The sequence below is a fragment of the Podarcis gaigeae genome, assembly GCF_964106915.1.
Source record: "Podarcis gaigeae genome assembly, chromosome: 5".
In the NCBI taxonomy this organism is placed as follows: Eukaryota; Metazoa; Chordata; class Lepidosauria; order Squamata; family Lacertidae; genus Podarcis; species Podarcis gaigeae.
The window spans coordinates 927,601-999,689 of record NC_139681.1 but is presented as its reverse complement, the minus strand read 5'-3'; the positions used below and the strand labels follow the sequence as shown (position 1 = coordinate 999,689).

The 72,089-nt window shown below is 43.3% G+C and overlaps 1 protein-coding gene across 11 annotated transcripts; it reads right to left on the bottom strand.

The window, feature by feature from the left end:
• Positions 1–41,264: 41,264 nt before the first annotated feature.
• PTHLH (parathyroid hormone like hormone) lies at positions 41,265–56,853 on the bottom strand. 11 transcript variants are annotated; one of them, XM_083738959.1, is made up of 5 exons: positions 56,754–56,853; positions 55,160–55,343; positions 52,681–52,808; positions 45,728–46,150; positions 41,265–41,640 (listed from the first exon to the last, which is right to left on the bottom strand). In XM_083738959.1, the coding sequence occupies exons 3-5, from the start codon at positions 52,779–52,781 to the stop codon at positions 41,631–41,633; spliced, it is 534 nt and encodes a 177-aa protein (XP_083595085.1). In that variant the 5' UTR covers positions 52,782–52,808; positions 55,160–55,343; positions 56,754–56,853; the 3' UTR covers positions 41,265–41,630. The 11 variants fall into 11 exon arrangements, with proteins under 11 accessions (XP_083595085.1, XP_083595086.1, XP_083595088.1 ...); XM_083738960.1 differs by having other exon boundaries at positions 56,745–56,763; XM_083738962.1 differs by lacking the exon at positions 55,160–55,343 and having other exon boundaries at positions 56,754–56,851.
• Positions 56,854–72,089: the final 15,236 nt, after the last annotated feature.

Genomic DNA, 72,089 nt, shown 5'->3' with positions numbered 1-72,089 from the left:
ATGTGGGAAACGTCTAGCCTGGCAATTAAAAAAGAGACAAAAGCAAAGTACTATCACTCTTAAGGACCATCTACTTTCGGAATTCCCTGATAACATCGAGGAACACTGGACCAAGCTTAAAAACATCCATTACTGCAGCCTGTGAACAAACTATTGGATACCAAACCAAGAAACACCAGGTTTGGCTTGATGAGAATGACAGTGAGACTGAACGCATTATTGACAAGAAAAGGAAGGTCTTTTAGATCTGGCAAAGAGATAGAAACTACGGCTCTAAGAAAAAAACCGTATGCCAATGCTATGGCTGAGGTTCAACGAAGAACCAGAGAAAAAAAGCTGAAGAGATCCAGAACTTAGTCAACACTCATGATTCACAGAGTTTCTTTAAAGCCACAAAGACCTTCTATGGGCCAATAAATCATGGCATATGCCCCCTACACTCAACAGATGGTACCACACTTCTAAAAGATAAATAAGCGATTGCACTGCGCTGGAAAGAACAGTACCAGCATCTCCCAAACCCCAACTCCCCCGTAGCTGCTGAGGTCCTCTCATAAATTCTGCAAAAACAAATCAGAGATGAGCTTGCAGTGTCTCCAAATCTGGGAGAGCTGTGTACCAAATGAAAAACAACAAAGCCAGAAGACCTAATGGGATACCTGCCGAAGTCTTCAAAGTGGGCGGAATTGAACTTACACAACAACTTCATAAGCTCATTGAATAGATGGCCATCTGTCATGGATGCTTTAGCCGAGTTTCCTACATTGGAGGAGGTTGCACTAGAAAGATGACATTGAAGTCCCTTCCAGCTCCATGATTCTATGTTTTTCTGCTTCAACAATATTTCATTCTGTTCCTATCATTTTAAGTAATGGAATTTTGTATAAATTATAAACATAATATGTTCTATTTACAAACAAAACATTTAAATAGCTCCCTTTCTACTCGTAGGGGGGGCATGGGCATAGCCAGAGATTTTGTTAGGGGGCAGAACCTCAGAAGGGGGCCACAGTTGGGAAAAGGTTTGGAAACACTGGTCTACATTGAACCTACACATTAAAACAATACAGTCTAACATAAAATATACCACTAGGCAGTCAAATTTAGCTATCAAATATAGGGTAATATTCCACAAATATTTGCATATAACAGAACACCTGGAATTTATTTATTTACTTTAAAAATGTCTTTGACATCACCATTGAGATAATTTTTGGTGTCGATTCATTGTGACCCTAACTAGAGCTGTAATGACCATGTGCCATCTTAATGCACCCCCTGCAGGACAACCAAAATGGTCAAAGGCCTGGAAACGATATCTTATGAGGAACGGCTAAGGGAGCTGGGCATGTTTAGCCTGGAGAAGAGGAGGTTAAGGGGTGATATGATAGCCATGTTCAAATATATAAAAGGATGTCACATAGAGGAGGGAGAAAGGTTGTTTTCTGCTGCTCCAGAGAAGTGGACACGGAGCAATGAATCCAAACTACAAGAAAGAAGATTCCACCTAAACATTAGGAAGAACTTCCTGACAGTAAGAGCTGTTTGACAGTGGAATTTGCTGCCAAGGAGTGTGGTGGAGTCTCTTTCTTTGGAGGTCTTTAAGCAGAGGCTTGACAACCATATGTCAGGAGTGCTCTGATGGTGTTTCCTGCTTGGCAGGGGGTTGGCCCTTGTGGTCTCTTCCAACTCTGTGATTCTATGATTCTATGACAGTTGTATCCCTTTGTAGATGGGATCGCTTTAGGAAGAAAGTGGTAGTCACTTATCACTGTTAGTCTATACCCATGGTTGTAGCCAGGATTTTTCTTGGGGGCAGGCTTTTATTAGGGGGGAAGAACCTCAGATTTGCATTTGCAGAACACCCCCTTGGCTACGCCCATGTCTGTACTGAACATGGAAATCTTTCAGTTTTCATGTGGTTGTGTTAATGGAAAGAACAGGCCCTGTGGGTAACTAGAGGTAGAAAACCTGTTTTTCCTGTGACTCAATTCAGAGGATACCTCAAAATGTTCAGAAGATTATGGCTAAGCCATGGACTCCCATACACCCTCCTCCCCATAGGTACAACACAGTTTGTCATGACACCTGAATCAATATACAATGGTTTTCTCTTGACCTCTGCCACAGAATCAGCTTGATGCGAATTTTGAGTTTATAATTCAGACGTCACAGCAAACAGTGGGAAGGTGTTCTACAAGACACAGAGATGAACAAGGTGGGAGTGAACTATCCTAATTCACAATCCTCTGAATATGATTTGGAAGCAAGTCTTCATTTGTAAAGTATAGGACTTAGCTGATCATTGCTAATGGCCACACCAGGCCACAGCTGCATGCTAATTGACTGGTGGGGAGCAAGGAAACTTCTCTGACACTTGCAGTACTTACTGCCCAAGCTGTTTCTTTCCTTGGCAGCTGCAACCAAGCCTTCTGTTAGTGGGCCACCCTCCATACATGGCATCCTTCACAGAGGTCTAAGCCTAATCAGATAGACTTCTACCTAAAACTTCATCTGAACTTGGATATTTACCTTGGCACAAATGCATAACTCTGAACACCTGTCCTTTTATATGACACACCTCTTCTAACCTAAAGCTGATCCTCAACCACTGCTAAAAATTTGAGTGGGGCAGAATGTGAACAAAAAGGTCTTCTTCCTCATGTCTTGTCTCATTTAGTCCATATTGTGTGTGAATATATATAAAATGAGAATTTGCTGTCATTCTGAAAGCAGTAAAGGCTCCCTGTTGAATTCTCTTCCTGCTATGCAATTGGTTGTAGGTGGACTTTATCATTGTTCTTGCCAATATAGCTCCTTTTTTGAGCCCACCGGTTACATACTTGTAGTTTTTTCTTATAAGGGCTTACTGGATCATTAACAACTGGATGATAGCTTTGGACCCAGGTCAGTCGTGACACAGGAATTCTGAGAACAGGTACCAATACAATATCTGTTTTTGTGCCCTGTGGGGCAAATAGCAGCAGGGAGCTGGGATTTTAATCAAGAATATGATGTGGAGTAAAGTGCTGTGCCCCCAATTTCCCCTCATCTGGCTGCTATCAACACTTTAAATGAATTGCAGGTGTTCTTTTGTGTTAAGACAGGCCTTCTTCCAGGCTTCCCCTTGGCAGCTGGTTGGCTGCTGCGGTAAGAGGATGCTGGACTAGATGTGAGTTCAGCCTGATCCGGCAGATCTGTTACGTTTTGCATCAGATTTGACTTTTAATATTTTCCCCTGTCATGTTTCTTCCACTGTTCTACCTCTTCCTTCGTCTCCATCTTTTCCAGTTTTTTCTCCTTTTTCCTCCACTTTCTTTTCTTTTTTGGATGGGTGGAATTAGATCACTTTCACGAGTTGTGGTGTGCTGCTGTTGGAGCATTAATAGACTCTCAAGTATCTTCTCTTTTTCCTATCTGTTTTCCACACAGATCATTGCTCCCACTGGAAAAACAAATTAATGTAGCTGGCATTGGAGTTACTGGTGAGACATGCAGTAAACAAGCTAGGCATTTAAATTTTAAAAAATCATTTTTATTGGTTTTACAAATACAAAGTTATAAACAAAGAATTGGAAAGTATATCCATATAAAGAGATTCATCCGAATCTCAGGACTTCCCCCCATCCCCTCCATGGGGTCCCACTTTAAACATTTACAACAAACTGGAGAAATTTAAAAGGGAAATAAAAACTCCAGCTGCACTGATACATTTAACACTAATGCCTAGAAAGGGTCCTCCTGGTGAGACCTCCCATGCAGAAAGAGACCACGCATCAGGTTTGCTATAGAGTCCAGGCAGTCTGTTGATCTTCTGACTGTTTGGGAAGCATTTGTGTTTGTTAGGATTCCTTGGCCTTAAGTGTGTTTCAAGCAATGTTGTTGTTTGTTGCTGAAACATTAACTCTTTTCATTCCACATTAAAAAAAAAGTTTTCAGTTTTTTTCTGGTTTTTCTTGAACATCCCGCCCACCATGTCATATGACATCCACATTTTGAACCTGAGGGAACATCCCAAAATAGTTTCTAAAATACTCTGGCATCTGTTGTTCAAAGAAGGGGCGAGGGATGCACTTACACTGGGCATGCATGTCCAAGAAGAATCTAAAGTAGCATTGTGGAGTCTCCCCCTTTTATACTCACAAGAGGTTGGTTAGACTTGAAAGATAGTGGCGACGACCTGCTAAGCTTCATGGCTGAGCAATGGTTTGAGTCCAGTTGTCCCTTGCCCTGTCAAACACTGTGCTCCCTCTCCCACACTGGATCTTCAGCAAGCAGCCTAACACTGTGGTTGTTAACATGTTTACCCAGAAGTAAATCTTACCAGGTTCAATGGAACCTACTTACTAGGAATTGTGCTTAGCATTGCATTTTGGTTAGACTGCAAAGCTTGCTTGGAGTTTGAAGTGTGGTTTCTAAGCTCCTTGCCTATCTTTGTTGAGACTACAACACACTGACACTCATTTGCACAGAAGCCAGCACTTCTTGGTGTCCATGTACACACACACACACACACACACACACACACAGTGTGTATGTGTGTGTGTGTGTGTGTGTGTGTGTGTAAAACTCAGGACATTCACTCAATACTGCTAGTTGCCAAAATGGTTTCCTCCTAAGCAACTGTCTATACACAAAATGACTGGGTGGAGTGAGGGACTGTCTTCATAATGCTTGCCAGACTTTCAAACATCATCATAGTTGCAAGAACTATTTGGTGAAGGTGAAGACTGTATGCGTGTGGCGGAGGAAAGAGATGGAAATGTTTAGAGACAGTCTTGCAGCTCAGGAGTACTGAACTTAGCTGACCTTGCTGGAAGGGGCATGTCATTGATACTGCAAGGCCGGATTTGCAGAATAGTCTCAATAATCAGTTTCTAAGAGAGTAGTATGTGATACAGAAGCAAGTCTTTACAACTGTAAATTTCTTTTCTTAAGGGGAAAGAAGCTTATTGCTTTCCACTTGCATGTAAAATTTGTAACACAATTCTTGAAAATCAGCAGCTGTCTACTCTAATTTCTAAGTATTGTCACATCCCTAAGAGAGAATGAATTTAGTGCCCCATGCTGATAATTGAATCTACAGGCAATTCCCCACTTACTTGGGGCTTACATTCCCCAGTACCACATGTGTAAGTGAAATTGTGTGCATTGAGAACAGGCAGGGGGGCACAAAATCAGCTGTTGAGACCCTCAGCTGGGCGCCCTGTCCAGCCCCTGCACCCTGCCCACAGCCCAGGCAGGGCAGGGAAGAGGGTGTGCTGGGTGGCAGCTGTTCCCGGCTGCACCCCTGCCCCTTGGCCCTCCTGGCAGCTGGGCGCCACAGCTGGGCTGGCTGGGCAGCCTGGCGGGGGAGCCTGTGCGTGCCCCAGTGCCCCAACCCGTTTGGCCACAAGGAGTCGGCTCTTGCTCTCCCAGACCTCACTTGGGGCTGGGGCCTGGGGCCTGGAAGGTCCATGTTATGTACTGAGTTGAATAGGATCCAAACTGCAGCAGTCTGATTGGTCCTAGAACAATAGGATCCAAAATGCAGCAGTCTGATTGGTCCTAGAACAATAGGATCCAAAATGCAGCAGTCTGATTAGTCCTAGAACAATGCAGCAGTATGATGGGTCAGCAGGAGCCATCCAATCCAGCTCCAGATAGAAGTGAATCCACAACCTGATTGGCCTACAGGAGAATTCCGGAATTAGCCAATCACGGGCAGCCCATTGTGTAAATAATGTATATAAAGCAGATACTTTGAGGGGACATTCATTCCCTCCTCACCACTATGAGCTGAATAAAGAGCATGAAATCCACTCTCGACTCTGAGTATATTTCAGTCCACCAGCCTCAGCCCCTGACACTGCCCAGCCCACCTCAATGCCCACGCCCCTGCCTATTTCTATAGATTTATTGCAGCCATTGACCCATATCGAAAACAATACATCAAAATTTATCCATAAACAATACAATTTAAACAGTTCCAAGTTAGAACACCCATATAAAACCAATTTTACTTCAGTTAAGTAAACACTATACACAATAAGCTCCCTCTATGTAAACTGCAATTCAAATCCATCAGATTTTGGGGGGTATGCGTCTTAGTTCTGGCACTTATTAATGGTTCTTAAGTTTAGCTAAGCTGTCAGAGTCATACAGTGATCCATTTCTCCTCTTTTGAAATAAAACAATCAGGTATCTAGCGACTGCAAGGGATCTACTTGTATCTTCGTCGTTTAATAAGTATATTATTTGGGCTTCCTGAGGTCCGTCAGCAATTCTTGATAAATATGGGGCCAGAAACTTGGACCGTGAAGCCAAATGTAATGGACAACAGAAGATTATATGATATAATGATTCCACAGGGTGAGTGCCACTACCGAGAAGGCCCTCTGCCTGGTTCCCTGTAGCTTTGCTTCTCGCAGCGAGGGAACCACCAGAAGGCCCTCAGTGCTAGACCTCAGTGTCTGGGCAGAACAATGGGGGTGGAGACGCTCCTTCAGGCATACTGGACTGAGGCCATTTAGGGCTTTAAAGGTCAGCACCAACACTTTGAATTGTGCTCGGAAACATACTGGGAGCCAATGTAGGTCTTTCAAGACCGGTGTTATATGGTCTCGGCAGCCGCTTCCAGTCACCAGTCTAGCTGCCGCATTCTGGATTAGTTGTAATTTCCGAGTCACCTTCAAAGGTAGCCCACGTAGAGTGCATTGCAGTAGTCCAAGCGGGAGATAACCAGAGCATGCACCACTCTGGCGAGACAGTCCGCAGGCAGATAGGGTCTCAGCCTACGTACCAGATGGACCTGGTAAACAGCTGCCCTGGACACAGATTTGACCTGTGCCTCCATGGACAGCTGTGAGTCCAAAATGACTCCCAGGCTGCACACCTGGTCCTTCAGGGGCACAGTTACCCCATTCAGGACCAGGGAATCCTCCACACCTGCCCGTCTCCTGTCCCCCAGAAACAGTACTTCTGTCTTGTCAGGATTCAACCTCAATCTGTTAGCCGCCATCCATCCTCCAACTGCCTCCAGACATTCACACAGGACCTTCACTGCCCTCACTGGTTCTGATTTAAAAGAGAGGTAGAGCTGGGTATCATCCGCATACTGATGAACACCCAGCCCAAACCTCCTGATGATCTCTCCCAGCGGCTGCATGTAAATGTTGAAAAGCATGGGGGAGAGGACAGAACCCTGAGGCACCCCACAAGTGAGAGCCCAGGGGTCTGAACACTCATCCCCCACCACCACTTTCTGAACACGGCCCAGGAGGAAGGAGCGGAACCACTGTATGACAGTGCCCCCAGCTCCCAGCCCCTCTAGACGGTCCAGAAGGATGTTATGGTCGATGGTATCAAACGCCGCTGAGAGATCCAGCAGAACTAGGAAACAGCTCTCACCTTTGTCCCTAGCCCACCGGAGATCATCAACCAGTGCGACCAAGGCAGTTTCAGTCCCATGATGAGGCCTGAATCCCGACTGGAAGGGATCCAAATGGTCCGCTTCTTCCAGGCATGCCTGGAGTTGTTCGGCAACCGCTCGCTGAATCACCTTGCCCAAGAATGGAAGATTTGAGACTGGGCGATAGTTGGCCATTGTGGCCGCATCTAAAGATGGTTTTTTAAGAAGCGGTTTAATAACCGCCTCTTTCAGTGGGTCTGGGAAGGCTCCCTCATGGAGGGAAGCATTCACCACCCCATGAAGCCCATCGCCCAGTCCTTCGCGGCTAGCTTTTATAAGCCAGGATGGGCAAGGATCCAGGAGGCAGGTGGTTGGTTTCTCTCGTCCAAGCAGCCTGTCCACATCCTTGGAGGTAACAGATTGGAATTGATCCCACTCAACTTGACTAGACAGAACTCTAGCACTCTCCCGCCCCGGCCCTGCTCCCACGGTGGAGTCTACTTCTTCCCGAATCTGAGCGATTTTATCTGCAAAAAACTTTGCAAAATCATTGCAGGAGAACATGTGGCCCGTACTGGGCCCCGATGTTGCAGGTGGTTCCGCTAAATTGTGAACCACCTGAAAAAGTCTCCTGCTGCTGTTTTCTGCAGATGCAATAGAGGCAGTGAATAAATTCTTCTTCGCCGTCGCTATCGCCACTTGGTAGGCTCAACGTTGAGCTCTAACCTGTGTCCGGTCAGATTCGGAATGAGTTATCCGCCACCGGCGCTCTAGCCGTCTCAACGATTGTTTCACTGCCCTCAGATCCGTGGAAAACCACGGGGCTCTCCGGGCTCCATGCAATCGGAGAGGGCGCTTCAGAGCCAAACAGTCAATAGCCCTGGTTAACTCCACATTCCAGCGGGCCACCAGGGAATCAGCTGAAAGGCCATCAGCATGGGATAAAGCATCCCCTACCACTCTCTGGAAACCATTTGGATCCATTAAGTAGTGGGGGCGGACCATCCGAATTGGTCCCACCTCCCTGCAGAGGGGATGGGTCGCAGAGAAGTCCAGTTGCACCAGGAAGTGATCTGACCATGGCACTTCTTTCATTTCGCTTTTACTTAGTGTCAGATCACCAACATCCATAGAGGTAAACACCAGGTCCAAGGCATGTCCGCGGCTATGGGTTGGGCCAGACTTATTCAGGGACAGCCCCATGGAGGCCATGCTTTCTACGAAGTCCCGAGCTGCCCCTTGTAAGGTCCCTGAAAGAGAAACAGCGAAGCAGGATGTGAAACAGCAAGCTGATTATGAGGAAGCAGCCATGATGCTACCTCAAACTGAAAATATAGAACTAATTCAAGAGTCACCTACTGGGCAGGGAAAGGCTAAAGAGCCACAAGAAAATAATGTGAAGTCAGATTCTGGCAAGGTGTTCTGGATGCAGATAAAGATGATGCCAAACATAGATCCACTGTAACAGATGTTGGTTTGTGGTCAGAATTATCACTTGAGGAGGTATCCTACTGAGTAGAGAGGGGCATCATTGTGGACCATTTTCAAATTCAAAACGAGTGTACAAAAAGCAGTCCAGGTTTTCCACAAAAGCTCTTTTTTATTCAACAAAAGGAAACAGAGAAACACTCAGTGGATTTGTAACTGGCTGACTGACCGAACCCAAAGGGTGCTCATCAATGGTTCCTCTTCATCCTGGAGAAGAGTGACTAGTGGGGTGCCACAGGGTTCTTTCTTGGGCCCGGTCTTATTCAACATCTTTATCAACGACTTGGATGATGGACTCTAGGGCATCCTGATCAAATTTGCAGATGACACCAAACTGGGAGGGGTGGCTAACACCCCAGAGGACAGGATCACACTTCAAAATGACCTTGACAGATTAGAGAACTGGGCCAAAACAAACAAGATGAATTTTAACAGGGAGAAATGTAAAGTATTGCACTTGGGCAAAAAAAATGAGAGGCACAAATACAAGATGGGTGACACCTGGCTTGAGAGCAGTACATGTGAAAAGGATCTAGGAGTCTTGGTTGACCACAAACTTGACATGAGCCAACAGTGTGACGCGGCAGCTAAAAAAGCCAATGTAATTCTGGGCTGCATCAATAGGAGTATTGCATCTAGATCAAGGGAAGTAATAGTGCCACTGTATTCTGCTCTGGTCAGACCTCACCTGGAGTACTGTGTCCAGTTCTGGGCACCACAGTTCAAGAAGGACACTGACAAACTGGAACGTGTCCAGAGGAGGGCAACCAAAATGGTCAAAGGCCTGGAAACGATGCCTTATGAGGAACGGCTAAGGGAGCTGGGCATGTTTAGCCTGGAGAAGAGGAGGTTAAGGGGTGATATGATAGTCATGTTCAAATATATAAAAGGATGTCACATAGAGGAGGGAGAAAGGTTGTTTTCTGCTGTTCCAGAGAAGCGGACATGGAGCAATGGATCCAAACTACAAGAAAGAAGATTCCACCTAAACATTAGGAAGAACTTCCTGACAGTAAGAGCTGTTTGACAGTGGAATTTGCTGCCAAGGAGTGTGGTGGAGTCTCCTTCTTTGGAGGTCTTTAAGCAGAGGCTTGACAACCATATGTCAGGAGTGCTCTGATGCTTGGCAGGGGGTTGGACTCGATGGCCCTTGTGGTCTCTTCCAACTCTGTGATTCTATGATTCTAGTTCAGTTATTAAGTTTTTCAGTGTTAATTTTAACATTTATGCATTTTTTAAAATCACCATGGTATTTGACAATAACATATTATGTCCTTTAGGGGAGAAATTGTGAATTGCAGAATTTTAAATATCCGTCATCATCTTGGCTTCACTCAATTTTGTTTATAACACTTCCATTTTCTTCTAGTCATGAGGGTGAGGGATTGGGAGGGGCCTCACAAGTGGAGTAGCCGTGGGCCTCTCTTCATCTAAATCTGGCCCTGGGCAATGGTATTCCCTCACTTTGGGAACAGCCAGAACATGCTCGCTCCCCTTTCTGTTCCTTGCCCTGCTAACCAATGAAACGCATTGGCGTACTAAACACTTTGACCTAAGATGTTTGGCTGTCTGGTGGGGGAAACAGCAAAGTGCACCCCTTCTCAGCACTGGATTTAGGGTGTTGTGCCAAGCCGAGGGGGTGCAAAATTGAGAAGATGCGTAGTTGAGAAGATCCATTTGGGGAAACCAAAGTTTGGCCTTGCACAGTGTGGGGAAATAGACCTTTGGGGCCTGATTTTTTAGTCTGTATCAGAAACTGCTGGGATTTCTGAATACTGAAGCTGAGCATAGGTGTGCTGGTCCCAAGGGTTAACCGTGTGGCGAGGTCCGAGTCCAGTCCGAGGTCGAGGGTGCAGTATGGAGGCTGTCCATCAAAGCTGAAGCTGGGTCCAAGGCAGGAAGTCAGGTGAGGTCAGGAACTCTGGCGGATGAGCAGGACAGGGTGCAGGCAGGAACAGGCTAGCAACAATGTTGCTCCTGCACCCTGGGACTGGGGCTGGCTGGCTTTTATCTGCCCCAAGGCACAGGGTGGCCCCGGTCCACAGGTGACTCGCCTCTCTTGGCCTGGAGGCGAGCACTTCTCCTGCGGGAACATAGTTCCCTCCGCCTCTCTGCCCTGAGCCTCTGCAGCTCAGGAGAGGCTGGAGGGTTACCGGACCCAGAGGCAACCTCAGCTTCCCCTGATGGGGCTGGGAGTGGAGCACCTGCAGGTAATGGGTCCTCCATCACCTCAGGAGCCGGAGCAGATTCAGCTGGTGCCTGCACCTGAGGATCCAGCACAGCTGAGGACCCTTCAGGCTCAAGTCCCAGCCCTGGCTCAGCTGGTTCTGGAGGCGGGGACTCCTGGAAACCTAGCCAGATGGGCGGGGTATAAATATATTATTATTATTATTATTATTATTATTATTATTATTATTATGGTTTAACAATCAATGCCTCTTCCCAGGGAACTCTGGAAACCGTAGTTCTATGTGGGGCATGGGGGTCTCCTAACAAATCTCAGTACCCTTAACAAACTACAGTTCCCAGGAGTTTTTGTGGGAAGCAGTGACCATAGCTGTCAACGTTTCCCCCTTTTTAAGGGAAATTCCCTTATTCCGAATAGGATTCCTCACAAGAAAAGAGAAAAGTTGACAGCTATGGCGGTGAGTCATTAAAGTGGTGCGTTACTGCCATAAATGCATAGTGCTGATGGGGCCCAGGTTACTTACTGTCTTTGCTGTCACTGCAGCCCCGGAAGGCAGGTCTCTTGTTATTTCTATGTTACAAAGAAAGGAACTGAGGTTGAGAGGTGTGACACTTGCCAAAGGTCAATGTTCATGGTGGAAAAGAAACTTGTACCCTGATCCATATTCAGTGCTCTGCATTGGCTCCCACAGAGGAGTAGAAGATGGCCAAATGCAAAGTCTAAGTTTGCATACAAAGTGGCTTCTTTCCCCGCGCCAAAAATGGCACACTTCCAGTTTTAGCAATCTCCCCACCACCACCTACATCAATAAGAGCCATAAATTTAAACAAAAAGCCCAGCAGAACGTTCTCATTCCCTCAAAGGTATGAAAGCCACTTCCGACCTCAGGCAGAGGTGGTGTTGCAGGCTTCACGCCCCCAACACACGCGCGGGGGTTGGCTTCCAGCCCCCACGCGATCAGGGGAATCAGCTGGCTCAGGGGGTGTGGCTTGCCTCATTTAAGGCAAGCACGGCCCCGGGATCTCCCTCTTCGGACCGCTCAGCTGCTAAGGTTCCTCACCCACCCGCCCTTTAAGGTTCCCCTCTTGACCTTACTATGGACCCCGGTTGGTCACCGTTAAGAGGCTTTAGTTTTGGCAGTTAGGCATTGGTAGGGGTATTGTTATGTAGATGTGTTGGGGGGGAGTGCCATCACCTCCCCCAAATATTGAAGGGTAGTCCGGTAAAGGATTTCCGGGGGCGTGGCCTCTTCTGAAACCTATGGAGTCCAGGGCCTAAAGCGCGCCCCCAAGCGGTGACCCCGGGGGAGTCCCTAGTTGATGTGCATCAGCAGGGCTCCCCCTGCTGGTGTTAACCCTTCCCGGTCTTCATGCAAACAGGCTGAAGCCGAATAGTTGGATAGGACCAATGCCTAAGCCAATACCACTCTTTACCTGTAACCAATAAAGTTGTGGCCAATTTTTGCCCATTAACCTAAATAATGGTGTCATGTGTCTTTATTCCTACTGGTGGGAGGCGGGAACTTGCCACGCAAAGGAGTGTTGTATAACACAGAAGACAAGTGAAGGAGCTAAATGGCAGACCCAAGAGTGAAATTAGATACAGTGGTACCTCGGGTTACATACGCTTCAGGTTACATACGCTTCAGGTTACAGACTCTGCTAACCCAAAAATAGTGCTTCAGGTTAAGAACTTTGCTTCAGGATGAGAACAGAAATAATTATGTTTATATTTTTATTCTACTGTAAGTTGATTTAGGAAGCCTTTTGACTGTTGTGAAATGATACATAAATATTACAAACAAAACTAAAACTAAGCTTTGCCTGGCCTCAGGCTTGATCTAAACCAGAAAAGGGTACACCATCTATCTGTAATAAAACGAAAGTATAATTTTCTGGTGAAGGCAGATCTTGCCACAATAACACATGGGTTATTACTTCCCTGCTGAAAAATGGTCCAAAACCTCTGTTGGTGCAAGAATGCAGCAGGTAGAATGCTGACAAGACCATATTGTTTATCTTCATGTTACATCTGAATTGTGTCAAGTTTGTTGGCCCCCGAACTTGTTTCCAGATTTATTTGAAAGTGCTAGCTTTGGCCTTTAAATATCTAAATGGTTTAGGACACAGATTGTGCTTTATTGATTATTGCTGTATTTTGACTATGTGCAGCTTCGGAACTTTGAAAATGCTGTGAAACTGAAAGGTATGAACAAATAAAACTAAGCTACATTTCCCAGCTCTATCTTGGAAAACAAGTATAACAGACATAATTTAAACTAATCCTCTAATGTTCTCTGGCCTCCTCCAGAATTTCCCAAGATTTCATAGGAAAACAGGTGCATAGGGCTCATGTGACTTAGCTTGAGGAATTGAAATTTCCATGAGGAATTGAAAGTATCAAGAACAGAAAGTAGGAGAGAAAGGCTCAAGAAGTGAGTTGGAAGTAGTGGTGGTAAGAATGACCCATATTATATCTTATGACAAGTGACAAACAGTATGATTCTACTGTCCTGATAGTTTTCCACCACCAATAGGGAACAGAAAGATAGTTATTTTCACATACAGACCACAAAGCACTGATGCACAAAGGAACTTCACATTTTAAAACTGCAAATATGCTAGTGCTAGTGAATGCTAGTGAATTTTCTTACAAATAATTAATTGTCATCATGACCTTATATATGTTACCATTTTATTTTTTTAAAAGTTAATTCTTTTTAAGGTTTGAAAGGATCAATGACGGAAAAATAATAACCCTTTTTTGGTTTTCCAACCCTGCAGGCACGCCTATCATTATCACAAGAATTATGACTAAACAAAGCTGCATATTACACGCATAGTGTTATACACACTAAGAAATATCTCAATAAGATGTCCACACCTATGTCATTAATGATATCAGCAATTCATTTCATTTAAATCTCAGGTTGTAGTTTTCAGAGCAACTCACAGTAGAACATTGAAAGACATTGTAGGGCTGCAATCTGATGCACATTTCATTGGGAGGAGCAGCAACTATTAGTGAATTCAGTGGGACTTATTTCCAAGTACCGTAAATCCACATAGTATTACACTTACCGGTACCTATGGAATCAATATATTAGTTTTATAGCAGTTTTACAGCCATGGCATTGTCTGAGCAATCATAGAATCATAGAATAGAATCATAGAGTTGGAAGAGACCACAAGGGCCATCGAGTCCAACCCCCTGCCAAGCAGGAAACACCATCAGAGCACTCCTGACATATGGTTGTCAAGCCTCTGCTTAAAGACCTCCAAAGAAGGAGACTCCATCACACTCCTTGGCAGCAAATTCCACTGTCAAACAGCTCTTACTGTCAGGAAGTTCTTCCTAATGTTTAGGTGGAATCTTCTTTCTTGTAGTTTGGATCCATTGCTCCGTGTCCGCTTCTCTGGAGCAGCAGAAAACAACCTTTCTCCCTCCTCTATGTGACATCCTTTTATATATTTGAACATGGCTATCATATCACCCCTTAACCTCCACTCCTCCAGGCTAAACATGCCCAGCTCCCTTAGCCGTTCCTCATAAGGCATCGTTTCCAGGCCTTTGACCATTTTGGTTGCCCTCCTCTGGACACATTCCAGTTTGTCAGTGTCCTTCTTGAACTGTAGTGCCCAGAACTGGACACAGTACTCCAGGTGAGGTCTGACCAGAGCAGAATACAGTGGCACTATTACTTCCCTTGATCTAGATGCAATACTCCTATTGATGCAGCCCAGAATTGCATTGGCTTTTTTAGCTGCCGCGTCACACTGTTGGCTCATGTCAAGTTTGTGGTCAACCAAGACTCCTAGATCCTTTTCACATGTACTGCTCTCAAGCCAGGTGTCACCCATCTTGTATTTGTGCCTCTCATTTTTTTTGCCCAAGTGCACTACTTTACATTTCTCCCTGTTAAAATTCATCTAGTTTGTTTTGGCCCAGTTCTCTAATCTGTCAAGGTCGTTTTGAAGTGTGATCCTGTCCTCTGGGGTGTTAGCCACCCCTCCCAGTTTGGTGTCATCTGCAAATGATGCCCTAGAGTCCATCATCCAAGTCATTGATAAGGATGTTGAATAAGACCAGGCCCAAGACAGAACCCTGTGGCACCCCACTAGTCACTCTTCTCCAGGATTAAGAGGAACCATTGATGAGCACCCTTTGGGTTCGGTCAGTCAGCCCATTACAAATCCACTGAGTGGTAGCATAGTCAAGACCGCATTTTGCCAGCTTCTTTACAAGAATATCATGGGGCACCTTGTCAAATGCCTTGCTGCAATCAAGGTAGGCTACATCCACTGCGTTCCCTTCATCTACCAAGCTTGTAATTCTGTCAGAAAACGAGATCAGGTTAGTCTGACATGACTTATTTTTCAGAAATCCATGCTGACTATTGGTGATCACAGCATTCCTTTCTAGGTGCTCACAGACTGTTTGCTTAATGATCTGCTCCAGAATCTTCCCTGGTATTGATGTCAGACTGACTGGGCGGTAATTATTTGGGTCCTCTCTTCTCCCCTTTTTGAAAATAGGGACAACATTTGCCCTCCTCCAGTCTGCCGGGACTTCGCCTGTCCTAGTGATTGTAGTATAGTAAGATTGTATTTATTTTAGAAATTCCTAGTCTGTACTCTCCATTACAGAAGTACAGGTCTTTGGGGAAAAGAAACATTGAACCATGTGATCCTGTGTGCACATACCTGAGAGTAAGCCCCATTGACTATGATGGGGCTTACTTTAAACTGTATATATTTGCACCACACACTTTTTTTTTTACTCAGGGCCGTAGCTAGGGGGTGGTGAGGAAGGCCACCGCCGACATCCGGTGGAAGTCTTGCCGCAAGCGAGGGATTTTTTGGAGCGAGGAATCCCAGCTATTTTGGATGGAAAAGGGGGACTACAGGGCGCAGTAGCCCCCTATTAAGCCTCTGGAGGGTGTCCAAGGCATCAGGTTCTCGGCAGTGCCCTAAAAACTGCCCGTCCGGCCATCAGGTAACCCCCAAAAGGGTGAAGAGTACGGCGGAACGGGTTAGCGGGCTATCGGGAAGCCACTGCTGCATGCGAATAGCGAAGCCCCAAGCTTGCAAAGAATAGTGCTTCGCTCTCAAAATTAAGAAATTTGGACCCAATTCAAAGTACAAATTGCAAGATGTGGAACTAAGGAAGGCTCCGGATCAATAAGGATTTCTTTTTGAGTTCAGCTGTCATCTGGAATCAGCTTTGACGCAGCGATTTATGCAGAGCTGGAAAACGAAAGTAAGTTGCTGGTACCGGCTATTGTTTCCGTTTCCCCCGTAACTTTTGGGGAAAAAATAAAGAAGTTAAAAGTAACTTTGTGTAAGTTTAAAGAAGTGAAAGAAGTATTGGACTAAAAGGGAGAACAGAAAGTAATTATGGTGGCAAATAGAGATCTTTGATGGAACGGAGGACATATAAAGAGCGAAGTTCTTTATCTCTCCAATTTTGCTTTCAAAGACAAAGGAAAGAGAACCAGGCAGCTCCCAACTCCATTGTTAATAACAGAGAAGTGCAATCTGAAAAGGCTACAGTTGCAACATGCAGGATTTAACATACTCCTTTCCCCCCCTCTCATTTTCTTTATTAATCGGACCTAAAATTTTGACGTACCAAAGTAATAGCTGGAATTTTGTTATTTGGGTTTACTAATTTATACCTTTTAGATTTGGGCATCGACTCCCTAGTGGATGGAATAATTCAATACAACTTGTTTTTCTGTGCTCCTTCTTAAGCCAGTGGAAATTTTTTGAAGTGACCTTGGCTCCTCTCCTACTCCATATTGCTTTTTTTGTGGAACTTTCCTCTCTGGATATTTTTGGTTATCAACTGCAGACATTTATTACTATTATTTTATCTTTTGGGTTATTAAAAGAAATTTAGACATTAAATTTAATTTTCAATTGGCTCTCCTCATTGACATCGTGGAAGGATTATTTCATTTCAATTGGATTATAACATAATTTGAATTTGGAGTCAAGTTCCCCATTTATTTCAATAATTTTTGATCTGTTTGGACTTAAACTTTATTCCAATTATAATTCTATATGGGCTGGATTACAATTGATGCAATTACAATATTCCATTTGGATTACAATTGATGCAAGTATAAATATAAAAGGAAGAACCCAATTAAGGATTAGCCCAATTGGGGGCAAGAAGATTGTTTTCAACTGTGGACGTGATTGTGGCTAGCCCTCCCCCCCCCCCAAATTATAGGGGGATCAAGTATCTTTGCTTAATTTCTATTTTTGGATTTATAAGATACTTTTATTTGCAAAAAGATTTTGGTTTTACATCTTTGTTATTTTTCTGAATTTAAAATTTGTAAATTGGTTACATTGCCATGATTTGAACAGGTGGGGAAGTATTAAAGGATATTTTTGAAAATGGCATATCAACAAAAGAAAGGGATGGAAGGGAGGACACCAACAGATAGGAGAGCATCTAAGCAAGAATCAGATTTTAGAGCAGAAATATTGAAAATGTTTGCGGAAATTAAACAAAGTGAAAAGAATTTGGAAACAAAATTAGAACAAGTGGATAACAAAATGGAACAAGTGGATAATAAAATTGGGAAAATGGATAAAAAATTCGATGAGACCGTTAATGAAGTGAAAGGGCAAATAAAAGAGGTCTCCAAAAGAACACAATCATTAGAAGAGGGGTTGGAAAAGACAAAATTGGAGATGAGGGAAGTGAAGCGAGAGGAAGAAAGGTTGAAGGTGGAGATGATAGAAATAAATAAATCTCAGGAGGAAATTAAAGATGCAATTGCTATGAATGAACTGAGACAGAGGGAAGTCAACCTGAGGCTGAGATCAGTGCCAGAAATACAGAATGAGAACATTAATGAGAGATTGATAGCAGAAATTGCCCAGTGGCTGGAGTTACCAGTAGAGGAAGTTGCAAAAACAGTACAAAATGCATTCAGGATGAGAGTAAGAACAACAAAGGCAAGGAAATTTCCAGGTGACTGTTTAATCACGTTTAAAGATCGAGAGATGAGAAATTTGATACTACAGAAGAACAGAGAAAAAAGACTATATATAGATGGAAATTACATAATCATTTTAAAAGATATTCCAATAAGGCTGTTGAAACGAAGAGACCCATACAAGCCACTGGTGCAGATTCTGAAGAAAAACAAGATTGATTTCAGATGGGAATTCCCAGAAGGAATTTCCTTTTTTTTTACAAAACTAAGAAACGCAGGTTGACAAGCCCAGAAGAAATAGGGAAATTTACGAGAAGATATAAGGAATTGCAAGTGGAAAAAGAAGAAGTTAAAGGCACAGGAGGGGGAGCAGGATCCAAGGATGAGTCAGAATTGGTGGAAGAGGAAGAAGACCAAGGAAAGAGGTCAGAAGAAGAAGAAGAAGAAGAAGAAGAAGAAGAAGAAGAAGAAGAAGAAGAAAAGGAAGACAGGTTATAAGTAAACTAAAGTAAATTTATTTAATTGGATTTTAACATGGCTCTAAATCTATGGAATTGGAACATTAATGGGATGAACGATAAAAAGAAACAAAATAAAATTGATCAATTCTTAAAAAAGAAAAATCTGGACATTATATGCCTACAGGAAACACATGTGGCAAGGAGACATAGAAAAATTTTGATTAATAAAAGACTAGGGAATGAATTTATATCTTCGGACAAAGAGAAAAAAAGAGGGGTTGTTTTATATATCAAAAACAAAATTGAATCTCAACAAATTTTTAAAGACGAAGAAGGAAGAATTATAGCAGTTCAGAACAAATGGCAAGGCGAAAATCTAATAATTGTCGGGATCTACGCACCTAATGGAAATAAGACTGACTTTTATAAAGCTTTGGAAGAAAAACTATTTGAATACATGGATCAGAAAATTATAATAATGGGAGATATGAACGGAGTGGTTTCATTGGAAATTGATAGATTAAGAGGAGGAACAAATAAAGAAGGGAAACTACCGAGGACTTTTTTCACAATGACTAAGAATTGTAATTTGATTGATATCTGGAGACTTAGACACCCATTGGAGAAACAATTTACAGTGGTGCTTCGCAAGACGAAATTAATTCGTTCCGCAAGTCTTTTCGTCTTGCGAGTTTTTCGTCTTGCGAAGCACGGTTTCCCATAGGAATGCATTGAAAATCAATCAATGTGTTCCTATGGAAACCGCCTTCAGACCAGGTCCGGGGACAGTCTGTCCCCCGACCTCTTCTGAAGGCCGGCGGGGGGGCGAAAGTCTTTGCTTCCCCCCGCCTGCCTTCCCGGGACAGCGGAGACTTCTCCGCTGTCCCGGGGCGATATTAAAATGCTGGCAGGTGGCATTCTCCGCTGTCCCGGGGCGATTTAAAAGCCCCTGGGAAGGCAGGCAGGGGGGGACAAAGACTTTTGCCCCCCGCCAGCCTTCAGAAGTCTTCAAGACAGTTCCGGGAACAGAGTCTTCAAGACAGGTCCGGGAACAGAGGAGAAGCACTGCGCACCTTCCCCTCTGTTCCCGGACCTGTCCTGAAGGCTTGCGGTGGGAGGAGGGCTTTCCTCCCCACCGCCAACATTCAGAATGGTGTTCTGAATGTTGGCGGTGGGGAGGAAAAACCCTCCTCCCACCGCAAGCCCCGGGAACAGAGGAGAAGCGCTGCGCACCTTCTCCTCTGTTCCCGGACCTGTCCTGAAGGCTTGCGGTGGGAGGAGGGCTTTCCTCCCCACCGCCAACATTCAGAATGCTGTTGTGAATGTTGGCGGTGGGGAGGAAAAACCCTCCTCCCACCGCAAGCCCCGGGAACAGAGGAGAAGCCCTTCGCGCCTTGTCCTCTGTTCCCAGACCTCCCACCGCAAGCCTTAGGACAGGTCCGGGAACAGAGGAGAAGGCGCGCTGCGCTTCCCCGCTGTCCCCGGAGATTTCCCTATGGGCTTTCGTCTTGCGAAGCAAGCCCATAGGGAAATTCGTCTTGCGAAGCCGCTAAAAAATCGGAAAACCCTTTCGTCTTGCGGGTTTTTCGTTTAGCGAGGCATTCGTCTTGCGGGGCACCACTGTACTTACTTGTGATGGCCTGGGAATCCGATTCAGAGGCTGAACCGGAGCAATCCCAGCCTGCACAGGAGTCCCCAACTCCAGGGCCGGCTGAACTGGGGCAGGGCCTTGATTCTGAAGTGCCTGCACCTGTGCTGGATCCTCAGGAGCAGGCACCAGTTGAATCCACTCTGGCTCCAGAGGTGGTTGAGGACTCAGTGCCTACAGGTGAGTCTCCCCCTCGGCCCAGTAACCCTTCAGCCTCTCCTGAACTGCAGAGGCTCAGGGCAGAGAGGCGAAGGGAACTGGTTTCTCCCAGGAGGAGTGCTCGCCTTAAGGCCAGCAGAGGCGGGTCTCCTGGGGGCCGGGACTGCCTCTGGCCTCCGAGAAAATAAAGGCCAGTCAGCCCGGTCCCAGGTTGTGGGAGCAACGTTGTTGATGAGCTGTTTCGGCCAGCATCCAGTCCTGTTTCCCCCAGAGTTCCTGTCCTTGCCCGGCTTCCTGCTGTGGACCCCGCTTTGCCCGAGGAGGACTGTCTGCTGACCCTCAACTCAGATCCTGGAGCTCGCCCCACGGTAACCTCCCCCCTGGACCAGCACATTACTATTCAGAACCGAATCAGTCAATGTCAAGAATCGACCAAATATGGGTCTCAAATGAATTGACTCCAAGACTCCAGCAAATTGAAATACAGCCCAAAGTAATCTCAGATCATAATCCAATAAAATTGGAACTAAAAGGCTTTGAAGAAAGAACCTTTAGATGGAGAATCAATGACTACTTGTTGGATGACCAGAAGATTATAGAAAAAGCACAAAAGAAATTATCTGAATATTTTATGGATAACACCAATAAAGGTACAAAGATGAACATTCTTTGGGACGCAAGCAAAGCAGTTATGAGAGGATTTTTTATTCAACAGAACTCATTGAAGAACAAATATAGGGGAAAAGGGGGAAAAGAAATTTTAAAGCAGATTATGGACAATGAGCAGAAACTAATTAAAAAACCAAATAACTTAAAAATCAAACAAGAAATTAAGACTCTACAAACCCAATTTGCAATGATAATAAATAAAGAAGTAGAACGGAATATTAAGAGGCTACAACAGAAAAACTTTGAGTTCGCTAATAAATCAGGAAAATTGCTTTAGTGGCAAATTAAAAAAAGAAAAGAACAGAATACAATTAACAAAATTACTGTGAATGGGGAAGAGATAGTCAATCCGAAAGAAATTAGAAAAGGATTCTTGGACTTTTATAGGCAATTATATAAAAATAAAGAAAGGAATAATATGAAGAAAATAGAAAGATTTTTAAAAGATAAAAAGGTGCAGAAGATCCCGACAGAACAAAAAGACCAGCTGAACACCCCAATAGAAGTTGAAGAGATCAAAGAGGTTATAAAAGAACTGAAGAGGGGAAAGGCCCCAGGACCAGATGGATTTACATCAGGATATTATAAAGAAATGAGAAATGTTTTGATGATACCATTGAAAGAAGTTATGAATAATATTTTAAAAGTAAGAGAGATCCCAGAAACGTGGAAGGAAGCATTTATTACTTTGATCCCGAAACAAGACTCGGATTTAACACAAGTTAAAAATTATAGGCCTATCTCTCTGTTGAATACGGATTACAAAATATTTGCGGGAATTCTGGCAAAGAGAATGAAAAAGATATTGATAAGTATTATCCACAAAGACCAAGCAGGGTTCCTTCCAGGCAGACAAATGAAAGATAATGTAAGGAATATAATTAATATTTTGGAATATCTGACTGCCAGGAATGAGAAACAAGTGATATTAATGTTTGTGGATGCAGAAAAGGCCTTTGATAATATAGTATGGGAATTTATGTTGAAAAATTTAGAGTATGTGGAAGTGGGGAAAGAGTTTTTCAACGGAATCAAGGCAATATATACAGAGCAGAGAGCTAAATTGATAGTTAATAATGTAGTTACGGAAGATATAAAAATATCTAAAGGAACAAGACAGGGTTGTCCGCTCTCGCCATTGTTATTTATAACGGTCCTAGAGGTCTTTTTAAATGCGATCAGACAAAATAGATTAATTAAAGGGGTGACAGTAGGTCAGAATGAATATAAAGTTAAAGCCTTTGCCGATGATCTGGTTATAATGATGGAAGAACCAATGGAAAGTGTTAAAGAAGTATTGGAGGAGATTGAACAATTTGGAAATATGGCCGGGTTTAGATTGAATAAGAAAAAAACTAAAATAATGGTTAAAAATATGGAGCATAACACGATGCAACAACAGATAGAGATAGAGGTGGTGAAGAAAGTAAAATACTTGGGAATTTGGTTAACTCCTAAAAATATTGACCTGTTCCAGAATAATTATGTACAGGTGTGGAAAGGAATAAGGAATGACCTGGAGGTGTGGGGTAGAATGAAACTGTCCTTTTGGGGTAGAATCTCTACAATAAAGATGCACGTGCTTCCAAAGATGTTATTTTTATTTCAGACTATCCCCATTATCAAGGGGGTAGGGATTTTTAAGGATTGGCAAAGAGTGATTTCAAGGTATATTTGGCAGGGTAGGAAGCCAAGAATAAAATATAAATTATTAACAGATGTGAAAGAAAGAGGAGGCTTCGCCCTGCCAGATATGAAATTATACTATGAAGCAGCATGCCTATGCTGGTTAAAGGAATAGATTAAATTAGAAAATATGGAATTATTAGACCTTGAAGGTTTCGATAACAGATTTGGTTGGCACGCTTACCTATGGTGTGACAAGAAGAAAGTTCATAAAGGATTTGGGAACCACATTTTCAGGAATTCGTTAATAGAAGTATGGGACAGGTATAAAAATCTTCTGGAACGAAGAGTTCCACATTGGTTATCTCCATTAGTGTGTAAAGAAAATTATTATGAGAGGGAAATGGGCTACTTACGGAGAATTCGTAACTAAAGAAGGAGGAAAATGGAAACTAAAACCATATGAACAAGTTAAAGATTACGTGTACGATTGGTTGCATTATTTTCAGGTAAATGAAATGTTTTAAAAAGATATAAAGGAAAGTGGTTATGCAGAAAAAGACTCTAAGGTCCAAACAGATATAATAAATAATGAATATAAAATTTTGTCAAAAATGTATAAGATACTGTTGGAATGGTGTACGAAAGATGAAGAGGTTAAATGATACAATGGGCCAAAGATTTTGGATATAATATTCAATTTGAAGATTGGGAAAAATTATGGAAGGAAAATTTAAAATTTACTGCATGCATGGTGTTGAAGGAAAATATTATGAAAATGTTTTATAGATGGTACATTACACCAGTAAAACTTGCAAAAATGTATAAAATATGTAATAAGTGTTGGAAATGTAAAGAAAAAGAGGGAACGTTTTACCATATGTGGTGGGAATATAAGAAAGTGAAGAGTTTCTAGGAAGCGATATACCATGAAGTGAAAAAGATGTTAAAATATACTTTTGTTAAGAAACCAGAAGTTTTTCTTTTAGGGATCACAGGAAAAGAAATAAGAAGAAAAGACTGTAAATTATTCCAGTATGCAGTTACTGCAGCAAGAACTTTACTGGCCCAGAAATGGAAACAAGAGGAAATACCGATGATTCAAGAATGGAGAATGAAATTGACGGACTATGCGGAACTGGATAAATTGACTGGGAAAATAAGATATGTTCGAAACCAAAAGTTCATCAAAGATTGGGCAAAGTTTGTAGATTATCTGAAAAATGTATGTGACGTGCAAACAACGCTAGTGGGGTTTCAAGAAGCACTGTAAAAGTTTAAGAGGTATTGTCAAAAAGAAATAGAAAAGGGAGGGAAGACAAATGGCAATACAATGAAGGGAATGCGTATTGAAGAGTAATTATGGATGATTACCAGAGAAACTGAAGGAAGTCCAAAAAGAGTAATTTGTTAAAATTTGGATAAAATTGAACAATTGTGTTGGAAAATTAATAAAAATTTATATGAGGAAGGCCACCGCCAGGGCGTAGGTGCAAAATTGGCTAAAAGAAGTCTATAAATAAGACTACCGATTATTACCTCATAAGAAAAGGTTTTTAATAGAGGGTTTTTATATGCGGTGGCCCTGTTTCCCCCTATTTTTTTTCTGTACCGCATTCCTTTTTCTTTAAATTTCACAAACTCCAAATACACACTATTTCACGTTGTGTACTTAGAATCACAACGTTTCAGCCAATCAAACACAACTTTCCAGGGGTCAGCCGAAGCCAAATTGAATGGGGGGGGGGTGTGGGGGGAGGAGAGGCAGAAAGAATAGCTAATTTGTCCGTGGCTAGGGGGCGTAATGTGGCCTTTGTTATAGCTGTAATCTGCGCCCCCATAGAGAGGGAGGTATCGAAGATTACACCCAAACTCTTAACGGACGGTGCTGGCACTAATTGCACCCCTGCAAGAGATGGGAGTTGCCCCCTCAATCCCATAATGTGGACGGTTCTGCCAGGGGCGCAAGATCACCTAGCTAAGGCTCTGTTTGTGACTGCTACAAGGAGGGACTGGTACATGTGGACATTGGTGGCCTTTACATTAGATTAGACAGTAAATAAGCATTTGAGATTCTCTTGAATGAATCCTCTTTGAAATTCAGACTTTGATTGTAGCCTGGACCTTGACCGAACTCTTGATTTTGCATATCAGTACTTTTGATGTTCCACAGACGTCTGAGTGGCTGTGCAGTCCACTCTTTGCTCATATAGGCATGAACTGCATAGGTCTAACTTCAAACTTTTGTTTTTATTCTACTGTCACAGTGACCTCCAGTGGTTCACATTAATCATATCAGATATATCTATATGAATCTAATGGACTGGGCATGCTAATCAGATGCTTTGATGATCAAAGTATCATCAGAGAATTGTGTACAATTTATAGGAATAAACTCCAGCTGGCATTATAGGATACGAACACTGAATAATGAATGTGAGGGTGGTCTTGAATGGAGAATACAAAGAGCAGACAATCAGTAAACATCTTTCTGATGCTTTCAGATTGTGCATGTCTATACCAGGGCCATTTGAAGACTCTGTTCGTTGACTGAGCAATCCCCTATTTGTGCTGTTTATGGTGGAAAATATGCACACACACATGACAAATATGCCCAGCTGCTGTGTTTTCTCCATTATTTAACTTCAGCACATGCACCTTCTCACGCAGTCAATAAAATAAGTAGGTTAAATGCTTTCATGACCATCGGAAAAAGCCCACTTAAGGGAAGAAATGAGATGTCAATCAGCGTCCCACCTCCCTTTCCAAGGCTCAGCGCTGAACCCTTCCTAAGTGAATGTGCTGAGAAGGCAGGCATCTCTAAACTGGTGAAATAATTAACTGTGGTAATGAAACTTTTATTTGCAGCTATTAAGTGGATGAGTAAAACTGTTCTGAGAATTGCCAAAAGGTTCCCATAGAAAATATGTCCACTTGGCGCTGGGGAGGGCATGACTCTGGGGAGGGAATGGTTAATGAGTTATACAGAAGATTGGGTGGGGGTAAGGAATTAACTTAATCTGTAGGGTGGCCCTGGTCTGTAAAACTGCAATGCCTCTTCCCCAGGAGGAGCCCTTAAGATGGCTGGGAGGGCAGGTCTCTTGCCTGCTTTCCATTTCAAGGCACGGCAGCAGGGGGGGGGGGCTGCACTTGCGTCATACTTGGCAACAGAAGCCCAGAAGTGGTGAGCCTGCTTGCCTGCCTTGGGGTAGATATTTTAAAACAGTTGGAAGAAAAAAGGATCTGCTCTGGGGGAAGCAGATTTGAGTATTACACTGAATATTCTTTCTGCCTTTTTATATTTTGTTCTGCATAAACCCTGGCATTACACTGTATTTCACTAGCCTTGTGATGCATCTGGTTATATGGGATCATGGAAATTGCCATGGGTGAGATTTGCCAGGTAGACTTCCATGAGCAATGGCTAAGTGGATTAGGAGACGTGAAGAGGGGGGTCTTTGGGAGGGGGAGCCTTTTATGGTTCATTTGCCCACCTATTGAGGGTGAACTAGTGGGCCTCAATTAATAATAATAATAATAATAAATTTTATTTATATCCCGCCCTCCCCAGCCGAAGCCGGGCTCAGGGCGGCTAACAACAAACAAACAATCAAACTATCAGATATTCACACATTCTAAAAATATTTCATTATAAAAATCAATTAAAATCGAATTAATGGCAACTAATTAAGCAAGATTCTGTGCAGGTTGCCAGAGGAGGGAGTCAGGCTGCGCCCTGACCAAAGGCCTGGTGGAACAGCTCTGTCTTGCAGGCCCTGCGGAAGGATGTCAGGTCCCGCAGGGCCCTAGTCTCTTGTGACAGAGCGTTCCACCAGATTGGAGCCGCAGCCGAGAAGGCCCTGGCTCTAGTTGAGGCCAGCCTAACCTCTCTGAGGCCTGGGACCTTGAGGATATTATTATTTGCAGACCGTAGGTTTCTCTGTGGGGCATACCAGGAGAGGCGGTCCTGTAGGTACGAGGGTCCTAGGCCGTATAGGGCTTTAAAGGTTAAAACCAGCACCTTAAACCTGATCCTGTACTCCACCGGGAGCCAGTGCAGCTGGTATAGTACCAGATGAATGTGATCTCGCAGCGAAGACCCCATAAGGAGTCTCGCCGCGGCATTCTGCACCCGCTGGAGTTTCTGGGCAGCCCCACGTAGAGCGAGTTACAATAATCCAGTCTGGAGGTGACCGTCGCGTGGATCACAGTGGCTAGGGCGGGGGGAGAGAGGTAAGGAGCCAACTGCTTAGCTTGGCGGAGATGAAAAAATGCCGCCTTTGTTATAGCTGTATAGAGAGGGAGGTATCGAAGATTACACCCAAACTCTTAACGGACAGTGCTGGCACTAATTGCACCCCTGCAAGAGATGGGAGTTGCCCCCTCAATCCCATATCGTCCCGCCCCAGCCAGAGGACCTCTGTCTTCGAAGGATTGCCTCTCTAGAGCAGGAGGGTTGATTTGAATGGCCTCTACCTGGAGTCTTTGGATCAAATAGGATTCCCCTCAGGCTCAGGGACTTTCCAGTTCACTTGGCAAGCTCAGCCAGGCTGATTTTTGGAAAAGCACAGTGTGGGGTAAGGAGCTCCTACACCTGCAATCTTCAGCATTTCCATGCTGGGCAGGGAGAAGGAGAAATAAGATCTCTCATTTCCCCCTTCTCTTTCTGTTAACTTATACTCCTAATCAAAAGCTGGTTTGGCAGGAACACCCAGAGTCCCCCGTGGCTACTCCAGGAATTTCCCAATGGATGGGCACTAGGTGAATGTCACCATGCCAGGGGGTTGCGGAGCCCGACATGACGGGCCACAACCACCGCCCACTTCGGGCTGGGTAAGCGGCCATTCTCTTTCCATTTTTAATCCTAATGGGTTCCTTTGTTTGCAACATGCTGAGATGGCTGTAGGGCTTCATGTGTCTGGAAGCAAATGGAGGCACCTAAAGTATCTGTGAGTGCCACTTGTGCTGGTGGTATCCTAGTATTCCTGGAAAGAACCATGTTAAGTGGCAGAGTGTTGGAGCTTGTATGGATGTGTTTTCATGTCCCCGCCTATCATTGCATATGAAAATAAAAAGCTCTGTAACTAAACAAAACACAAACACTCTTATCTACTGATGCCAAACTTATAGGAATTGAGCATTAGAGGGAGGGACAAATTGTTAATTTGTTGGTAGATTTCAATGATGTAAGTTGTGTTGCTTTGTAATAGGCAACCTGCTCTGTAAAGTGTGTTATGAGTCAGTGTCTGTCTGTAATATAAATAGTACACAATGGCAATAGGGAGTTCCCACCAATGTTAGTCAAACTACTTGAGAGCAGCATAGCTCCTGTAAGGCCAGGCTTCCTCAACCTCAGCCCTCCAGATGTTTTGAGACTACAGTTCCCATCATTCCTGACCACTGGTCCTGCTAGCTAGGGATCATGGGAGTTGTAGGCCAAAAACATCTGGAGGGCCAAGGTTGAGGAAGCCTGTGTAAGACTCTCACATACATTGCTTTACTCCTGAGGCTGCCTTTACCCTTCCTTTAGTAGCTGGATGGCCCAAACACTAAAAAGACTAGCATGGATTGAATTCATTTCCTCATCAACACAAATCAGGAATTCATGCCTAGAAAGCTTGTTGGCTATGACTGTGCCAAGAAAAATGGCAAACTGTAGCATAGCCCGGAATATCTGTGCAAGAGCTTGGGAACCCACTTCCTGCAAGCTATTTCTCAGTTCCTGATTACAATTTCCCAAACACTCCTTAACCATTGTAACCCTTGCACAAAATTTGCTAATCTGGAATATCACAAGCTTTGCTGCTGGAACGGCTTAGGTTTTGTTGGAAATATGCTTAGGTGGCACCAGAGGGAAGGGTGTCAAGGGGACATACTCCAACACAAACAAGCAGCTTGCCACCCTCCCCTGCAAAGCTAGACCCCTGTGGCTGCTGGAAGGAAAGTCACGTTTCCACACATTTGCCCACTGCTAAACCAGAAGTGCCCTTTGCCCCTTCTGGGTTCTACCCCTTTTTCTGCCCATTGGTCACTGGCAGTAAGAATCACTGCTGGGTCTGGCTTGCTTTTTGTGGACCACCTTATTTTTCTTTCTTTCTCCCTTGACGTAGTAGGGTGTTTGAAAAGCTTCTGAATTAAAGTAAAACTTTTGTGGTTAAGATCAAACAAAGCTGTATCTGTGCATGGGGAAGAGAGCTCATCCAAGATCTTAGAGGTTCTTGAAAGTCTCCACTATTTCATTTTGTTTTCAGCATGGCCCCAGGGACCAGCTGGAAATGTGGAAGGCTTGGACCATAGAGTAAAAAACACTGACTTAGAAATACATTGGTCCTGTGAGACTCACAGTGCATCTTCCAAGGGCAGATGTTAATAAAATAGGCTGCTATGCAAAAATTGATAGCAACTGGAGGGAGTTGTTGCCATAGGGTGTGCAGAGTGGATTTTGCAGTGTCGTCAACATGCATATGTTGGGTCTGCAATTTTTAATGCAAATAGCTACTGGCATTTCAAGCCCCACTGCCTCAAGGGGCACCTGCCTGTCAGAGGACAGGAATCCAACCTTTAAACCGGCCATTTATGGCAAAATGTTCCCAGTTATCTTGGGTGGGTATCTGTTGTTTTTGGAAGGGCAAGGCGTGGAGGACATTAGTATGTGAATATTTTCCACAGTAAGTTAGCTAACAATGACAGAGGAAAAGATTAGTTGAACTGTGAGAAAGAGGAGTCCAGGAAATAGATCAAAAGAGACTCTGAGGGGTGTCTGCAGTTCCAGAGCATTGTGTGGGATGTTCTCTGCATAAGTTCCACCAGAGTTTGTATCGAAATGCAGCCTTTTGTCTCAGTCACCTTTTCCAGGCTGACAGTGATGGAAAACCACCGCATTATAGCCTGCTGAATGTACAGCCTAGAGAGAAAGATGTAGAGGATTATTTGTGTAAAAAAAACCCCACCGCTCCAATCTCCAAAACTTGAGATGCTCTCTTACTTTGCCAGCATGTGGTGTTGTTTTTGTAAATAGATACACTAGGCAATGACCTTTTCTATTAATTTCTAAGCTACAGCCTAAGTTCTAACCAGAGCTACATTTATGTTATTTTGCTGCCTGAGAAAAGGATGAGATGGCATGTCCTCAAGCAATGCCCAGAAGCTGGCCAAACTGTCTGGTGACGTTTACTTCAACAATGCCAGTGGAATAGTGTTCTCCGCCACACCTGAGAGCAGCAGGTGAGTTCATAGGCAACATCACAGTCACTGTGGCAGACACAGCTCTGATTTCCTACAGAGGAAAATGGCTTCAGGGCTCAAAACGAATGGGGCAGCACTACTGTTCCATCCAACCCCCAGCACCGGCCAAGCTCTGCAGTGGGTAGGCATCTAAAAGCAACAAATTGTGTATGCATCCACTGAAATGCCTAAACTTGTTTGCTTGCTTTGGCTAATTTCTAAGAAGGCCTTGAGCTCTAGCCATTGCAGCAGCCTGGCACCCTATAATGGGAATTAAATGACCTTGAGTGGCTGGTATGGAAAAGGCCTCTGAGAAGGTCTTTTGGGGGGCTGCTGTCCACCAGAATAAGCAATATTATTATTATTATTTATTAATTTAAATAATAATTTAAATAAGCAATATTATTTATTAATTCATTTATATCCCATGTTTTCCCCTGACAGAGACTAAAGGTGACTTATAAAGGTGACAGATAAAAATAAGAGCAGCTAAAAACATAAGCAGTATGTGGACTGAGAACTCCCAGAAGTGCAAGCTGGATTTTGAACGGGCAGAGGAACCAGAGACCAAATTGCAAACATGCGCTGGATTATGGAGAAAGCTAGAGAGTTCCAGAAAAACATCTACTTCTGCTTCATTGACTATGCAAAAGCCTTTGACTGTGTCAACCACAGCAAACTATGGCAAGTACTTAAAGAAATGGGAGTGCCTGATCACCTCATCTGTCTCCTGAGAAATCTGTATGTGGGACAAAAAGCTGCAGTTAGAACTGGATATGGAACAACTGATTGGTTCAAAATTGGGAAAGGAGTACGACAAAACTGTATATTGTCTCCCTGATTATTTAACTTATATGCAGAATTCATCATGTGAAATGCTGGGCTGGATGAATCCCTAGCCAGAATTAAGATTGCCGGAAGAAATATCAACAACCTCAGATATGCAGATGACACAACCTTGATGGCAAAAAATGAGGAGGAATTAAAGAACCCTTTAATGAGGGTGAAAGAGGAGAGCGCAAAATATGGTCTGAAGCTCAACATCAAAAAAACCAAGATCATGGCCGCTGGTCCCATCACCTCCTGGCAAATAGAAGGGGAAGAAATGGAGGCAGTGAGATATTTTACTTTCTTGGGCTCCATGAACACTGCAGATGGTGACAGCAGTCACGAAATTAAAAGACGCCTGCTCCTTGGGAGAAAGGCGATGGCAAATGTAGACAGCATCTTAAAAAGCAGAGACATCACCTTGCCAACAAAGGTCCGTATAGTTAAAGCTATGATTTTCCCAGTAGTGATGTATGGAAGTGAGAGCTGGACCATCAAGAAGGCTGATGGCCGAAGAATGGATGCTTTTGAATTATGGTGCTGGAGGAGACTCTTGAGAGTCCCATGGACTGCAAGAATATCAAACGCATCCATTCTTAAGGAAATTAGCCCTGAGTGCTCACTGGAAGGACAGATCGTGAAGCTGAGGCTCCAATACTTTGGCCACCTCATGAGAAGAGAAGACTCCCTGGAAAAGACCCTGATGTTGGGAAAGATAGAGGGCCCAAGGAGAAGGGGACGACAGAGGACAAGATGGTTGGACAGTGTTCTGGAAGCTACAAACATGAGTCTGACCAAACTGCGGGAGGCAGTGGAAGACAGGAGTGCCTGGCGTGCTCTGGTCCAGGGGGTCACGAAGAGTTGGACAAGACTAAACGACTAAACAACAATAAGAAAAACATAAGGTGGAAAACACTAATTAAAAAACAATTAAACACTGATGGAATTAAAACTCTCTCTTTTTTTTTCTCTCTCTCTCTTTCCACAGACTAAAAAATCTATTAAAACCATACAAGTTTTTAACATAAAAGCAGCATGGCTCCAGCCCTTTCATTAAAAGCAGTCAGTTCCCAAAGGCCTTTTGGAACAAGAAAGTCTTCGCCTGCGGGTGGAAGGACAACAAGGAAGAAGCCAGTCTAGCTTCTCCAGGGAGGGAGTTCCAAAGTCTGGGAGCAGCCACCAAGAAGGTCCAGTACTGGGCTAGGTGGACCCAGTGATCCAGTCTGGTCAAAAGAAGTTATTTATATCCTGAATGAATTCAAATGTCTTTTCCCTTGAAAGTAATTCATGGTTCCAGTGAGGCTCTTCATTCGTTGTTAGTACTGCCTGCTTGATTTCATGCACCCATGTTGCAAGGAAGTGCAGGACTGGCCAGCATCAGAATGCCATGGCTTCATTAAAAATGTAATCCATAAATCCATATAAAAATTATCCACTGGGTTGCCCTAGTCACTCTGAGTGGCTTCCTACATTTATAAAAACATAATGAAATATTAAACTTTAAAAGACTTCTCTAAAAAGGTCTGCCTTCAGTTGTCTTCTAAAGGTTGTGTACCTTCCAGCACTTTCCCGAAAATAGAGACATCCTAAGGAAAAGCAGGACATTCCAGGATCAAATTAGAAACGAGGACGGCTTCTGTAAATCTAGGACTGTCCTTGGAAAATAGGGACACCTGGTGGTTCTGTGCCTGGGACTTCAAAAAACGGGAGTTGTTAATCACTCAACAGCCCCCCCTATAGGATGGTGGGTGAATAACAAATGGTCAAGAGGTGTGATCTTTAGTGCTTTGCTTATTCTAGAACTTAGTCCTGAGACCTGGCAACCCATTCAAAGCAATCTTAGGATGGAGCTCTTCAATTGAGTTACGTGTCGGTCAGGAAGGATTTACTTGGCAGTGGCAAAGGTGCTTGATAGTTACACTTAGAGCTTTTTTTCCAGGGGGAACTCACCAGAACTGAGTTCCAGCACCTCTCAGGTAGGTGCCATTGGCATTCTTAGAGAAAGAGGGAGGCGTTCATGGTGAGTTCCAGCACCTCTTTTTCTAGACAAATAGCATTGGTTACACTTGTACCTGTTAGCCATGCTTGGCACGGGTGCTGTCTCCAGGAAATGAAAGCATTGAGACTGAGTCTGTTTGGAAAGAAGGAGACCCTTTCTTGGCCAGTGAGTCCCAAGCTTTGGCCAAATGAATACAAATTTTGGAAGGAGGCTTGCCACATGATTAGACCCAGGACACATGGGCTTTATCAAACAATGCTAAATTTCAGAAAATGCTATCATCATCATCATCATCATCATTATTATTAATTGAATCTATATACTGTCCTATACTTGGAGGTCTCAGGGCAGTTCACATAAAAGATTACAGTATATGAAAAATAGACTTGTATAGTATATATAAAAAATTATATGAAAAATAAAAGCAATAACCCAATAATACCCCCCCCCCAAAAAAGAGCCACATTTTAAAAGGGTATGAGATGTTGATCCGGTCAACCAAAGGCCTGATTAAAAAGGAACGTTTTTGCTTGGTGTCTAAAGGTGTATAATGAAGGTGCCAGGCGAACTTCCCTAAGGAGAGCTTTCCACAGACAGAACCACTGCAGAGAAGGCCCTGTTCTCGTGTTACCACCCTCTGGACCCCTCAAGGAGGGGGCACACAAAGGAGGGCCTCTGAAGATGATCTCAGGGTCTGGGTAGGTTCATATGGAAAGAGGTGGTCCTTGAAGTATGGCAGTCCTGAGCCTTTATAGGCCCTGAGGCTTTATAGGTCAAAACCCAAATTTTGAATTGGGCCTGGAAACTAATTAGTAGCCAGAAAACTACAGTGGTACCTCGGGTTAAGTACTTAATTCATTCCGGAGGTCCGTACTTAACCTGAAACTGTTCTTAACCTGAAGCACCACTTTAGCTAATGGGGCCTCCTGCTGCTGCCACGCTGCCGGAACACGATTTCTGTTCTCATCCTGAAGCAAAGTTCTTAACCTGAAGCACTATTTCAGGGTTAGCAGAGTCTGTAACCTGAAGTGTATGTAACCTGAAGCGTATGTAACCTGAGGTACCACTGTAATTGGTTCAAGATCTGTGGTGCCTTGTAGATATTCTTATGAAGCCAGCCTGGTTATTTGCTACAAATCTAACCCAAAGAGGATGGTTTGCCAGAGAGAAGGGCTGCTTTCAAGACAATTTTTGATAAGAAGCCCATTGACTAGGCAATCTGTACAAAGGAAGATTATCATGGATCAGGATGATCAAAGTAGATTTTCCCCACATCCATGCTTGACCTTGGGTATACAAAAACCAAAGCAGGCACACAAATGGGACAATAGTCATAACACAGAACCACAACAGTGAATCATCACACAACTTGTCTGTTTTGTATGAAGGAATGGCCAGGTGGGGAAAAGAATTGAAGGGCTGGACAGCAAGAAAGTTGAGCTCTGCTTTGGGTACCTCCCCTTTGGGATGTTCAAGTGATGATGGTTCAGTGTGAGCCTTCTCTACTGTCAAGTGAGGCTTACTGTCTTTGAGTGCATAGGTGTCAAGATGAAGCAGTTCTGTTCAAGCAAATTTTTACTTTCTGATCTTGAAACTTCAAGGTTTTAGCTGCTATTGTTGGGTTGCTTTATTTTTTTAATGCTTTGTAGGTTAATTGGTTTTATGATTGTCATATTGTGATGGATGTGCAATGCCTTGTTTATGACAGAAAGGTTGCAGCATACAAAACTTAGAATTAGGCAAGTCTATATTAAAGATTGTAAAATGTCCCCAGTTTTATTAGGACACCTTCTGTACTCTGCTTTCTTAGAGGTGGTCCATATTTTTCTTTATTAAAGTTTACATTTGAGCCACTCAGGCATGGCACGGCAGTACAGGAAGATTGCTCTGCTTGAGCCAGTGTAGCATGCTGTAGTATAAACAAGCCTACAGTATCCTGAGATACTGTTCCAGCACCTTTCACCAGTGTTATGTTTTATGTTTGAATAACAAGATATTTTAAACCTTCAAATACCGTAACTACAGTATTCCTACTGCTTACTGGTTTGCAGCACCACAGCCAAGCTCCCCCTCCCTTTGTGGTTGGCTAAGAGATCAAGAGCATGAGCTGAGACTGCCATGCATAGTTGCTATGCTTGAAGGCCTTTACAGTCGCTAGATAACACAGTTGTGTTACCGTGTTAAGAAGGGAAATGGTGCTTTTTTCTGAAATGTCAGTAAAGCACCAGTTAATAGAGGTATTTGTCCCTTAATGACTGTAATTGAACATGAAACCAACTTATGCATCCATCTAAGAGACATCAAGTAATCTGATGGAAACAGGAGTATGGATTGGGCTGGGCAGACTTCAGGTTTATGGGATCTGGGTTGTTATTTATTTATTTTTAGAATACAATGGCACACTAGCCAAGTACAGGTGAAAAACAGTGGCTCTGGAGGTGGACCTCTGCACCCTCTGAGCTGGGGTAACCTGCATATACCAAGTGCATACCTACACATGAGTTACTACAGATCAAGTGTTTTTAACACAAAACTCTAAAATTGGCCACCTGATGACCACAACCAATTAAGGCTGTGATCCTGTAAATTATGTTGAAAACAATGGGACTTTCTTCTGAATAGTCATGTACAAGATTGCACTGTAATTCTCCTGTTTTAAAGGTGGGGAATAGTGAAGCCTTCACAGATATTTAAAAAGTAAATAAATTTACTTACTATTGTTCAATTACTGGGTGCCAGAACCCCTTGCAGATCTATTGCAAATCAACCAGAGATCTGTCAATAGATTCCAATTTCCTTTCTACCCAGTCCTGATATAGATGACAGTGGGGAGGTCTTTGGTTCTGGTTGCATGAGGTGGCCTCGGGCAGGCAAGCCACTTTGTGTTAGCGTCAGTCCTTCATATGCAATCCTGTTGTAAAGAAGCACTTTGAACACTGTAAAGCAGCCATATGAATGCTAAGTATCATTATTGTTCAGACAGCCACATGCAGGGGGAGAGGAGCAAAGAAATGGTTAGGTTGCACTTGAGATGAAAAACTGAATGTGGAGGGGTTAAAAATGGCTCAAGGCAACCTCATGGGGAAGGAGGACCCACAGAACCACCATGTAGGATATGGAGAATTGTGTAAGAAGGCAGGGTAAGGGTTAGATGGTGCAAGAAACAGAGTGGGAGAGAAAACAGTTTACCACAGAACTGGAAGATCAAGTGCAGAGGTGAAGCTCCTAGCATATATAAAGGCGCAATAAAACATTAAACCTTAACAAGCTTCCCTATATGGGGCTGCCAACGGTAGCCAGACAGATACTTCCGGGAATCTCTGAAACAGGGCAAGACCCCATTGTCTGTTCCCAACAGGTGGCAATCAGGTCTAATTTGCACAAATAACAGCTGAGATGGTGAATCTTGAACCAACTGCAGGCTTACATAATTGCTCCCCCACTAACCAAAATATTCTCTCCACATGCCAAACAAGATGCTGGGGAGAAGAGTGCTAGCCTGCTGGTTTTTGATGTGTGTGTTTTTTTTAAAAAAAATATTTAGAAGGTTAATGCCCTCAATTTCTCAAAGCCGCTGGAAATAAATTATGTAAATCATGAAGAAAATTCTCCATGTCATAAAATTCTCCAGGTCATAAAGTTGAAACCTCTGTCCCAAGGTTAGGGAACCTGTGATCTTCCATATGCTGTTGGACCCCAGCTCCCTTCAACTCCAGCTAGTGATGCCAGTGGTCCAGGATGATGGGAGTTGTAGTCTGGAGGGCCACAGGTTCCCCACCCTTCCTGTACCGTGTCCTCTCTTTTGTTTTCTTCTAAACAACAACAGAAGCCTCTGACTGCTCTAGTCTTTACTCATAAGAAGATGATCCAACCTCTTGAACTTTTCTGTCATTTCTCCATCAGCCAGATCTGCACATAGATTTTCAGGAATGGCGGTCGCCATAGTTCTATAATAGTGTCAGACTTGCTGTTTTCTTTTCAGTCAGTGTCTGAAACTGAAATTGTCTTTTGCTTTACATTAAGGTTGCCTGGCCCTGACTGCTGCAGCTTCTACATGCTCTTGAAGCTGGCTCTGAAGTGAAATAACTCAGGAAGTTGATTTCCTGTGGGTGACTTGTTAACAAAGGGACATTGCAGAACTGAATTGAAGACTCTGATCAAAGTGGTTGTGTTGTTCTCCTGAAGTCCATTGAGGTCAACCATAACTGATCATTTTAAAAGGGGAATCATAGCTTTATTTAAATTTCAAAACTCACTACTGGTGCCAAAATAGGTGGAGCTTTTCTTGCCATTTATGCTGTTTCAAGGCCATTAGCAATCCATTCTGACCATGATCCTTCTGCACATAAAACATTAATCCTTCCATAAATGACTGTCCTCATTTCACTTTAGTGCTGAATTTCTGCACACTTCTTAATCCTTTCCTGCAGCACAGACTATCAAAGCATCAAGGGAGTTCTTGAGCACTATTCAGATCTGCCCTTCTGCAAGATTTCTGTAGCTCTGTGAACAGATGGTGGGTGTGAATGGGAAGAAGTTTCACTGAAAAGCAATGTTTGAAGTAAACTTGGACACCAATGAGTATGCTCAGTGGGTTTTCAATAATTTAATCTTGTTCAGCCATTGTTTTTTTAAGGCAACACCCATCATATTTAAACATCTGCCACTTTCCTTTTGTCTGAAAAGAAAAACTCAATTCTAAGTGAAAGGAAATGTTTGAAGCTTCCCAAATCTCTCAAGTGACTCAAGTATCCTGTTTGGACAGTGATCAAACCTAATGAATTCAAAGTCCAAAAATATGAGCAAAATGGACCATGTAGACAGAAGTGGAGCATTGGTCTAACTTTGACCTTAACATTTGACACTGTGATAATACAGCAGGAGCTCACATGGCTCTCTACCTACATGCAAGCAATTCCCTTCTAAGAATTCCTTAGGGACATTGTTATGAACTATTTGAAGTCTATTCACAGCCATTACATCAGTGTGCTGTGAGAGAGTGGCTAGTCTACCAGAGAAAACCAGTCTATAAATTTAATGAAAAACCTCCGGTGTGGGCCTCAAGAGAAACTGCCCACTGCATCACTCCACAACTCTCTGCTCTGGCCTCCCTCCCACTCAGCCTCATTGGAGAGGATTACTCCTAATGCAGATTTACCACCCCTTAGAGGAGGTTGCCCTTTTTCATGTTTCTTCGAACTAGCTTCCTTCCAACCAGGAGGGATGCCCAGATCAGTGACTTGTGCCCAAACACAGCAAGAGAAGAATGTGTTGACCCCTAGGAAAAAAGCAACCCTTTCCTGTCACAGGTTTGGAAACAGTGCATTACATCATGACTTGTCAAATTATGTTAACGAAGAATTCTGCCATTCTCCTGTGGCCTGTGACTTTCCATCATCTCACAGGGGATGTTCAGAGGACAAATGGGACTTTGACCAAGAGTCCCCAGATTAAATTGTGGTCCATTTCCTTTAGTATTTTGAATACTTCAGTTGCATCTCTTGGTAAGGTAAAGGTAAAGGTACCCCTGCCCGTACGGGCCAGTCTTGACAGACTCTGGGGTTGTGCGCCCATCTCACTTAAGAGGCCAGGGGCCAGCGCTGTCCGGAGACACTTCCGGGTCACGTGGCCAGCGTGACATCGCTGCTCTGGCGAGCCAGAGCCGCACACGGAAACGCCGTTTACCTTCCCGCTGGTAAGCGGTCCCTATTTATCTACTTGCACCCGGGGGTGCTTTCGAACTGCTAGGTTGGCAGGTGCTGGGACCGAACGACGGGAGCGCACCCCGCCGCAGGGATTCGAACCGCCGACCTTTCGATCGGCAAGTCCTAGGTGCTGAGGCTTTAACCCACAGCGCCACCTGCGTCCTTGCATCTCTTGGTATAAAATACTAAATTGTCATTTATTTCCAGGGAAGCTTCTTAGGGTCATTTCAACAAGACAATACCTTTATTAGGACCAGTCAAAAGGTCACAAAATAGTGAGCAAACATTTTAGTTTGCAGCACTTTTCACCAGGTTGAGGAGTGGGAGAGAAAATGTTGACTTGATATTGTCTTAAAGTGGATTATAAATGAAGCATGCAGACTTAATTGGATTAGGCTATACAGTGGTACCTTGGGTTAAGTACTTAATTCGTTCCGGAGGTCTGTACTTAACCTGAAACTGTTCTTAACCTGAAGCACCACTTTAGCTAATGGGGCCTCCCGCACCGCCAGACCACAATTTCTATTCTCATCCTGAAGCAAAGTTCTCAACCTAAAGCACTATTGCTGGGTTAGCGGAGTCTGTAACCTGAAGCGTATGTAACCTGAGGTACCACTGTACTAGGTGTTGTTCAGATGTCAGGTTGTCAAAGATGGAAAGAATTTTTTTTAAAAAAAATTAAAATTCAGCAGTTGCTAAGTGAAGCATACAGGATCCTTGTGTATTAGAGAACAGAAGAGGGGGAAAAGTCCATTTTTTAATAACCTGTTTGTATATTGATTTTAGGTGATGCATTTCTAAGAAGTTAGTCCAAAAGGTGCATTACTTTAAAAAAAGTAGTTAATGTCGTTTGCAGGAGACTTGACTCAGACCAGGGTTAGATTTGGTCCCATAGCCAACCCTTAGCACAGATTAGAATGGGTCTAGATAATCCGTACAATCCAAGAACACCCCAACCCTCACTACTTTCCCCAATAATTTGTGAATCCTTGTTAGTCCAAATCAACAGGGACGGCTTCTTTAGGAGCAGCCCCACCACTGCCACTTCCAAGGCATTAGGGACTACCCTCGCTCTCACACCTTGAAGCATTCTCCATGCCCTGGTCCCAACCAGGCTCCCTCTGCAAGAATTCTGTAATGCATGAACTGAAAGTGATGCCACAATATGTGACAATCCATGGCATCAGGAATGCAGCAACTGTGGAGTCAAGAATGAACAATTTTATCCTCTAAATATGTAGCTAGTTGATTACCTTGGGCCCCTCCCCCCCTTTGACCTCCCTGAAGGATTCCATGCTGGAAATGGCATGGAGGGGGAGCAACCTCATGCAGCCTAAGATTCAAATAAGCACACAGAGAGGCAGCAGTAGTCCTAAAGTGTTTCTTTAAAAACACATTTCTAATATTATGGGAATATGTGTGTGTACTATATGTGTATATACAAAACAAGTGTGCATATGTGTGATAAGAATTGTGGGAATATTACCATGTTGTGCCAAATGAAAAGGATCCATCTATACAGCTTTATTGCTGACTTTTAATGACTTTTGGCTGGTGACTACGCTAAGCTAATGGAATTTGCAGCTGATGCCTACATGCTTCCACTGGTGCATATGGCAGCAGCAAAATCCGCTTGGCAGTTTCTACTTGGGCAGTAAGCTGTGCAGCTGGCTGGCAAGAAGCAGTCTAGTGTATATCTGATCTGCAAGGGTAGGTCGCTGGTTTGGAGGAACTGATGATATCTGAAAGACTAGCACGTTTATCAGGGTGTCTGTTAGCTCCACTGCTGCCCTAAACTAGTCTAAGACTGTTATCTAATGCATGTGTACTTCTGATTAGGCTTCATTGAAATCAGTGGAATTTGCTTCTTGGGAAATACAGATAGGATTGAGCTGCATGTCAAGACACTTGAAATATGAGCTGTCAGCTTGTTTCTCAATGATTATTTACCCACAGTAGGCAACAAAGACTGTATCCACCAGTCTTCAAGGCCTAATCATTTATCTTAGAACTAGGAGACATTGCTGAGTGTGAATCCAAAGTGGGCTTGGAATTGCTGGTCTACCCAAAGTCAAGCCACTGTGTTGGATATTTCACACATTCTCCATGCATTCAGCCACTCCTATGTCCTAAGACAAGGAGGCATCAGAATCAGCATACTAGATATTGGGGAAGACCAAACTGTACCTCCAATAAACTCTGTAGGGAAGGAAGTATTGAGTGTTTTAGTATATTCCTGTGTAATAGAAGTAGCAGCATCTGGAAATAAACTTGGAATGAGGTGGGAAATTCTAATGGGAGATTTATAAAAACTCAGACTTCAGATACTCCAAGGCAGCAATGGATTCCTGGCTTGCATTAAGCCCCTTTGGTCTCATCTGCATTTTTCTGCCAGGTTTTTGTTGCTGGATGAATGCTGAGGAGCTACAACTTCCTCCCCACCCTCCAACCTGACTTCCGTCTGTCTCCATCCCTTGTGCTCTGCCTTGGGAAACTCTGGACTAACACTTTTGGAGATCAATTTGTGTTTCCATGTAAGCCCTGTAAAACTGAAGCACATCCCCCTGTGCAGAATTCTTTTCCACAAGTATTAGACACCAGTTCAGCTTCTCCACTGCCTTAATGCCAGATACTGGAGCACAATACATCGTTAGTGATTTCTAACTAAAAACTAATATGAAAATGGAAGCAAAACCAATATAAACATATTAGGTTTGAAGACTATTTTCAGATGCCGCAAAGGGGGAAATGATTGTTCCTTGTCCTTGAGATTTTAAGAGGACACACTTTTTCCTCTGAGTCATGATATGATTTTAACTACATTATATTTTATTGGCCTTTTGAAAAAAATTGTAAAAATACCGCCTTTTATACATGCATGGAAGATTTGTTTGTTTTTTAAACAACTGTACTTGGGCAACTCATTAAAACCAATAAAAAAGGAACCATTTATTTATGTCGTATCAACAAAAGACATAATGTATATCTAAAGTGCATTATGTTACAAAAATTATAGAAAGTCAGCAGCACCAAGATAAACGTTCATGGAAATAAATACATCATTCAACAAAATAAATTATGGTAAATGGACAACAAGAATTGTCTTTGCACAAAAAGAATCTCCCAATATTCACAATGTTCAAATGTGCAGTTTTGGAGAGCATCTGTGGCCAACGTTTTATTCTGATACATTTACAATATTTACAGATAATAAATACTTCTAACACTTTCCATATGTTGACTATTACAGAATACTGCAGTGTGTTTTCCAAAAATCTCAGCTGACGATGTCAACGCCTCCTGCAAAGAAAGAGAAGAGAAATGGGGGGGAATTAATATTTTCCCATACAAAATAATTGGACACAACATTTATAGTCTTACAACAGGGTGTGCCTGTTGGAAGAGATGATGAACAACTCTGGATTTTTTGTTGTTCAGTCTCTACTGTGCATGGTTTTCAGTACTATGAAACTAGCAATGTGAAGTATTAGAGATCAATTCCAAGTAGCTGATCTTTTGCAGCTGGGTCTCTCCTGAGACCCCCTCCCTCAATGCACAGTCATTAGCAATGCATCACATTTTAATCACAATTTAATATAGTGCTACTAAAACAAATATAAAACTAGGTATTGTGAAAAATCCACCTTCCAAATCCAGGCTAGGCAGCCAAGTTCCATTCAGGCCTGTTGAGCTTTGCTTCCTATGTTTGAGCCTACATATGACATCCTGTTCAAGATCCGTTCCATCTTGGTTACTTATTTTACATTTCCTGCTGAGGGTGGCCATTGGGCAAAGATTTATTCTGCCCAGACCTGTAATTCTCCAGTCTGCCTTTGACTCTTTCGTGAGATATATTTCAGAAAAGTCTGTTCCCATTTCTGGGGATATCTGTGCACAGCATCTTTAGCTGTGTTCCCAAGGTGAGTGGCTGGCTTACAACTTGAAAAATGGGGAAAGGACTGGGAGAAAGAACCAAAACAGCCAAATGAAGGAATAGGGGTGGGTTATAGGTGACCATTTATCAAAGATGAGCAAACAACCTTTAGGCAAAGCTGCGGTAGCCTGGTTTTCTGTGTCATCCTGCCAAGCTGGAGGATTTTCACACATCAGCCCTCAAGCAGCTTTCTTTATTCACCTAAGATCCTGACATAAGACACACAAATCCATGGAAGTGATAAGCAGATTGCAAGTTATCAGATGCAAGCTTTCATTCTTTTTGGAGAAAAGAGAATTTCAGCTTGGAGCGCCATGGCCTGTTGCATTAGACTCTTAAGTGCACCTCTTAAGACCTTTCACCTTTCTTCAGAGTGTATAAATAAAAGTCATGTCCAGGTTTTGGTTTTTTTACTACCTTGATCAAATTAAACAACCACTTTGAATGCTGGCTGCACTATATTAAGACAAGTTCACACCTTGATTTCTCTTATACTGTGTATGAGGAAAATAAGTGAAAGCATTTTAAAATCTGCAATTTGAGGGGGAAAGGAGAGTTGTATCATGAAAAGATAACTGAAGTCACTTTTCCTGGAAATGTTCTCCCAGTCTTTAAGGTTGATTGTCGCTTGATTAACATTGTGGGAACATGCATTTTTTGCCACCTTATTAGCACTGCATCAGGTAAAGCTGTTTTGGAAGCTCAGAAGCTGAAATTCTACATTCTATTTGGCAGAGAAGGAATTTTGCTCTTGTGCTTAATCACTTCCTTTTCTAAAAGATATATTTTAAATATCTCAAGTGTTCAAAGTCCTTACAGGCCCTATAATACTCATAAACTATTATATTGAAAACAAAAACGTTTTGAGACAAGCCCCAATCTAGAAATGCTTTGAGCGTTTTGGGGATCCTTTGGACGAAGCAATGTTGGTTCAAACGTTGCAAAATATTTATAACACAATGGATTACATCCAACATCGCATGAGTGGACTGAATGTGATAGAACCTCCCCTTCTTCTTCATCCCTCGCATCCTCCCCTGAAAGGTAGTCCAAAGGAGCTGCAGGGGAGAGGAGGAGGAGGAGGAGGAGGAGGAGGAGGAGGAGGAGGAGGAGAAGAAGAAGAAGAAGAAGAAGAAGAAGAAGAAGAAGAAGAAGAAGAAGAAGAAGAAGAAGGGGAAGTCACATTGCACCAATGGAAGGCTGTTTTACCACTGAAACAGGCAGACAGTTTTTCTTTTGGGGGAAAATGTGATGCCAGTACTCATAGTGGTTGAAGTTCGGTAGGTGCTAGGACAAAATGGTTACCATGGGCAGCAAAAAAAAAAAGACTGCCACAAAAAAAGACACACACAAATGTGGATAGAAAAGTCCTAAGAATAAACTTAGAAAATCTCTGGGAATGGGTTATTGTGAATAGTAAGTCGTCTACATGAAGATTAGGCCAATTTTGACATGTGGATGACCATGAGTTATATTTGAGTCCTGCAGTTCAAATAATACAAAAGTGACACCTTGTGTATCTGTAGGTGTTGCCCACACAGGAACCCAAATATTACCATATTTTTTTGCTCTATAAGACTCACTTTTCCCCCTCTTAAAAAGTAAGGGGAAATGTGTGTGTGTCTTATGGAGCGAATGCAGGCTGCGCAGCTATGCCAGAAGCCAGAACAGCAAGAGAGATTGCTGCTTTCACTGCACAGTGATCCCTCTTGCTGTTCTGGCTTCTGAGATTCAGAATATTTTTTTTCTTGTTTTCCTCCTCCAAAAACTAGGTGCATCTTGTGGTCTGGTGCCTCCTCTGTTTATTACGTTTCCACATATTTACAGGAGACTAGTAATGCTTGTGTCACGAGTATATAAATAGTGGTTAAATTTGCCTGTTGCTGTAAACTGAGTGTCTAATATTACAAATAAGTCAATAGTCTATATACTAGCTAAAAAGGGATGACTCCATGCTCTCTGTTTTGAGACCCTTGGAAGAAAGGTAGGTTACAAATGTAAGAAAATAAGATTCAATCCTAAGAAGCACACCTGTTAAGAGAGCAAATCCTGTTGAACTCTTTTGAATTTCAAAGTAAGCATGTTTATAATTTCCATATTGCAATGTTTAATCCTGAAATCTTTGGGTGAAATAAAAATCACTATATTTTCTTTGAGTTAAAGGGGAGTGAAAGAATGAGAGCTTTCACAATTCTTTCAGAAAATGATGATATGGAATCTGTGCAAAGTTGCAGTTCTTAAACTTATTCTTTTTAAAGAAGCTTGTCATACATGAGAGAAACATGTTTCTCTACCCCCGGGGCAATGCTCCACATTTTTCAGCAGCAGTGTAATTGTTTGACAAGCTGGCAGCAAAATTGGAACTGAACTAACAAGTCCTAATGGCAGGGAAAATATTATGGCAGAAAGGCTGGCTGGTGTTAGCAGATATTACTAAGAGAAACTTTCCATGTTCTCCCCTAAGGATACAAACTGTGAGGTTTTTTTCTTTTTTAAAAAATGGTGTAAATTGTTAAAGACAAGGGGGGGCATAGCTTACTTTTTATATCTGTGAAAGATATAAGGTAGGCTATCATCTCATAATCCTAAAATTTGAAACGCCTCTCATTATAGAAAAACCGTGTTGCATTTTTAAAATGTGCAGAAGTTGTAAAGGGCTTGATTTTCCCTAGCACAAACACAAATCTCTCTGAAATTAATTTGCCCGCCTCCAAGGACTAGTAAATATAGTTGTTACATAGTTACTAATTCCTTAAAGAGGGATCTAAGAGCTTGGAGTTTTGTCCAGGTAACTTTGCTACTGAAGAACTGACTCAAAGGCAAACACTGTTTTGCTGCCCTTCTCCCTGCAGTGGTACCTCGGGTTACATACGCTTCAGGTTACAGACTCCGCTAACCCAGAAATAGTACCTCGGGTTAAGAACTTTGCTTCAGGATGAGAACAGAAATCGTGCAGTGGCAGCACAGCAGCAGTGGGAGGCCCCATTAGCTAAAGTGGTGCTTCAGGTTAAGAACAGTTTCAGGTTAAGAACGGACCTCCGGAACGAATTAGGTATGTAACCAGAGGTACGACTGTATCTCCAAAAGGAAGACATTTATCTTGGTAGCTTAAAGCAAACAAATTACCTTAAAGAAGTGGGGAGCTACTGCTCTTGTAGAAGAGGAAGTAGCTTAATAATTTTCACCCTCTAAGTGATGTAGAAAAATGGGGATTAGAGACAGTCATACTATGAGGCAAGGTATAACTGCTGGAAACAGCACATTTTCAACATCATTTATTTCTCCTTCAATCCATGAACCAGACTCCCTTGCACGTCTCCAGTTTGCATCAATGGAGTTGCATAGGAGAACTTTGATTACCATTTGAGTTTTCCACTTTAGGCATCCTATTGTCTTGGGTAGACCCTGGACATTTAAATTCTTACCTTCTGCATTAAGGCTGAAGAGTATTACCTTGTATTGATATGTGTAGTTCCAAAGATGTCCAAGAGGGGGATCTGTGTCATTCCACTTCCCGACCCTCTTGAGCTGAGCCAGGCTGAACGAATCCTCCTTTTTTTCTTCTCTTGCTCTTTACGTTTCCCGGGCTTTCCTTTCTTTTTCTTTCCTGGAGCCTTAAGAGGTTGCTCTTTGTACGTCTGGGCTTTGTTGGTCTCTTGAGTCAGGCACTTGCCTTCATCTTCACTGCCAAACCGGACAGCATAATTCTTTGCGATAGTGGCAGGTTTAGGGTTTGGTGATACCTCTGACATAGCCCGGATCTCGGCTGTGTTAACCCCTTCAATTAAATTTTGCAGGAAGTTTCGTCTTCGAATATCTTGCAAAGACTTTCCTTTATCATGCAACAGCTGGTATTCTGATACTGTCCTTTTGCTGCTTGAAAAAAAGCAAATCCACACTTCAATAAAAAAAAAAAAAATGTTGCTAATCAGTTTAGCCAAATCTATTCCTTTCTGGGTACAGTGAAACCTTCCACCTCTAAAGCATTACCTTGGATATGAGCTACTTTTGGTTCACTTTTCCTTACTGAAATAGAAGATCTAAAATTGAAATAATTTGCAAATTATCTTACACTCGACCTTTTGAGCAGTCTTAGCTATCAAAGACAAGCACATAAAGTTGCAAAAGACATGGGCATAATGTATTGTAGGGGAATAAAAATTCAGCTTATGCATTCTTTGACTTAATACGGGCAAATATTTCCAAACAAATTATCCCCAAAGCAGTCTTATGTCAGGGTGTCTTCTGACATAAACTTTATGATATGGACCAGTAGAAAATGTCTCCTTCCTGCACCACTCTGGTAGCATGAGAAGTCTGAGATCATGTGGGGGCGGCAAGATTTAGCATGACTCATTTCCATGCCAGCATTATTCTAATTTTCAGGAAGAACAATGCTGGGATGTTGTGAAGCTCTGTCGTGGCCTTTTCCCAAGACTCTGATGTCACCAGAGTAGCCCAGGGAAGAGACACATTGCAGCAGCAACTCCACTGCTGTAATATCAAAATGGGTCCTTAGAAATGCAAATTCTTATGCAAATACATCATGCATGGATTTCTGAGATAGGAACTTCCTTTAGTTTAAAAGAAATTAATGTTCTACACCTTTTATGAATAGATTAATTATAGGGCCTTGCCTTAGACGCTGACATATTTGTTCTCTCAGTGGAGACGCTTTGTTGACTTGTGGTGTGCAAGCCCCTTCCCTGTCTAAAGTATGGAGATGTTTTTTGTACATAGATTGAACAAGTACTTGGTGAAGAACTGTGTCACCAGAACATGATGCAAAGGAGACCATGTGCTGAGGATGTATCAACCTGTTTTTATGATTTTCCATTACTGGAACAGGATGACCAACTTATATGTTCTCTGGGGCATTCCACTCTTCAGGTGGTAGTCTGTGACTCAGAAGTGTATGCTGCCAAATGAATTAACCTCATCATTGGTCAGGCCCCATAATAAATTTATGGAGCAGCAAGAACGATTTTATGCATGGTGCACATGCACCCAGCTATAGACAGAGCATTATGTGAAAATCTGGAGGCAGTTGCCACATGGGTTAGCTCTTTCTTTCCACTTGAAAAAAATGCCTTTTTATTTTCCTTTGAAGTTAAGCCATTGGCAAACCACTTACCATCTCTTGATTATAATCTAGTAGCACTACTAGGGACTGAATAAAACAACTTTGGATGATGAGTGATTTGCAGGGAATATTTGGTCTGCTGTTCATCAGGTGGCCATCTCTCATGTAGATTACAGTTTCTTGGCATACATGCTCCAAGCTAGCCTAGATGTTAGGAGATTTACTCAATGCCTCAGTCTTATATTCTCTATTAACCACTTTTCCTCAGCAGCACCCATCCTGTTAGGCACGCTTAATTTGTTTCTATGTACATAATACTTTCCTAAACTACTGTTTTATACAACAAGAGCAATCTATATCACATTTTCTCAGCTTCCTCAATTCTAGGCTACTTAAGCAATGGTTTAACCAGGCATTTTGCAAGAGTGCAGACTGGAATAACAAGGGAGTTAAGAAGATGTGGTCCACAGAAACCATATTGTGATCCAACAAATGATCTAAGCGTTGCCTGGGAAGTAATTAACTATGGGAAAATGTGTGTTTCTGCCTCAGGGTAAGGTGGATGCATTGTGAACTGCACAAGGGAAAAAGGGAAGTGGGGTTGTAGATCCCAAAGGTGCCACAAGTAGCTGTCCTTCCGGTCTGCTAGTAGTGGAATGCGCTGAGGCATTCACATGGTTATTGCACAAACATATTATATCATATTATAAATGAGGGGACTCCTATTGGTCAAGTCAATGGATGTCACTACTCTGTTTCTTAATGAGGTAGGCATGTTGATGTATTTTATGAAGAAACATGGCAGCAATGAGAACCATATATCAACTTGCTGCCTGATGCATTGATCTCCATAGAGACTACAGTAGTACCTCGGGTAAAGAACTTAATTTGTTCTGGAGGTCTGTTCTTAACCTGAAACACCACTTTAGCTAATGGGGCCTCCTGCTGCTGCTGCACCGCTGCTGCATGATTTCTGTTCTCATCCTGAAGCAAAGTTCTTAATCCGAGGTAATATTTCTGGGTTAGTGGAGTCTGTAACCTGAAGGGTATGTAACCTGAAGTGTATGTAACCCGAGGTACCACTGTATTTTGAATGTAGAGACTGGCATTTCTCTGTGTAACATGCAGAGGTCAAGAGGTCTTAAATACCAACATGAAATGTTATTACCAACCCATCGCCACTTGGATTGATGTTCATTTATTCATTTCTCAAAACTTGATTCCTCAGCACTTGATGACTTGCATGTGTAGAGTAACTTCATTTAAAAGAGTTGTGTCAAGGTTTATAACAAGGTCTTGCCTGTGGTATTTGCTCTGGCCTGATCTTTAGAGTGGTTGTAGCCTTAGTGGCTAAGAGGCTGAGCTCCAAACTAGGAGTCCCTGGCAGCAACAGAGCTAGATGAGACTCTCAGTGGAAAAACAGTGTCTTCAGTGGCAATCAGACTTGACTTTGTATGTGCTCATTGCCAAGTGCTTGGGGATCCCATTGATACAGTCAGTTTTAGCATTTTAATGAAAGTTATGTGTACTAATTCACACCTTGTTGATGTTACCAAAGTGTAACACCTCTCACACTAACTAAAATGGTTTATACAGGCCTGATAAAACTCTATGTGATTCCAGCTCATAAACTGCAATAGCTTAGTTATAGTGTGGAAGTCCCTTTACTTAAAGGTCACTTCAAACACTGCAAGCTAGTAACATTAGAAGCACACTCATGAACCTAAAAACAAACAAAACGTGTAGATTCATGGGAAGGCAAAAGGATTGAAGAGAAGGCATGTACCTCAAGCAGTATGATACACTGCACTAAAACATGTACCCTTAAAATTGCAGTGTTAAAGGGACCTATGAAGGTCCAGTTAGTTCTTAGCTACTATTTTTATCATATTTGCCAGTCTGTCCAAAGCAACATATCTTGCAGTGCTTTCAGAATTTCTCAGGATGCTTCTCCCTTCTTAACAATCCAAACAATTAGGTACTTGATTAACAATTTAGAAGCCAAAAGCCTGGCTGACCCGTCCAAATAAATGTGAAGAATTCACCTTGCCCCACCTTGGTCTCTCCAACTCTCATCTCTCCACCCCCACCCCTTCTCGTCTAATTTACCAGTAGTTAAATGATGTATGTGAGAGATGCATGCATGCACCCCCCCCGTTAAAGTAAAATAATAATAATGCACAGCTTGCCTCTGTGCATTTATATTAGATTGACATTCATGTGCATTCACATAGTTCATGGACCCAGTTAATTGTTTTAAAATAACCATTCAGTGTGTTGAACCAATGTGTAGGCCGCTACTGTAAATGCTTCTGAGGAATACAGTGGTACCTCTGGATGTGAACAGGATCCGTGTCGGAGCCCTGTTCACATCCTGAAGCGAACGCAACCCGCGTCTGCACATGTCGCGTTTCACCACTTCCGCGCATGTGTGTGACATCATTTTGAGTGTCTGCGCATGCGCGAGCGGTGAAACCCAGAAGTAACGCGCTCTGTTACTTCCGGGTCGCTGCAGAGCGCAATCCGAAAATGCTTAACCTGAAGCATATACATCCCGAGGTATGACTGTAGTAATCTGTGACCAAAAAGGGGAAGTGGTGGGGAGAAAGGTCATCCCACACTCTTTAAAAAACGCACCCCAATACAGCAGGAACCAGAACATCTTGGGAAGGCCCTAGTAAATGATGTCATTTAAATATAAATATAAATATAAAATAGAACCATAACACAGGCTATAAGAAATGTAATTATTTCTCCCATTCCATGTAACTGTATGGACTGGGAAAAGATTAAACTATTAAACTTTTCATGTGTGCCTAATCACTGGGTTGGATTACTTGTTGAGTTCCTAAAAACAGAAAGATTGAAGATTTCAAAATTATTAGGATAACCCACTAGAGATCCCTTCCAGCCTGCAAGCCATGTTAAATGAAAGAATTCTGACCCCAAACCAGATGCAGTTAATGCAATGCTAACATGTGGTAAGCAATTTTGAGAGAAGAGTTGAGAGCTTATGGTTTCTCGCTGCCCAGAAGTACCCACACAAATTACTGTATACATTGTATGCCACATTCACAGAGCTATCATTCAGTCTCATGTACACAGTACTGACTGCTATGAATTCAGCATCATAAACACACTGGCTGGGTTAAACTGCTAATCCCCAAAGGAAAAATGGTTAACCAGTCATCATTAGAAAAGTGTCCACTCCTGATGTCTTGATCACCATAACTTCAAACAGTCGTCCTGGCCCAATTTCTCTTTCACTGCCTCCAAAAAGCTCGCTTCTCGTAACTGCAGTTTGCCTTCTCCTCCTGGAGTCTTTAGGAAAATACATGCCAAGAAACTTTCTATCACTAGAATGTTTACTGATCTGTAAGGTACTTTGTGGGTTTGGTGGCATTCTCATGTTTACAGACTCCTGTGAAGCCCCTCTTCCACAATTTACTCTTTCATTCCACAGTTGGAGGTTGGCTTGGAGTTAGCACTATAGGACAGGCAGAGGCTACGGTCTTTGGGACCAATCTGTTTTTGGCAGCTTGCTGCATTCAGTATATAGCCTACCAAACTAAGTTACCAATCAACTCAAAACAGCTGTTCTTTGTAATATGGCAGGCTGTTGTTGTTTGTGGGCTTTGTTCAGGAATATCGCTTCACACACAGTGACTCAGTCTGGGTTAGCACCAAGGGGTGTGTGACTGCGAATTTTGCCTTGGTAACATCTAGTGGAGAGGGAATAATCAGAGATTTGTGGTGGCGAGCATTGCCTCAGAAGAAAGGGACCCCTGATTAATAGAAAGATATATAGGACTGGTTCCAAGGGAAAGGCTCAACACAAATCCAAACATGGATTTTCTTATTAGCTGCGGTGAGAAGCATGGGGTGGCGTTCAACTTAGTTTTACTCATAGCAGATCAACTGAAATTAATGAACATGTCAAAGTTAGGTCCATTAATTTTAATATGCCCAATCTGAGTAAAACCCAGCTGAATACCACACAGCATTTCCAAATAAAAGACGTAGCTAGTGTTAACAAGGGGAAGAGAATGTCCTTTAGCTTTATCTTCAGGACAGTGTTCTCTACCCACATTGCTCAAGGAGGTTTAAAGATTGCATTTTGGGACAAAGTTCATGCATGCATTTTCCAACCAAATTTGAATGGATTTATTATTAGTAATCCCAACAATCAATGTACTTCATCAGGCAAGTCCCTTAGACATATAAATGCCACTCCCAGAAACATCAATCACTAATATAAAAATAGAGCCTAAAAACAGAAATAAAAGCAGTGTAAAGCTAATAAGCAGCACTGTTACTTCTAAGTTTATGGAATATATGGTTTCCTAAAATTGTTGGTTTATACTTGGCTTCTGAACTTATTGGACACTCCCCTTCCGAATAATTAAACCAGCATAAAGAGATTTCAGGATCAGGATCTTAAGTAACTAGAAATCTATTGATTATTAGTTCGTAACCACAGTGCGGGATTAATGACATGGGTGGTTTCACTGTTTTGTTTACATATGCAGGCATATGATTCATATTAATAGACATGGGGGCAGTGGGGGAGCATACATGTTTTGGGTTCTTTCTCAGATTCTCTTATCTCAAAACTCTCACTAAATCAGATATTTAACTCTGGACCAGAAAGTTAATGTTAACTGTCACGGTACCAAGGTGGGCGAAGGCAATGTCTGTGAAATAAGTGTCATGTATATTCTCCCACAGTGTAGCTGGGACCTAGGCCAACATGCCTATAGCCCCATTTTCCACATCTGAAGTCTGTAGTGTGTCTGCTATTGTAGCATTCCTGTAATATGAATACTGTCTGTGTGTATATTTGTAATTGTACACAAGTGAGGCTCTGCTCCCCACCCACCCTGTGTCCTTTAAGGACAGCAATTGTTCCTCTTATGCATTGCCAAGAATCACTGAGTGAGATTCTCCCCAACCCCATCACTGTTCTCAACTCTTCCAAATATTATGCTGTCCCCAAACAGTCTTTGAAAAATATCTTCCTATGCATATAGAGAACCAGCATCACTTTTTAAAAAAACTGAAAGCAGTGAAAGAGATAGTTCCTTATCTGTTATTTTTCTAAAATTAAACTTCTCCTTATTGCTATTATTCTTTAAAGGTTGAATAAAATCTGTATCCCTGACCAATGACTTCATAAGCAGCTGGTTTAAGACTTTTCAGGCACTTTCCCCTGTGAAAAGCTGAAATGCCACTGTTAGAAAGAGATCAGAGCTGTTGCTGTATCAAAATTCCCAACCACTCCAATTGTAATGATAGAGGAAAGGAAGATCAAACTGGAACTTACAGTCTGCGGCTATTCCCTTCCAGCGATCTCTCAGAGGAGGGTACACAGTAACTCAGTAGAAAAACCAGGAAACTCCACTGGTGAAAGAGCCTGGGGAACATCGTCGCTTTGCTGTGAGTCTTTGGAACCTGCGAAGGAAGACACGATAAGTTTTTGCTCCTAAGCGCGTGGGTGCGTGAGACGCGCTTTGAAGCGGAGACGGAGGTCCCACGCGTGGATTCCCCACTTCGTCCCTACCCCACCCCCCCGCCACACACACACAAAATCCAGAGCAATCTTCTGAGCTGCAAGCAAGCCGAGTGCCTAGGTGGGCAACAGAACCAAGGATTCTGTGTCCCAGGACAGCCCTGAACTGGGCAGGGGGACGCGTCCTTCGAGAACTGCAGCCGCTTTCCTTTCCTCTCCGAGAGAGAAAGCCACGCATCCCCCGTCGGCAAAGTACCTAGAAATCGAGGTTCAGGTCAGGAGCTTCCGGCAAGTTGTCTTCTCTGCTTACAGTACTTACTAACATCCACCCGCACACTGAGTCCTGGTGCGCGCACACCCGCCGAGCGCTACGAAAGGGAGGAGGGAGGCAGCGGGGAGAGCAGCCGCCTCTGGGAAACCTGCTGGAGGAGGAGGAGGAGGAGGAGGAGGAGGCATTTTGCAAAGAGATGGCGCCCGAGGAACATGGGCCGAGACCCCAGCGCTGCCGGCGGGCGGCGAGCCCCACCCTTGGCGGAAGAGCGCCCGCCTCCCACGCCCGCCAGCAAGATCCTCTGGGTCCCGGAGCTGGTGGGATGCGAAATCGGCCGTGAGGGACACGGCGCCACTTCTCTTCGAAGGCAGCAGAATGGAGCGTGCCTTTCCGTGTCGCGAGGAGCAGATCGCAGTTCAAACCAACCTCCCCGCAAGCAGAAAAGGCATCAGGGTCCCTGAGGCGCTACATTTCTACGTGCAGCGAGGGTTCTCTACTCGCGCGGGGAACATTTCACACGAGCCAGAGCGAGCCTTGAGTGGGGCCGGGTCCTTCTGGCCTCATTCCGCCGCAGTTGTCGAAGCGGCTTCCGCAGCCCCCCTCGCCGCTGGGATTGGGGCGAGGAGGGGAGGCCGAGGGGGCGCCGTCCGCCCCGCGGCCCTTCCTCCTCCCCACCTCCCCGAGGCCCAATTCCGACGGGGCGACCTGGCGGGCGAGGACTCCTCCGCCAGAGGCGCCGCCAAGCTCCCGCGGGAGGAGGAGGGAGGGGGCGGCAGCCGGCGAAGCGCCTTCGCGCGTGAGAAAGGGCTCGCGCTCGCCGGAGTCCCAAAGAACAGCCGGCGGCCCGACGGCGGGGACCGAGGCGCGGTCGAGAGAGAACCCGGGCCCAGCCCTCGTGGCTCGGCGGAGCTGCTGGAGATGCGAAGAAGAAGAGCGAGGCTGCGGGTCGCGGGTTCCGATCAGGCGAAGGCCAGGGACCCCCCCCCCCCTCCGACCCCGGAGCGGACGAGCCGGCCGACGAGAGGCTTTCGAGAGAGCGGGCCTGGCGCCTGGGGCGAAGCCCCAAAGGGCATTTCTCCACCTCCCCCCGAAAGAAGGGCTGAGTGAAGTTGCTCCTCGGCAGCAAGGCCCCGGCGGATCCTGCCGGCCCGGCCTGGAAGCGCCCAACCCGGCGGCCTTGGGCAGAGCCGGGCGGAACTGGTCCGCCTTGGTTCCTGGGATGCGCCCCAGGCGCCCTGCCGAGCAAGGGGAGCGGGCCTGTCAGGCAGCAAATCCCGTTATGCGGCCAGTCTTTCAGGGCCGACCTTTCCTGGTGCCCTTTTGGCCGAAATGTCTTGGGCCGGCCTCCCCTGCCCAGTCCCCTTCAGTCAGCAAAGGGTCCTCCGTGGCGCTGCTTCTGCTCCTTCACCAGCCCCATTGGAATGAATGGGAGTCGCGCCATTTAGTTCAATGGAACTTGGAAGAATGGACCCGCCTTCTACTTATGGGGAAGTTTAATGGACACATTTTCCCAGCAGGAGTCTTCATCCCCACCATCCAACACACACCCAATCCTGGGAACTTCTTTCCCGACAGCTCAGTCAGTAGATCTTGAGGGTCTTGGGTTCGAGCCCCGCACTGGGCCAAAGATGCCCTTCCAAATCTTACCATTCTATGATTCTAGGACTACATCACAAGCCTGCCTGCAGTGTAACAATGAGATATTTGAAATACACCAAATTCCCCCAACTAGAGATCTCAAATCAGGTGAAGCCCAGGATTTGTTTGGGATTTTGAAAGAGGCGGCAGGGCTACCCTGCTCCCAACTGCCTCTTGCTCAGCCAATTCAAACAGAGGCAAATGCACAAATCAACCGGTCCTCGGATTTCTTTTCTCTGCATTGCCCAGGAAATGCTGCTCTCTGAAAACCACCAGAGATCTTCTGTGGGGCTGCCGACCCATGCATTACAGACTTAGGAAAAACAAACAGTTGGTGTAAAAAGACTTGGAAAACTGAAGTTCCCCCAGAATTCATTACTTCACCTTTTCCTTGAGCGCTTCTCCTCTTCGCCTTCTCAGAGATCAGCCTGGCCAAGACAAAGTTGGTTTTCTCAGCGGTCGCTTCCAGAATTTATTTTGTCTCTCTCCCCTCCTTTCCACCCTAGAAAGCAAGCCAGTCACAGGAGAGGGAATCTCTCTCTCCCCTTCCAGCTCCAGTAATCCAAACCTAGGAGTTTTTATTTTGCATGGGAGAAATGAACAGAATGCAAATCATTAAAATTAAAATAAGATAATAGGAGCAGGTGCTTCCTTTTCTCTGACTCTTTGTGTCACTGGAGGAACAGAGAGGGATTCGCCTTATATATAGCTATACGGAAACGGGGTGGGGATGGGAGAACCCCTTTTTTCTTTCTGCCCTCGAGGGAGCATGTGATGCGAATGGGCCTGGGCATGACGCGGCCCCGGGAGGGCTGGCTGGACGGGGCCCCAGAGCCCCATCTGGTTGGACGGCGACCGCCCCATCGCGCCCTCCAGCAAATGGAGGGGAGAGGGAGTTCCTGCTCGCCTCCTCTCGTCGCCATTGGCCCGCGGGACACCTACACACGCATGCCGGAGCCGTGAGGCATCCCAGTCCGGGCTCCTTCCCGCACCGTCACCTTCCTGCCATTGCATCCCTCTGGAATTCCTGCTGCCCCGCTGGCTCCTTTCCCTTCCATCACAGCTGTTTCCAAAATGCCTTGGAGGAGCGGAGCTGAGGCGCTTGCTGCCCCGCTGCCCCGGCTTTTGGCCCCTGCTGCCGGCGTCTCTTCCGCAAGAAGGGGCTGCTGGAGAGAAATGCTCCTCTGCCTGCCGCGCCAGGAGGCCAGACCTTCAGAAGGCGCTTCTTATCCGATCGCACTCCTGCGCTATTAAACCCTTCGCTTCCGAACGCCTTGTTTGTGCGTTTTGAGAGCCGACCTCACGTCTTGGACTGATGAATGTGAGAAATGAGCCCTGGAGCTTTTTTTCCTGGGGTAAAACGGTTATATACGCGTAGGGAGTGGATGAAGAATGGTGGCGGAGGCGCGCGTGTCAGCAGACCTCCTAGCTAGGAAAAGCGCCTGAAGGATTTCGAGGAGCCACCCGCCCAGCGCTTCTGTTGTCTGACTCGGGGGGTGGGCTGGGGCTCCCTTAATATCCGCGGGCTGGAAGAGCTCCTACTTTTGTTTGCCCCAGCAAAGTCTGACAAAGGATTCAAAGTGCACCCGCTTCCCCCCTTAGGGTGTTTTTTGTTTCTCTGTTCCTGCTCCCCAGCCTCACCCTAGTATGCATAGCATCAGTGCTCCTGTCCTCTTCTTCCTCCTTCAGCTGGACATTTGACTTCCGGAATAGCCAAGCGGCTCTTCTTCCCGATCCTCTACGTGTTTACTCAGGATATGAAGTCTCAGTGGAACTTCTACTGCCAAATGAATGGGCTAGGAGCTGTGGCCTTTACAGCTCTATGAGGTGTCTTTCTGGACTTTGAACCCAGGCCAGTAACATTTCAACTGGTGTTTGCACACCAGTGACTTCCATAGCACTATTCAACAGGCAAAGTGTCTTACAAATTTCCTGTACAATTCTGCCCCACCCCCACTGTGTAACTCACCTCACCCACCTATTGACAAATCTCTTGATGATCCAACCAGCCTGCTAGGAAGTGGATTCTCCCATGTAGGTGTCCTGTCTGATCAGCCTCTTGTTTCCTGTGTTCCTGTAATCAGGAGCAGTGCACCTCCCTCTTTTTCTCCCTGCCCAGACACTTCCTAATACTACTAAACTATGAACAGGTGGGTTGAACTGGACAGCTTCACTTGATGCAGCTTCTTCCACTTATAAATTGTTGCAGCAGTTTTCATGTAACATACTTTTTTGGCTGGATGCCTGTAAGAATTTAGGTTAAAACACACAAAGAGAGTGAAGTGTGTAGTCTCTCTGTGTGTCTAATAGTAGATTGACTTTCCATGCTGAGGAGGGCAAGGATTCAGTTATTTAATTCATAAAGCCTGTTCCTTCTATATATAGCTCCATGGTGAATGCTGCTGGCATTTGCTTCGGGTGTGTAGACTGTGGAGTGTGGCAGAACTCCAGAGGGATAAAACACAGAATCGGGTTGTGACTCCAAGGCACTTGATGCTTTGGACTGGCTGGTTCAATCCAGTGAGCTGTCCATGGTGGTTGCAGCCCAGGAAGTTTGTCTCCTGGTCATAGCAAGTGGCAACCCCCTTCCTTCCTTCCTTCCTTCCTTCCTTCCTTCCTTCCTTCCTTCCTTCCTTCCTGATATATTTTCTGATGGTACAATGATAAAGCTGTTTATACACAAAAGCCTCTTGGGGCTAGGGGTGTAGACATTTGTTCCACAGATCCCCTGCACCCCCAAGGCACTTTGGTATCCTCAGTTATATACAGTGGTACCTTGGTTTACAACCATAATCTGTTCCGGAAGTCCGTTTGTAAACTAAAACAGGTTGTAACCCAAGACGTGCTTTCTCCAATGGGGCCTCCCAAAAAAAATTATTCGTAATCCAAAAAAAGTTTGCAAACTGGGACATGCACTTGCGGGTTTGATGTGTTTGTAATCCAAAAAGTATGCAAACCAGAGTTTGCAAACCAAGGTACCACTGTATCTGAAGCAACCTATTTGGGAGAATGGATGCAAAGCCTAAAGCATTATATTATCTTGTTTTAGATCATGTGGGAACCATGGCTAATGGTGGGAGATCTAGATGGCTCTGAGATCTTATGATGAAAAGCAAATAGATAGATGATAGATGATAGATAGGTAGATAGATAGATAGATATCTATAGATAGATGATAGATAGATAGATGATAGATAGATAGATAGATAGATAGATAGATAGATGATAGATAGATTAGATAGATAGATAGATAGATGATAGATAGATAGATTAGATAGATAGATAGATAGATAGATAGATAGATAGATGATAGATAGATAGATAGATAGAGATAGATAGATAGATAGATAGATATAGATGATAGATAGATAGATAGATAGATAGATAGATAGATAGATAGATGATAGATAGATGATAGATAGATAGATGATAGATAGATAGATAGATAGATAGATAGATAGATAGATAGATAGATAGATATAGATAGATGATAGATAGATGTAGATAGATAGATGATAGATATAGATAGATGATAGAGAGATAGAGAGATAGGTAGATGATAGATAGATACCGTATTTTTCGCGCTATAACACGCACCTGACCATAACACGCACATCGTTTTTAGAGGAGGAAAACAAGGGAAAAAACATTCTGAATGAAACAGTGGATGTATCATTTTTGTGCTTCATGCTGTGGCCACAGAAATGTGATCTGATGGTGAATTTGGGCTGACCCAATGCAAAAATCCTGAGAATCCCTGTGCATCCATGGTTTGTAACCACGTTTTTGCACCATTGCAGCCCCAGGCAACAGTGGGTGCGTGATTTTTGGGGGGCAGGCTGTAGCCATGGACATGCTATGTGCTCTGATGGTGAATTTGGGCTGACCCAATGCAAAGACCCTGAGGATCCATGTGGATCCATGGTTTGTAACCACGTTTTTGCACCATTGCAGCCCCAGGCAACAGTGGGTATGTGATTTGGGGGGGGGCAGGCTGTAGCCATGGACATGCTATGTGATCTGATGGTGAATTTGGGGTGACCCAATGCCAAAATCCTGAGAATTCCTGTGGATCCATGCTTTTTAACCACATTTTTGCACCATTGCAGCCCCAGGCAACAGTGGGTGCGTGATTTTGGGGGGGCAGGCTGTAGCCATGGACATGCTATGTGATCTGATGGTGAATTTGGGGTGACCCAATGCCAAAATCCTGAGAATTCCTGTGGATCCATGCTTTTTAACCACATTTTTGCACCATTGCAGCCCCAGGCAACAGTGGGTGCGTGATTTTTTGGGGGGCAGGCTGTAGCCATGGACATGCTATGTGATCTGATGGTGAATTTGGGGTGACCCAATGCCAAAATCCTGAGAATCCCTGTGGATCCATGCTTTTTAACCACATTTTTGCACCATTGCAGCCCCAGGCAACAGTGGGTGCGTGATTTTTGGGGGGCAGGCTGTAGCCATGGACATGCTATGTGATCTGATGGTGAATTTGGGGTGACCCAATGCAAAGATCCTGAGAATTCCTGTGGATCCATGCTTTTTAACCACATTTTTGCACCATTGCAGCCCCAGGCAACAGTGGGTGCGTGATTTTGGGGGGGCAGGCTGTAGCCATGGACATGCTATGTGATCTGATGGTGAATTTGGGGTGACCCAATGCAAAGATCCTGAGAATCCCTGTGGATCCATGCTTTGTAACCACATTTTTGCACCATTGCAGTCCCAGGGAACAGTGGGTGCGTGATTTTTTTGGTGCAGGCTGTAGCCATGGACATGCTATGTGATCTGATGGTGAATTTGGGGTGACCCAATGCAAGGATCCTGAGAATCCCTGTGGATCCATGCTTTTTAACCACATTTTTGCACCATTGCAGCCCCAGGCAACAGTGGGTGCGTGATTTTTTTGGTGCAGGCTGTAGCCATGGACATGCTATGTGATCTGATGGTGAATTTGGGGTGATCCAATGCAAAGATCCTGAGGATCCATGCTTTGTAACCACATTTTAAGTGGGGAGCGAAGGAAAAACAAAGAAGGGACATTAGAGGGGTGTGCAGAGAAGCAGCTGGCTAAGAATGCAGGAGAGGGATTTAACGGGAGGGAGGAGAGAAAGGCAAAAGTTTCCCCCCACCCAAGCCAGCCATCTCTCTCTCTCTCTCTCTCTCTCTCTCTCTCTCTCTCTCTCTCTCCTCCCTCCCTCCCTCCCTCCCCCTCTCTCTCTCCCTCCCCCCTCTCTCTCTCCCTCCCCCTCCCCCCTCTCTCTCTCCCTTCCCCCCTCTCTCTCCCTCTCCCCCAGCAGCACCGGAGCTTGCCTGGAGGGGAGGGGCTTTCCCTGCTCTTTGTTCCGTTTCAGCAAACACAGCAACAAAACAGAGGAGGGTGGGCAGTAAGACCCTGAGGCAGAATGCAGGAAAGCAGCCGCTTCCTCTTTTCAGGTTTCGCTTCTCCGTGCAGCGTGCAGCGCCGCGATTTGATTTTTGCATGATTTTTCGGCTCCAGGGACCACACATTCGCTCTATAACACGCACAGACATTTCCCCTTCCTTTTTAGAAGAAAAAATCTGCGTGTTATAGAAGGAAAAATACGGTAGATGATAGATGATAGATAGATATCGATATATAGATATCGATAGATAGATGATAGAAAGATAGATGATAGATAGATAGATGATATAGATGATAGATAGATAGATGATAGATAGATGATAGATAGATAGATAGATAGATAGATAGATAGATAGATATAGATAGATAGATAGATAGATAGATAGATAGATAGATAGATAGATGATGATAGATAGATAGATAGATAGATAGATAGATAGAGATAGATATAGATAGATAGATATAGATAGATAGATGATAGATAGATAGATAGATGATAGATAGATAGATAGATAGATAGATAGATAGATAGATAGATAGATGATAGATAGATATAGATAGATAGATAGATAGATAGATAGATAGATAGATAGATAGATAGATATAGATATAGATAGATAGATAGATAGATAGATAGATAGAGATAGACAGACCAGCAAAATTTGTAAGGCCACAGATCACCCCCGCTTTTAAATACCAGGGTATGCTCCTGATCAGCAGGTGATCTGCTTTGTCTAATACTTCCCATTATAGCCACCCACTTGACTTCTATTCATCCAGCTTTGCCACTATTGGTCAGTCCGGTCTCTAGTTGTAGTCCATGGCAGAATTTTATATGCAGGAATCAGAATTTCTTTGTCCAGTCATCTCTTGGTGTCACTTGAAAACTGCATAATGCCCAGAAGAGCCTAATCCAACTAAGTCTGCAACTTCTTCCTACATGCTAACTGTGACCAATACACACCAATGAACAAGCCAGCTTCAACCCTGCTCCACTTTGCTTAATATCTAGCCTGATTAAGAGTCCTGGAGAACTCAAAAGCTTGCTCACTATTTTGTGACATTTTGGTTGGTCCTAATAAAGGTTTCTCACATTGCTGCCCAGGTTTGTAGAAGCACAGATTTAAAATCAGGGTGTCCCTAATCCAGATTCACTAAAAACACAAATACCTTCCTTTTGTTGTTGTCACCTCACCTCCAGCAGAAAGGAACACACTTGCAACTGGCTTGCATAAGATTCTGATTAACTGGGTGGGAAGTGAAGTGGCTTGCGCTTTGACATTCCAGTGTTCGGAAAAAGCCAACAGGAGCAAGAGGAACCTCTGAAATACCTTGGGACTCTGTCATCTAGGTCAGGTTTGGACAAGTACAGATTTAGTATCTGAGTGTCCATAATCCAGATTAGCTAAAACCATATATATTGCTGTAAACTGTATGTGGCAGTTAAAACTCCTGCATATACATCTTGTTCTCACATCTAAATACTGAACATTTATTGGGTTCAGATTAAATAAAATGTGTGGTGTGGCTCACAATTGCTTCTCTGGAAAAGAGAAATCTGTTCAGCTGATTCATTCCCCATCCCAGTGGCTAGCAGTTTGAACAGGTAAATTGGCAGACTATGAAGGTAGGCATTTTGTCAAGCCTAACATTTTAATATAAATTTTCTGCTTTTTTGCATTACCCCAATAACTAATAAAATGATTTGGAAAGGAAAAGATTTAGTAGAGCACATAAATGAATGTCGTCAATACCTAGAATGGGCATTGCCATTCAAGTACTGTGTGTGCACTGTGTCATGTGATCAATTATGTGGGGCAGGGCTTACCTCCCCCCCCCCCATTTTATTCAGGTTGGCACCCCTGGTAGTGATATAATGAGTACTTTCCATTCATGAGGTTTGTCTTTGGCTCAAATATTTGTTAGTCTTCAGTTTTTGATGTATTAATTCCTTGTTATGTAGAAAAGTCTGAACATTGTAATTTTATTTTATATAGTAGATATAGTTTAATATGCAATAAATGTATTGTCAGATGGGTCAATTTGGTTAAATTGTATAATCATCTTTTATACTAAGGGAACCAATTTCCAGATTTGTAAGTTTTTGTTCGTTTCTTTTGTTACTGTGTTTGTATTGTGTATGCTAGTTCTAAGGACCCATGACCCTCTTAGTTAGTAGCTCAGTCTTCTCATTCGGGAATTGTATGAGAAAAATAGATCAACTTTTTGACTCAGTCTGGAGAATCTGAGGAGTGAAGGATTTCCCACTGCAAATTTAGACTCATAGAATCACAGAATTGTAGAGCTGGAAGGGGCTCGGTGGGTTATCTAGTCCAAACCCTTTGCAATGCAGGAATCTCAACGAGATCATCCATGATAGATGACCATCCAACCTATGTTTAAAAACCTCCAACTGTCAAACAGTTCTTATCGTCGGAAAGTTCTTCCTGATCTTTAGTCAGAATCTCCTTTCTTCTAACCTGAATCAAGAGCAGGAGGAAACAAGCTTCTTCTATCTTCCTTGTGACAGCCCTTTAAATATTTGAAGATGGCTATCATACCTCCTCTTCAGTCCCCTCTTATCCCAGCTAAACATACCCAACTTCCTCAACCGTTCTTCATGAGGCTTGGTTTCCAGACCCTTTTCTCATCTTAGTCACTCTCCTCTGCACATGTTCCATCTTGTCAATAGTTGCCATATGCAGCCTATACCAGCTAACTCAATAAGAGTCTTTCCTGCATGTTTTCTTTGCAGGTGTATTCTGCAATGTGTCCCTGAGGGCACATCGAGACTGTCACTAATTTCAGACAGGATTCAGTCACATACTGGCAAATTCAGACATGAGCTCTCTCTTTTTCCTTCCTACACCTCCTCCTTCCCCTGCCCCTGCCTTTAAAACCTTGGGAAAGAGCCAGTGAAAACAGTGTGATGATAGACTAGTGCAAATTTGGTATAGGGAGAAAGTTACAAAGTTAAGCAATAATTGATGAAGTGTGTTTCAGTAAAATGCTCTTTGTAAAAACCTATGCATCCTTTAGATGCAACCTGAACTGTAGATCAGTGTGTTCTGGAACACACAACATTTACCAAGTTAACTGATGGGCTCTGCTTCAGAAATACTGAATGTTGGCTCCTTTTTTTCCTCCTTTCTCCTTCCATTTTCTCTCATTCAGCTTTGCTGTTTTTACTTTCTGTCTTTCAATATCTTCTCAATATTTTATTTGTTGATGTAATATTGTGGATTATAATAGTAATCACTGTTACCTAGGGTCTGATCTGACCTTTCTTGTAAACTGTGTAAATGTTGTTTGGATGTCTGTTTCTGCTTCAATAAAATAATCTCCAGATCTTGGAAACCTGAAAGGAGCTTTGAACTAAATCCTAAGCAGGAAGGCAGACAATATTACAGCAGATAAGGGAATACCTGGTACTGGGAATAATAGCTCCCTTGATACACAGGAAACAGGAGTGGTTGTGCTACTGAAACCTGTGGAATGGCAGGAAATGTCATGGACTGGCTGGATGCCAGCTGGATGAGCGTGGGAAGCACCAGATGGGGAACACTCAATATTATTTCCTTCCTTCCTTCCTTCCTTCCTTCCTTCCTTCCTTCCTTCCTTCCTTCCCACCTATCAGGCTGGGTTTCCCCAGCCACTCTGGGTGGCTCCCAACAGATTAAGAACAGAATAAAACATCAAACATTAAAAACTTGCCCCGCCAGAAGGCCCTCGGTGCTGGACCTCAGTGTCTGGGTTGAATGATGGGGGTGGCGACACTCCCTCGGGTATACTGGGTTAAGGCCGTTTAGGGCTTTAAAGGTCAGCACCAACACTTTGAATTGAATTTTTATTTAGTGCCAGTAACTGGTTTTTGCGGATGTGGATGGCGCTGTGGGTTAAACCACAGAGCCTAGGACTTGCCGATCAGAAGGTCGGCGGTTTGAATCCCTGCAACGGGGTGAGCTCCCATTGCTCGGTCCCTGCTCCTGCCCACTTAGCAGTTCGGAAGCACATCAAAGTGCAAGTAGATAAATAGGTACTGCTCCGGCAGGAAGGTAAATGGCATTTCCGTGCACTGCTCTGGTTCGCCAGAAGCGGCTTAGTCATGCTGTCCACATGACCCAGAAGCTGTACGCCGGCTCCCTTGGCCAGTAAAGCGAGATGAGCGCCGCAACCTCAGAGTCGGCCACGACTGGACCTAATGGTCAGGGGTCCCTTTACCTTTACCTTTAACTGGTTTTTGTAGTGCCATTCAATAGTACAAGGTGCCATTTACCAGAGACTGACATACTGAAATATATTATCATATAATGATAATATATTTAATGTTAATGGCTTCCTTTTTATATGTATGCATATAGTTTTGTTTACCAAGCAGTGTTTTAGTCACCAAAAGTTTTAGAGTTATTAGAAGCACAAGTTAGCCTATTATTGAATTTACTTGTATCAAACCTTAACATGCCAATTGTATTTTTTGACTTGTCCTATAACATGTACATGTTCTAATGGAAGAATAAAATATGATTTAATACTGAGTTTCCTCATACCAAACCTTAACATGACAATTACTGGTGCCATCACCTTATTATATCATTTTCAATGCATTAAAATGAATATTCTCCTATTTTAAACAAAAATTATCTAATATTCTCATTAATTGAGAATATTCTCCAAAAGATTATTCTTGAGAATTTAACATCACTAGTCCCACCTCCCTGCAGAGGGGAAGGGTCGAGGAGAAGTCCAGTTGCACCAGGAAGTGATCTGACCATGGCACTTCTTTTGTTTTACTTTTACTTAGTGTCAGATCACCCACATCCATAGAAGTGAACACCAGGTCTAAGGCATGCCCACGGCTATGAGTTGGGCCAAACTTATTCAGGAACAGCCCCATGGAGGCCATGTTTTCCACGAAGTCCCAAGTGGCCCCTTGTAAGGTGGTGTCGGCATGGATGTTAAAATCCCCTAGGACAACCAAACTAGATGTCTCCAGGAGAACATCTGCCACGACCTGAAGCAGCTTGGACTGGGAGTCCTTGGTGCAGCGGGGAGGTTGGTACACCAATAGGAATCCTGTACTGCCCCTATTGCCCAACTTCCAGAACATGCACTCAGAAAACTGGGTCTTCCCAATAGGATGCCTGGTGCAAGCTAATGACTTCCTAAAAGTCTCTGCAACCCCCCCTCACCACCCATATGACCTGGGTTGTTGTGTGTAAGAGAACCCTGGTGAACAAGCAGCAGCAAGAATAGGCCCATCTGCTTCATCCAACCAAGTCTCTGTTACACATGCCAGGTCAAGTCATGGATGACAGCGGTCTTGTGAATCATTGACCTGGCATTGCACAGCAGCACCTTCAGGTCATGTGGCTTTCCCTTGTTGATTCCAGTATCCTTCCAGTCAAGACCAGACCCGGAGGCAGGGATAGTTCTCAAACAATGACTAAGCCTGCTTCCTCGGTAATGACATGGTCTGCTCTTAGCGTAACTCCTCCTCCTACCCGTGATCACAGACTGGGTGTCCCAGTGCATTCCCCCCTGTGGAACCTGTCCCAGTCATTCTGTTGGCTGGGGCCCACTCCCAGGCAACCCTAACCCTCTTTCCTTAAGAACAGAACTATACAAACTATTCAAAACTATACCAACTATGCCAAAAAATAAAATAAAAATAGAAACTAATAATAATAAAAACAATTTACAACTATACTAAACTTAAACCAATACCCAACCCAACACCCATCCCACCCCCAACAGAGAAATAAAAAGCACAAAAAACTCCACCATTTAAAACACCACATAAAATATAATTTAAAAACAATTAAAAAGAGGAGCCTTCTCCGCCGGGTAGCAGCCGCAGTCCTTGTGAAGCTTGTCAGGCTCCGCCCCAAGCCAGGTGAAGACAGGCAGGGAAGAAGGCCCAGAGCCAGGGGATTGGTGGTGGGACCATGTTGAGTGACCAGAGGGAGAAGAAGAGGCTGGAGAGGAGGGGGCCCAAGATGTGGTGATGAGGCAGGTTGATGAAGAATCTAGGGCATCTCCTCATTCTGCTGCAACCAACTCCCCTTCTCACCCCCCCCGTCTCCTAGAACACACAGAGAAATTAAAAGAGCAGAGCAAGACTGGTTGTCTAGACTGCTTGGGGGAAATCCTGCAGAAGATGGCACTTTGGCAGCTGTGGGAAGCCAGGGACCTTCAGTCCTTGAAACTACCTCATGTGGCAAGACCTCCTGGGAAGACTTGCTGGGATTACTAGATCTGCACTGCTTTGGTTGCTTTGAATAAGGAGTTAACGTCACTGACACTTTGTTTTATTTGCTGACATATGCTTGACTCCTGCTCCTGACAGGAAACAAGCAGAAGGAAGCAGCTGGAGGGAATGTCTCATGGTTCCAGTGCTCTCTGTACTAATGCACAAAGTATGAGAGCAAGACAAATTTGAGCTCTTAATACAGGATGGCAAATATGACCTAATAGACATTACTGAAACTTGGTGGGATGAGACTCATGACTGGAATGTAGAATTTGAGAGGTATAATCTGTTGCTGCTGCCGCTTTGCCGGTGAGTCTTTTTTTATAAATTATTTTTATTCAATTTTTCCAATTTATACAAATCATTCTCTTTTTGACTTCCCTCAACTTGCCTGATACTCTTTCCCTTCTTAATTTCTTACACATTTCTAAAGCCTTTCTTCAATTGTTTTTATAAATTATTTCTTAGTTTTACTCATATTCTAACATTTCTTCTTACAGAGCTTCATTAAAGCTTACAAACGTTATTTGATTATCACTTAATTTATGCATATATTCTGTAAACTTATCCAAATCTTCTATAAATCTCTGATCTTGTCGATTTCGGATCCTTCCAGTCAGTCTATTGAGTTCTGCATAGTCTGTCATCTTCATTCTCCATTCATCTAGTGTAGTCAACACCTCTTGCTTCCATTTCTGAGCCATCAGTATTCTTGCTGTAGTCACTACATATAAAAATAACTTATTTTCTTTCTTATTAATCTCATTCCCTGTAATACCAAGTAAAAACGCTTCTGGTTTCTTAACAAAAGTGTACTTAAACATTTTCTTCAATTCATTATATATCATTTCCCAAAAGCTTTTTACTTTCTTACACTCCCACCACATATGATAGAATGTACCCTCTTTTTCTTTACATTTCCAACATTTGTTACATCCTTTATACATCCTTGCTAACTTCACTGGTGTTACATACCATTGATACATCATTTTCATCACATTTTCTTTTATTGTTGTACATGCAGTGACTCTTAAACCTTCTTTCCATAATTTTTCCCAATCCTCCATTTGTATATTATATCCAAAATCTTTGGCCCAGTCAATCATAACCGATTTTATCTCTTTGTCCTTTGTGTGCCACTCTAGTAATATCTCATACATTTTAGCCAGCACTTTAAAATCACAATTTATTATTTCTTTCTGAAATTTCGACTCTTTATCCTCAAAACCTCTTAATCTTAAATCTTTTTTAAACATTTCATTGATTTGAAAATAATGCAGCCAATCATTAACATATTCCTTAACTACCTCAAACGGCTTCAAACTCCATTTGCCTTCAATTTTTGTTATTAGGTTCTGATAAATTGTCCATCCCCCTTTCATATTGATTTTTTCCACACTCAACGCCTCCAATGGTGATAACCAATACAGAGTTTTGGCTTCCGACAAGTTTTTATACTTTTCCCAAACCTCTATCAGAGATTTTCTTATGATGTGGTTTTCAAAACCTTTATGTACTCGCTTTTTGTCATACTATAAATAAGCGTGCCACCCAAATCTGTTATCAAATCCTTCTAGGTCTAATAAATCAGTATTTTCTAATTTAATCCATTCCTTCAACCAGCAGAGGCAAGATGCTTCATAATATAATTTCAGGTCTGGCAGGGCGAATCCTCCTCTCTCTTTCGCATCTGTCAATAGCTTAAACTTTATTCACGGCTTCTTACCCTGCCATATAAACCTTGAAATTTCTCTTTGCCAATTTTTAAAAATAGCTGCCCCCCTGATTACTGGAACGGTTTGGAATAGAAATAGCATCTTAGGTAGCACATTCATTTTTATTATTGCAATTCTTCCCCAAAATGAGAATTTCATTCTTCCCCACACCTCTAAATCTTTTTTAATCTTACTCCAGGTTGGTATATAGTTGTTCTGATACAAATCAATACTTCTGGGGGTTAACCAACTCCTAAATATTTAACCTTCTTAACCACTTCTATTTCTAGTTGTTGCTGCACTTTATCAATAGTTTCTCGGTCCATATTTTTACTAATCATTTTTGTCTTTTTCTTATTCAAAATAAATCCTGCTAATTGGCCAAACTGCTCTATTTCATTCAGAACTTCTGTTACAGTGTTTGTCGAATTTTCCAAAGTTAGTACCAAGTCATCAGCAAAGGCCTTAACCTTATATTGTTTACTTCCTACAGTTATCCCTTTTATCTGTTCATTACCTCTTATTGCTCTTAAAAAGACTTCCAGGACCGTGATAAATAACAATGGTGAAAGCGGACATCCCTGTCTTGTACCTTTGGTTATTTTTTTATTTTCTGTTACCACATTGTTCACTATTAACTTTGCTCTTTGGTCTCTATATATTGCACTAATACCATTCATAAATCCTTGTCCAATATCCATCATCTCAAAGTTTTTTAACATAAATTCCCAAGAGATATTATCAAAGGCCTTTTCCGCATCCACAAATATCAACATAGCTTGCTTGTCATTCCTGGCATTCAAATACTCCAAAATATTAATTACATTCCTAATATTATCTTTCATTTGTCTGCCAGGAAGAAAACCTGCTTTATCTTCATGTATCAAACCCTTCAACACCTTTTTCATCCTATTTGCTAATATGTTAGCAAACAGTCTATAATCATTATTTAGAAGCGAGATCGGCCTATAATTCTTAACTTGAGATAAATCTGAGTCTTGTTTGGGTATTAAAGTAATATATGCTTCTTTCCATGTGTCTGGTATTTTTGTTAATATATCATTCATTACTTCTCTCAGTGATACAACTAGGATGTCCTTCATTTCTTTATAATATCTTGCACTCCGGCCCTGGAGTCTTTCCACTTTTTAATTATTTAATTGCGTTTCTTATTTCTTCTATTTCTATCCTCTCATTTAGTTTACTTTTCTCTTTCGTCGGAATCTTCTGCACCCCTTTCTCTTTTAAATATTTTTCTATTTTCTTTAAATTGTCTTTCTCCTTCTTCTTATATAGTTGTCTATAAAAGTCCACAAATCCTTTCCTTATTCCTTTCAGGTCTTCAATCTCTTTATCTTCAACCACAATCCTATGTACCGTATTTTGTTCTTTCCTTTTTTAAATCTGCCACACTAGTAATTTCCCAGATTTATTTGCATATTCAAAGTTCTTTTGTCTCATCCTTTTGATGTTCCATTCCACTTCCTTGTTTATTATCATAGAGAATTGCGCTTGTAATGTCTTTATATTAAGTTTCAGTTTTTTATCGTTAGGTCTGTCAATAAGTTTCTTCTCGTTTTCCATAATTTGTTTTAGGATTTCTTTTTTCTCTTTTTCTCTGTAATTGTTTTTGATTGCATTCTGTTGTATGAAAAAACCTATCATAACTGCTTTGCCAGCGTCCCAAACCATACTTGTTTTTGTTCCTTGATTCATGTTGTTTATAAAATAGTCCCTCAGATATTTTTGCACATTCTCTACTATTTTTTGATCATCGAAAAGATTTTCATTTACTCTCCATCGAAAAGATTTTTCTTCAAATCCTTTTAAGGTAAATTTTATTGGGTTGTGGTCCGAAAGCACCTTAGGTTGTATTTCGATCTTTAAAATTCTTGTTGTAAGATCATTTGTTATCCAAATTTGATCGATTCTTGACATTGATTGATTTGCTTCTGATTGATAGGTAAACTGCTTTTCCAATGTGTGTTTCAATCTCCAAATATCAATTAAATTGCAGTTTTCTACCATCGAGAAGAAAGTCTTTGGTAATTTCCCTTCTTTTGATTTTCCTGTTGCTCTTAATCTGTCCATCTCCATCAAAACCACTGCGTTCATATCACCCATAATTATAATCTTTTGATCAAAATATTCAAATAGTTTCTCTTCTACGTTTCTTAAAAAGTCCATTTTGTTTTCATTAGGTGCATACACTCCAACGATTATTATTTTTTCACCTTGCCAATTGACTTGTACTGCCACAATTCTGCCTTCTTCATCTTTAAAAATTTGTTGGGCTTCTATTTTATTTTTAATATATAGAACCACTCCTCTTTTTTTTAGTTTTATCCGATGAAATAAATTTGTTCCCTAATTTTTTATTTATCAAAATTTCCTGTGTCTCTCATCACATGTGTCTTTTGCCGGTGAGTCTTGGGGAGGACCGCTCCCCCTGGAAGCCCATTTTCCACCTTGGGCCTGGGGGTGAGCCCCATACTCCACCACAGCATATAAGGCTCCAAGGGAGCCCGGGACATTGCTGCTGCCGCTCTGCCTATGAGTCTTGGGGAGGACCGCTCCCCCTTGAAGTCCATTCTCCACCTTGCGCCTGGGGACGGGCCCCATACTCACCTCCACAGCCTATGGGGCTCCAGGGAGACCTCGGTGTGTGGAGTGGGGTGGATGTTTAGTAGGTTGTGGGAATTTGTTTAATTTAATTATGTTGTGTTTGTAACTTTCTGTTTTTTGTTTTTATAGTTTTATTGTTCTGTTAGTTTGTTTTTTTTGTATAGGTTTTAATTTGATTTTAAGGGGAGGGGTCAGGGCTGCCTGGGAGTGGGTCCCAGCAAACAAAATGGCTGGGGCAGGTTCCACGGGGGGGGGGGGGGGTGCACTGGGACAACCGATCTCAGTGATCATGGGTAGGAGGAGGAGTTACACTAAGACCAGACCATGTCATTACCAAGGAAGCAGGCTTAGTCGTTGTCTGAGGACTATCCCTGCCTCCAGGTCTGGTCTTGACCGGACAGATACTGGAATCAGCAATGGATACCCATACGACCTGAAGGTGCTGCTGTGCAATGCCAGGTCAATGATCCATAAAAACATTGTGATCCATGACTTGATCGTGGATGGAGGATTTGACCTGGCATGTGTAACAGAGACTTGGTTGGATGAAGCAGATGGGCCTGTCCTTGCCACTGCTTGTCCACCAGGTTTCTCTTACGCACAGCAACCCAGGCCTTGTGGGTGGGGAGGGGGGGTTGCAGTGATTTTTAGGAAGTCATTAGTTTGCACCAGGCGTCCTATTGAAAAGACCCAGTTCTCTACGTGCATGTTCTGGAAGTTGGGCAATAGGGGCAGTACAGGATTCCTATTGGTGTACCGACCTCCCCGCTGCACCAAGGATTCCCTGCCCGAGTTGCTTCAGGTCATGGCGGATGTTCTCCTGGAGACACCCAGTTTGGTTGTCCTAGGGGATTTTAACATCCATGCCGACACGAACTTACAAGGGGCCGCTCAGGACTTCGTGGAAAGCATCAGGGGCTGTCCCTGAATAAATCTGGCCCAACTCATAGCCGCGGACATGCCTTAGACCTGGTGTTCACCTCTATGGATGTTGGTTATCTAACATTAAGTAAAAGCGAAACCAAAGAAGTGTCATGGTCAGATCACTTCCTGGTGCAACTGGACTTCTCCCCGACCCTTCCCCTCTGTAGGGAGGTGGAACCGATTCAGATGGTCCGCCCCTGCCACTTAATGAGAGTGGTAGGGGATACTTTATCCCATGTTGATGGCCTTTCAGCTGATTCCCTAGTGACCCCTGGTTAAGTGGAGTTAACCAGGGCTATTGACTGTCTGGCTCTGAAGCGCCCTCTCCGATTGCATGGAGCCCAGACAGCCCCGTGGTTTTCCACGGATCTGAGGGCAATGAAACAATCGTTGAGACGGTTAGAGCACCAG

Excerpts from the sequence above, each read along its gene's own strand:
- PTHLH (XM_083738952.1), bottom strand. The coding sequence starts at position 53,104 with ATGCGTGGCTTTCTCTCTCGGAGAGGAAAGGAAAGCGGCTGCAGTTCT. Across the intron at positions 52,809-52,939 it reads AAGATTGCTCTGGATTTTGT|GTTCCAAAGACTCACAGCAA; the intron begins GTGTGTGTGGCG and ends CTTCCTTCGCAG. Across the intron at positions 46,151-52,680 it reads GAAGGGAATAGCCGCAGACT|CAGCAAAAGGACAGTATCAG; the intron begins GTAAGTTCCAGT and ends CTTTTTTTCAAG.